This window comes from Chenopodium album, chromosome 10 (genome assembly GCF_948465745.1).
Source record: "Chenopodium album chromosome 10, dcCheAlbu1.1, whole genome shotgun sequence".
Lineage (NCBI taxonomy): Eukaryota > Viridiplantae > Streptophyta > Magnoliopsida > Caryophyllales > Amaranthaceae > Chenopodium > Chenopodium album.
Genome location: NC_137843.1, coordinates 25,722,570 through 25,794,658, shown reverse-complemented (window position 1 = coordinate 25,794,658; position 72,089 = coordinate 25,722,570). Strand labels below are relative to the sequence as shown.

Below are 72,089 nucleotides of genomic sequence, written 5' to 3'. Positions count from 1 at the left end.
CTCTCCTCCGCCTACCTCTTGAGCTGGCTCTTCCTCGACCTCCCTGTTGGCCTAGGCGTCGAACGTTCTAGGATCCGGCTTGCCCTCGTCCTTCGCGTTGATAACCTCATCAGCATACTGATAAGCCAAGGCCCAGATACCATACTCCTTCCCAAGGTGTAAGGCCTCCCAGGCTATCTTCATATGGTCTGTGCAGTCAGACTCGTTCTCTTCAACGACCCGGTCTTGCTCGGCTTCCAGTGTTACCTTGAAGTTCGCTTGGGCCTGGGCCATCTCATTCTCCAGGCGGTTGACGTTTGCTCGGAGATCAGTGTTCTCCTTGTTAACCCCCTCAAGAGTTTTGAGGTCTGCGTGAGCATTTTTAAGCGCAGCCTCGAAGTCGGAAGCTTTCTTCTTGGCTGTCTCCAGCTCAGTCGTCAGACGTCTGATGTTTTCCGCCTACATCAGTTCAAACACTTTAGTCTCAAGATCATTTATTGTAGCTTAGTATTGAGCAACGTCTACGGAGTCTCTCACAGCTTTATTGGCTCGTTTTACCTTGTTCTGCTTGCGGGTCCATGGTCTCTTTAACCCGTCAACCCTCAACAAATCCTGTGTACACAAACGGGGTGTTAGGGACGCAAGCAGAAATATACTTGAAGAAATTAAGTGGAACCTTCCTACCTCAGACAGGAGGGCTGAAATCCGTTCAATGTTGAACGTCTCTATGCCAGGGTTGGCGTCCTTCTCCTTCTTAGGGATGGCCCAAGCATAGACCTTGCATATTGCTGCACATCCGGCCACCGGGGGGAATCTGCATCATAACCAAGATGGGGTGAGTGATCTATATAGGCGGCACCTATCTACTGACGGCTACCTGATGAACCTTTAGACGTTTGCTGCGAGTGTTATTTCACCCGCATGGGCCAAGAAAGCTCAAACGAGGATTTGAAAGGACTAGCCATACCTTCAACAATCTGCAGGCTCTCGTCATTTGCAGCCGCTGTAGAGCTGCGAGCTGCCATGGGTTGCTCACCTCCCTTAGGAACCGCCTCAGTACCCAGCTTCTTGCTTAGGTCTAGCCCTAGACCAATTCCCTTCAAGCTGAGACCTTTCCCCCCGGTGTTCAGGCGGCCCTTCCCAAACGGAAGCTTGGGAGCTGTCTGAGTAGAGGACACCTTCTGAGACTTGGGGGAGCTGTTGACTTCCTTATCCGGCTTCCGCTTGAGTATTTTTGTGAAGGATCAAGGAGCACCTTTGCCCCCATCCTGAAACACAAGATGAGACAATAAGTATACAATCGGTGAATCCCGTTTCTAATTATAAATATAAAATAAAATACAAGGCATTATAGCTAGACGGGGTATACCTGTCCCTTAGCTGCCATCTCAGCCCTCTAATTTTCTGTCTTATCCTTGCGGATTTGTGCTGCGGACCGTCTGGGGTCTTGTCCTTAAAAACCATGTTTCTACCTGGTTTTGCATATAAATTGTCTGTCTATACAAAAAAATGAAAGTGAAAATGACACCAATGCAGTACAGATGGCACAAAAATTGCCGAGTGTATTTAAAACATACGTCTATCAAACATAGTATTAAGACCACAGGCGGACAAGAATGCCTCGTCTCTCAACCATTCATGTTTGGGAATCCAGTTCTTTGGCACGGAAAAGAGCTCTATGGCTGAGATGGGTTCATCGACCAGATCAAAGAAACCTGGCTCAATGATTTTCTCAGAGTCCTCACTCGGAATCCGGGGGAGGGCACACTTTTGACCTAGCAGGTCAAGTTTCCTGTTGTACCAACGGTACTCGTGGTTCTCTCGCCGCTTCGGGGAAAACAACCGCTCTTTCCAATTATCCCACTTAGACACTTTGTCTAAGGTCCTTTGGTATTTGGGGTATGTGGTCAGGGTGTACCACGCTCGCCAGCTGCCTGGGCTTCAACTGAGGTAATGCATATGTGCAAAAGCCTCCCAGCCGGGGTGAAGCCCTTGCCATTCGCAGGCGGCGATGTAGCCTAGAATGTTGACCCATGAGTTTGGGGTCAACTGCCACATGCCTAGGCCATATCCTCTGAGGATGGCCTTTATTGCGTCATGGAGAGGGAAGCGGAAACTAGCTAAGAATGCCGCCTCATAGTAGCCGAAATAGTAGGCGGCGTTTCTTTGTTCATCTTCCCAAGAAATGGGGCCTAATTCAGGTGGCACTCGGATGTTGAATCCTCCACATAGAGGGCACTTAAGTTTAAATTTGTCCAAACCCTTCTCCATCGTACCTCTATCTTTGGCTGAAACGTGGATCTCAGCCGGGTTGTTTATATCCTTCCATTTTTTGCATCTTCCTCCTCGCTGTCCTCGAGCGGGGGAAGGTCGTCACCACTGCTATCCTCAAAGTTAGACCGGGAAGCGGTGTTACCCCTGTCTCTTTCCTAGGAAAAGCCTCATTATCAGAGCTAGAGGCAGAGGCGGCCTCTTCCCCGTCTGACTATTCGGGTTCCGTCTCTTGGGAGCCAACATTGGAAACGGCCTCTCCCCCGTCTCCCCCATCAAAAGCAGCTAGAATTCCACTACTTGCAGTACTAAGGATCCCAGAAGGGAAGTTATCCCCTGTATCAATTGGCATATCCTCCCCCTCAACCGGCATGATTTCACCAAAAGGTACCTCCAATGTACTGTCTCTTCTTCGTTGTGTGGTGGCCGTTTGTTTAGTTTGAGCCATTGTGTCCTGCACAGACACAGAGACAGTCGATTTTGGGGATGTACAAGGCTGCTCCATACACCCAGAGCCGACACCCCCAGTCCTAGACTCAGCCGTACTAGGGACCTGTTGGCTACTGACCTAGGTTGTGCCGTGTGTGTTGGTGATGAGTCCATTTATTGAATATAAATGCACAAACGGAAAAAACAAGAATGAGCTGAAAGGGGTAGAGACGGTACCTTAAGATTTGACTCTGAAAGGGGTCAAGCGTTGACCGGCTGCAACAAGTGGGTTGGAAGCATTTTGCTTGAATATATCACAAGCGGACGTTAACCGGCTGGGTAGACGGGCAAGAAGGGAACTGTTTGTGAATAACACAGACGAGTCTTAGACACTCTCTCACTAGACAAGCTTCACTTTCTCTCTCTAGACCTTTTAGAAACGTCCAAAATAAGGAGAGGTAAAAGTTATATTTATAGAGGGGTAAAATTTAGGGGCAACCCTGTAATTTCCCCAGAATGTGAACGGTTAAACCTAAATTACTATTGAAATTAACCTATCAGTAATAGAGTGACAAATGTCATAGATGCCACATGGCACGCCACGTCACATCTGTGAGGGGCAAATGTTTCGGGTAAAAATACCCATACCAAGTGGCCTAATTAGAAGGTTACATGTGTCATCTACAAAGAGGTCCAAAATGGACCAATCATCATTTGACACGTGTCCCTCCTAGAATGTTGGGAAAAAGACTGCCTTTACGGCCCAAATCCCGAGAAATCCGCAATGCGACGCGGCCCATCAGTCCTAGGTTTCCTGTAACCTAGGCAGGGGCAAAATTCTCGATGACCCTATAAATAGGGAGAATCCCCCCTTATAGGAGCACGTTCATTTATTACAGCATACCTACATCTCTTACATCAGAGAATTCACCTGATCTCGGAATTCGAGAAGATCTCACTTTTACCTTTCTGTACTTTTACTCTCTTCGACCGATACTAACTTGGTCGTCAGAGGCGGAGCTCATACCAACCGGAGTCTCCGTCTTTTGCAGATACAGACCGCGCAGGACCAGTCTTGGTGACGTAACACTCTCGAGGGAACAGAAAACACCCAAAGCAAATATTATTAAAATAAATTTCCTTTTATTTTTAGGAAAAATTAGAAATAATAATCCCAATTTTGCTACATTAATTCCAACTTTTGATTATTCTGGAATAATCCGAACTTTGGGGGGTCTTTTTTTTCTTCAATCCCAAACTGGTCAACAAAATTCAATAACCTATTATATCAGGTCACTTAACACGTGTCAAGCTCTGAAAAAAAAACTTAAAAACTAAAAAAAAAAAAAACAAACAAACAAACAAACAAAAAACCCAAAAATCACCAACCACCAATCAGCCTCTCCTTCACCCACCGGCCAACCCTAACAACCACCTCACTGCCTGGTGTGCCGCCCCTTAGTCACCGGCCATCCGCATGAAGCAACCACCACCGCGTCGTCGTCGTCCTCCCTCCCCCGAAACACCCCCATTCCCCAAGAAACCACCAGCCTGAAAACCCGAATCCACCACTCTGAAACCCCAAATCCACCAAAGAAACCCCTCCCCACTGCCAAAAACCCCCAATCGTTCCTCTCACCACCCCAAAATCTTAAGCGACTAGGGTTTTCGACAGTGGGGAGGAGTTTTTGGGAGTTTTCGGGAGTAGGAGAGGTAAGCAGCGAGGAGATCGGCGAGTGGAGAGTGGGAAAGCAGAGCAGGGGGAGGGGGAGGGGGAAGGGGAAAGCAGAAAGCGGCTGACAGGTTAAAGTCGTATCACCTTCTCAAAAGTAATTCCTAGATCCTCTAACTAAAGCAGATAGGGAAGAAGGGTCGAACCACAGGGAAACGAGTCAATTTATTCCTAATTAAATTATATAATCTAAATTATTAGGTAACCAATTTGTTATTATAAAAGTTAATTAAACTATGAAGATTAAGAATAGGGAGAATCAATAAATAAAATCCTAGGGTATATCTACAATTAAATAATATTCCAGGGTAAAACACAATAATCAATCATCAATGCATTAATTAATCAAATCATAAAGGGCTTTCGCTACGTATTACAATCACAGAATTAATCTACTGGTATTAAATCGCATCTGTCGAATCTTAACTTAACCATTTATAAATTAACCTACCTATTGAAACTAAGCCTAAAAATCAAATCTCATTTGTCGAATCTCGAATCAATATTGTAAAACTCATACAAAACCAGGCCTAATCTAATTGCATAGCATTAAATCAATCAATAGGAAATTAATCAAGAATTGACAATTAACAATAATAAATTACCCCTTCATATTATTTATGGATCCCCACAACCCTAGAATAAAAATCTACGCACACATAATTAAATCTAAACTAAGCAAAGCAATTAAGCAAAACATGATGAACATAGCAAATAAACTACTGAAATTAAAAGGAAAGAAATTGTTACCAAAGTTAACAGAAATAATGAATTGAATTAAATCAAGAGTTGTAGAGAGAGAAAACAACTAAAACGTATTTGGACTTTGATTGGGCTTCGATCCTTAGCCTAATCCGGATTTCCTCTTCGGGGCTTGAATACTCGGTCCATTGCCTTGGCTTCTCAAATGTCGAGCCCTTAATCACCGGTATGGTGACTCCAACCGGCCTTGGGCTAAGAAAGTTGGTTGTGCTCTTCCGATGCTCGTAGTTGCTCCAAATAATCCCGGGAAAATGCTCCAAATATGCAATTTCCTATAATACATAACCAAAACTACGAAAATACTAGAAAGCCCAAATTAGTAATAAAAGTGGCTCTAAAGAACCAAAAATACTCCTAATTATGACCAAGGGACAAGGGTAAATCACTATATGAAATAGACATATCAAACTCCCCCAAGCCAAACCTTTGCTTGTCCCAAAGCAAAGATCTCATCAATGAACAAATAAAACATACTTCATTCCAAATTGATCAAAAACAAACGTAACCAATTCAAGGCAAATCCAACAAGTATGCATCCAAACCAACCAATCAAATCCATCCAATCACTCATCCTCCCTAACAATTGTCAATAAAGCAAACCACAAGAACATATAGAATTCAAGACTAGTGCTCACGCACTCAACTCTCATTTATGTGGTGGATATAAAATGTATCTGATCGCTCACCATCCCAACCCCTTTATGTGAACAATGCCCTCCCAACTCACAAACACTCGTGTGTTTGAAAGACATGCACTCAACCTAAATAGTCAACTCGGAATATATCAAACCATTCTTTGCATTGATAAGAAACTAATTTCACATTCACAACTCTATGCACAAAGGTCGGAAGGTCTTTAAAGCGTGTAATGTAAGGCTTAGGGTAGAGGGTAGGATAAGTTTGGGAAAATGTGAGAGTAAAGCCATGCTTAAAGGAGCCATAATCCTAATAAAACCAAGTCAAAAATAATAATGACCAACCAATCCCAACATAACTCAACTCCACCAAAAATTCACCAAACAAATAATCCAATCATATCAAACATTCCCAATACTTACAATTTCACTCATAAAAATATAATATTATAGAACTTGAGTGAATAAACAAACTTGAACTTTTCAATTTGAATTTTTTTCTTATTGAAACTCATTTTTTTTCTTTCTTTTCAACCTTCACTTAGAACATTTGAACATCAAACAATTTTTTTCCTTTTGCTCTTTTTTTTCTTTGAAGTTCACTTTTTTCCCTTTTTTTTCCTTGAACTTCTCTTTTTTTTCACTATTATGCTTTTTTTCCTCAAGAATTTCAACCTTCAAAACCATCAAAAATAAAACACAATCAAGAACAAAATAACTTCTCATAACCACCCAAATTGTGCAAATAATAAGCACACTACAAACTCCCTCACCTCACTCAATAATAGCTCCCCCAACCCAAGCTTGGGACTACTAACCAATAGGGCAAAATCGGCTTGTAATGTGGCTAATAAACAACAAATAGTCAAGGCAACAACATGGGTAGCAAGAAGGGAACAAATGTATCTAAATTTATCTGAAGGCTACCTAAAAGAACAAATGCCTTCGTCCTCCTCAATGTGCATAATAATGAGTCATACAAACACTACTCAAAGTTGCAAACCAATACTCAAATTCATTGACATACCAGGAACTAACACACATTCCTTACCAAATCAACTAGTCAAGCATTATATTCAATAGTAGTTGGGATAAATTGACGCATGTTAAGGCATCCAAGCAATCAAACATCAAATCATAGCTAGCCTATCCACAATACTCATCATCATATACCAAGAATCAAAACAATTTTCATATGTATAGGGCACAAGGAAGCATGATTTATCATTCATTTGATATAATCCTCATTGGCTCGGGAATTAGCCTAGCATGGCTAATCGTCATCCTCATCCACCGGGCCAAATCCTCCGCCGCTACCACCTGCACCACCAGAAGAGAGCTACCACCAAAATAGTTAGGGTTAAAAGTCCCCCTCCCCCACCCCCCAGGCTCCCCAAAAGGAATGTCCTGGCCAATTCGTGAAAGGCCTAATAGTCAGTGTAAATGCCATGGGAGGTGGGATTTATGTATCCCCAAGGTGGTGCCTGAAACCAATCGAGGTAAAGAGCATCGTCGGGAATGGCACCCCAATGAGCATAGTCGTTAAACATAGGATATAAGGCTCTACCCTGGTTCCTCTCAATGTACCCTAACGGTTGGTCTATAGAGCCAACCATCCTCCTTAGCTCCCCATAGGACCCCTCAATACGACCTATGGCATGTCCTATACTCTGCATGTCCCAAACGATCTTTGGATCATGCCTGGGGGTGGAGGAGGTGCGTGACGTGGTATGTGAGGCGGTGATGGTGGTGTCATATGCTCGGGCTATGGCACATGGGGTGGTGGTGGTGCTAGCCCCTGGGCATGGGAAACTAAAAGGTCATAGGTGTATGTCTCTTGCCTAGGGGGAAATGCGGTCAACTGGGGGCTAGGTAGAGGAAAGATACGCAATGGGTCCATTCTTATCCTAACACAACAATAGGGGATTTGCTGACAATCTAGCTCTATCCAATCCAAACTGTGCAAATACCTAGTGGTCATAAAGTACCCCTCCCCTACAGTTAGTGAAACCCTCAACGCTCGAAAATCTTTGGAAGATTTTAGCGACAGGATGGTGAATAGGTCGAGCACTAGCATGTTGGGAATTTGGGGCTGATAAACCAGTTAGAACACGATAAATATCCTCTATTTTATATTCCTCATGACAAGCAGTGGGGAGTTCAGATTCCAAATAAAATAATTTGCAAAATTCAATATAAGTTAAACTAATATTTTTATTGTCCAACCTAAAATACAAATTTGGACCATTTTTAGTGTTAAAAACATTCAAAGAAAACAAGAATTCACATGTTAATTTATAGTATGTAGGATAGTGCATATCAACAAATTTTCTCATACCTATATCATTCATGAATCGCCTAACATGTTCATACAAACCTAGAGACTCAAGAGAAGGTCGCTGTAGCCACCAAGAAGGAATTACCTTGCGCTCATAGAACTTGATGAGCCGTTCCTGTTGGGTTTGTGTTGTAATTCGAATCGTCGGCCACTCCTCGAGTTGTAATTCCGGATCATAGGCTTGGCTTGAGCTTGAACCACGCCCCCCTTGAGTTCATGACCTCTTTGATGCCATTTTTGAGAATGGGTGTTGGAAAATTTTGTTCAAAATTGAACAAAAGTGGTATAGTGATGAAAAGGGTGAAGAGAGAAGAAAGATTATGTAAAAAAATTTTGATTTGGGTGAGAAATGGAGAGAAGATCTTAGAGAGAAGGTTGAGAAAATTTGAGTTTTAGAGAGAGAAAGTATGGAGGTTGGAAAAAAATGGAGGAAAGAAAGAAGAAAGAAGAAGAAGAAAGGAAGCCCGATGGTGTCGCGCCCAGTCGGACGGGGACCTCGCCCGGTCGAGCAATCTAAGTCTATCTTATTTGCCGCTCTCGCGCCCGGCCGGGCGACCAAAATGTCTGTACACGTCAAGTCTCGCACCCGGTCGAGCGCACCTTTGCCTGGTTGGGTGAAATTCTTTGATTTTCCACCTCCATTCTCACGCCCGGTCGGGCGAATATCCCCTTTTTCAGGCCTCCTCTCGCGCCTGGTCGGGCGAAGCTTCGCCTGGTCGGGCGCGCTATAACTCGAGGGGTTCGTATTTCTTCTTCTTTTTGCTTCAAATTAAAACACATTAAATTCCCTCCTCTCTCCTCTCACATAAGATGGAAAGAAAAAAAAACTATTCTAAAAAGCAAGATAATAAGGGTTGTCTCTCGCAAAGCGCTGGTTTATTTAGGTCCCGCACGATCTTCTTACCATATGTTTATCAAGATGGAACAGAATTGATTAGGTGAAATAATTCAACTGCACCAATCGTAGCCCCTTCATGGTATAGCTTGAGTCTTTGGCCATTTACCTTGAATTCACCACCATGATCATCGTATAATTCCACATAACCGAATTTATTTGCCCTTTTTACTGTAAAAGGATCCGACCACCTTGACCTCAACTTTCCTGGGAAAAGTTTAAGTCTAGAGTTGAACAACAAAACTTTGTCACCCTCTTTGAACTCTCTGGAAGGATAATCTTATCGTGTCATCTCTTAGTCTTCTCCTTGTAGACGCGTGCACTATCATAGGCCATCAACCTAAACTCATCTAACTGATTAAGTTGTAGGAGCCTCTTTTCTCCCGCTAGCTTAGCATCCAAATTGAGCTCTTTGATAGCCCAATATGCCTTGTACTCTAATTCCACCGGAAGGTAACATGCTTTACCATACACAAGTTTAAAGGGAGTAGTACAAATTAGGGTCTTAAATGCGGTTCTAAACGCCCAAAGGGTGTCATCTAACTTGTCACTCCAATGATTCCTAGATTTTGCTACCACCTTCTCTAAAATGGCCTTGATCTCACGGTTAGAAACTTCAACTTGGCCACTAGTTTGGGGATGGTAGGCTAAACCTGTCCTATGGTATACACCGTACTTCTTGAGAAGGGTGTCTAACTTCCTCTCATGAAAGTGAGATCCTCCATCACTAATTATCGCTCTAGGTACTCCAAATCTGGGAAAGATGGTTTTCTTGAAAAGCCTATGGACCACCTTGGCATCATTGGTAGGTGTGGTAAAGGCTTTAACCCACTTTGATACATAATCAACGGTGACAAGTATATATCGATTCCCCTGTGAAGAAGGAAAAGGTCCCATGTAATCAACACCCCAAACATCGAAAATTTAAACTTCCAATAAACCTGTTTGAGGCATCTCATGCCGCCGCGAGATGTTGCCGGTCTGGCAAGAGTCACAAGCCTGCACAAAAAGAGTTAGCATCATTGAACATGGTAGGCCAGTTGATATGTCTATTTTATATAGTAATTTGCCCCCGTCCCTTGGTTATATTTAGGAGTATTTTTTGCTCTTTAGAGCCACTTTTATTGCTAATGTGTGCTTTCTAGTGTTTTTGTAATTTTGGTAGAATTTTGTAGGAAATTGCACTTTTGGACCATTTTCTAGGGATTATTTGGAGCAACTACGAGCATTGAAGGAGTACGACCATCTCTTGTAGCCCAGGGCCGGTCAGAGTCATCAAACCGGTGATTAAGGGCTCGACATGTGAGAAGCCAAGGCTTTGGACCAAGTATTCAAGTCCCGAAGTGGAAATCCGGATTGGGTTTAGGATTAAAAGCCCAATCAAAGTGCCAACCATAGCCCAAGGCTTCGCCCGTCCGAATGGGGCCCCCGCCCGAAGGCGCGCCCGGGCGGGTGTCTTGGAGCGTATTTTCAGCGTTTTCTTTACTTAGTTTTTAATTAGGATTTTTATGTTTTGTATAAATATGTTTTAGTTGTTTTGATACAATTATCTCTCTTCCATTAGTTTAATCTTCTCTTAAGCATAAACTTCTCACTTGTTTTCTCTCTCTACAACTCTTGATTTAATTCAATTCATTATTTCCATTAACTTTGGTAACAATTTCTTCCCTTTTAATTTCGATAATTTATTTGCTATGTTCATCATGTTTTGCTTAATTGCTTTGATTAGTTTAGATTTAATTATGTGTGAGTAGATTTTTTATTCTAGGGTTGTGGGGATCCATAAAATAATAGGAAGGGGTAATTTATTATTGTTAATTGTCAATGCTTGATTAATTTCCTATTGATTGATTTAATGTTATGCAATTAGATTAGGCCTGGTTTAGTTGTATGAGTTTAGCAATATTGATTTGAGATTCGATAGATGAGAATTGATGTTTAGGCTTAGTTTCAATAGGCAGGTTAATTTATAAATGGTTAGGTCAAGATTCAACAGATGCGATTTAATACCGGTAAATTAATTCTATGATTGTAATATGTAGCTAAAGCCCTTTATGATCTGATCTGTTGATGCATTGATGATTGACTATTGTATCTTACCCCGGAATATTATTTATTGGTGAACCTATACCATAAGCTTTTATTAATTGATTTCTCCCTACTTTCATCTCCTTAGTTTAATTTATCATTATCTATAAATTAGTTACTTAATAATTTAGATTATTTAATTTAATTAGGAATAAATTAATTTGTTTCCCTGTGGTTCGACCCTTCTTCCCTAACTGCATAGTTAGTGGACTTAGGAATTATTTTTGACTAGGTGATACGACTTTATCCTGTCACCAGTAGAATCTTGACTCATTGATCTTAGCCACCGTTTTGGTGGGACCATGATGTCCTCCATAAGGTGGTAAGAACACCGTGAACTTCCCATTCGGGAACACACCTGCGAAATAGTCCATCTGCACACTCACAAAACAAAAAAGGATCATCCCAAAAATAATGTTTAACATCAGAAAGGAATTTCTTTTTCTGTTGATAGGACAAGTCAGGAGGTAGAGTACCGCCCACCAAATAATTTGCAAAATCGGCATACCAAGGATGTTGCTCTACGACTGCATACAAGTGGTCATCAGGGAAAGAATCATCTATAGGAAGAGAATCTTTACCCTCATCATACCTGATTCGTGACAAGTGATCTGCCACAACGTTCTTTGCACCTTTCTTATCCTTAATCTCCACATCAAAGTCTTAGAGCAAGAGAACCCAACGGAGGAGCCTAGGTTTTGATTCTGCCTTGGCTATTAAATATTTCAAAGCTGCATGGTCAGTAAAAACAATAACTTTAGAACCAACTAGATATGATCTAAATTTTCCTAAAGCATAAATCACAGTAAGAAACTACTTCTCCGTAGTGGCATAGTTAACTTGGGATTCATCCAAAGTTTTGCTTGCATAGTAGATAGTATGCAAAACCTTGTTCTTTCTCTGTCCTAGCACGACTCCTAATGCAAAATCACTGGCATCACACATGATCTCGAAAGGGAGGTCCCAATCGGGAGCACATATGATAGGTGCCGATATCAAAGCCTGCTTAATCCTGTTAAAAGCCTTAAGACACTCATCGGTAAAATTAAATGGGGCATCCTTGAGTAAAAGATGAGTTAGTGGTTTAGCAATTTTAGAAAAATCTTTGATAAAGCGACGATAAAACCCCGCATGACCTAAGAAACTTCTAACCCCCTTAACATTAACTGGAGGAGGTAATTGCTCAATCACATAAACTTTAGCTTTATCTACCTGTATACCCTTATCAGATACAATATGACCAAGAACTACTCCCTCAGTCACCATAAAGTGACACTTTTCCCAATTTAAGACCAAATTGCATTCTTCAAATCTTTTTAAAATTTTAGTGAGATTAATAAGACATGCATCAAATGAAGAACCATACACACTAAAATCATCAATAAAGACTTCCATGATAGATTCTATGAAATCAGAAAAGATACTCATCATGCAACGCTGAAAGGTGGTAGGGGCATTACACAAACCAAAGGGCATTCTACGATAAGCAAAAGTACCATAAGGGCATGTAAATGTAGTCTTTTCCTGATCTTTAGGGTGAATTGGAATTTGGAAAAATCCCGAATACCCATCCAAATAGCAAAAGAACTTATGATTAGCTAACCTCTCAAGCATTTGATCAACAAAGGGGATAGGGAAGTGATCTTTTTTAGTGAAGATATTTAATCTACGATAATCTATACACATACTCCACCCTGTAACAGTTCTAGTGGGAATTAATTCATTTTTATCATTTTTTATAATAGTCATCCCACCCTTTTTAGGAACCACCTAAATAGGACTTACCCACTTTGAGTCAGTAATAGAATAAAGAATACCTACATCAAGTAATTTCATAACCTCTTTCTTGACTACTTATTGAATATTGGGGTTCAACCTCCTTTGGGGTTGAATGCATGGCTTATAGTTGTCCTCTATGTGTATCCTGTGCATACAAAAATCAAGGCTAATACCCGTGATATCATCAATACTGTACCCTATTTCCCTTTTATGAGTTCGAACAACCTCTAGAAGCTGGGAAGTTTGTGGGTCATCAAGTGCAGTACTAATGATCACGGGGTATAGTTCCTGCTCATCAAGAAAAACATATTTTAAATGAGAAGGAAGAGGTTTTAGTTTAGGTTTCTTGACCTCTACAGGTTTTGATTCCTGAATTAATTTTACTACCTTCTTGCTCTCTATAGGATCAAGTTCTTCAATTGCGAGAGCTTTTTATATGGCGTCCACCTCTGTACTCCAAACACTCGCATCACCTGTAGTTAGTTCACCACATAGAACTTCCTCCAAGGGATCTCTTGCAAGTACCTGTGGTAAGCTTTCTTCACAAATATCATCCGTTATATCAATCACATCAATTAAACAACAATTTTCCTCTAACATAGGTCCTTTCAAAACCTTCCCTAAATTAATAGTGATATTATCATCTCCAATAGAAAGGGTTAGTGTAGGAAATATTTCAACCATCCACACTTGAGCCTCACTGTGATCATACACTTAAGTATGGTGGCATCCAAAGGGAAGGAAGCTAGAGCAAAAGAGTCGCCAACAAGTTTTAGGAACTTGTAAACCATTCACAAGGTGAAGGTTACACCCCTTCACGATCCATGAGATCGCTAAATCCATAGTGGTCTGGAACCATGACTGGATATTCGGGGATGAAGGTACAAATCCAACCTAAAAGAGATTGAATCTGCCTAATAATAGGCCTCTACTTTATTCTTCTCATATTCATGTGCGCTTTCTGACTAACATACAATCAATAGATTAACCCTAAACCTGTTTAATCTATGTTGGTTGAATATTAATGCACAAACAAAACTATTATTGGCGATCACTTGAATTATAATCACATTAACCTAAATAAGATTATTAATTATCTTATTAAGCGTGATTACAAGTACAAATTCACTTTAAACCTGCAAGAGATGGCGTGGTCAAGCAATAATAATATATATCAAGCAACAATAAATAATCATCATAAACTCAATAAGGCATAATAATATTAGTAAGATCCTAGGCATGATACTAACAAGATTAATAACAAATCCTAGCAGGTCACTAAACATTAAAGATCAAATCTTTATCACTAACATGATACTAACATGATATTAGAAAGAATAGGAAGCAACCTAAACATGATACTAGGAACATATATGATATTAGAAATCTTAGATATTACCCAAAACATGATGCTAGGGATCATAAAGACATTCTAACATGATACTAGGAATTAAAATAATTAAAGCATGATTTCTATATCAAAAGAAAGTAATTAAATTGCTTACTTCGATGCATCGTATCTCTTTCTAATCACAAAATACACGCGTTAGTAACTTCAAGGAAAATAATAAATCAAACAATTAAATTAAATAATTGAAATAGAGATTTGGGACCAAACCCTCAGAAATTATCAACCTTTCACGTCTAGAGTGAAGGCAACTTCGAACTTGGCTAGGTGTGTCTAGAACTTGTGAATGTGGAATTTTGTAAAAAGGGGAAGGTTTAGAAAAAGAATAGAGAGAAAGAAAAAGCTTCTAGCTTAAAGAGAGAGAAAGAATAGAATTAGATGGTTGTTGATGATTGTGAATGCATAAAAACGGGGAAATATGACCCCTATTTATAAGAAAATAAACCGGAATTGATAGAAACAAATCAGAACTTGAATTGGAATAAAACTACTCCCTGTCGCGAGCGACAGAAATCACGCATGGCGACAAGCTCTGTCGTTTGGGACGACAGGCTTGTCGTTTTGCGACAATTAAAAGATAAAATGCGCTTTGTACGGAATCCTTTTCTTAATATAATTTAGCAATTAAAACTCCTTTTTAATCAATTTCAAATCAAATTTTATCAAAACAAAACACTTGTTTATTTCAAATCAAATTCATCAATTATTAAAGATATTAATTATCAATCCTAATGCCATTAAAACTCAAAATAACCTTCTAGGCTATCCTTAGAAGACTATAATTAATCCTAATGACTTTAGGAATAATCATTAATGGGCTCTCCACTAGATCATTGGGCCATAAAACCATTTCAGACCCAAATTAGCATTTGAACCATAACTTCCTCATTATTCATCGGAATTGGGCTTATAATATATCGTTGGAAAGCTCTTTACGAGCCCGACCCAACTACACTATTATTGGACCCTTATCACGGACCAAACTAAATTGGAATGGTTATTTTCATAAAATAGTGAAGTTTTTAAAAAAACAGAAAGAAAGATTTTTATTAAAAACTAACATATCAACAGGCTATTCACCCTTCACCTTTGTTCAATAATCAAATGACGTGAAAGATATTCATCACTGGGTTTAGTTTTTGGGGAGACACAATTAGGTGTCTATAGAAGCCCCCACTTTGACTGAGTTTGGAGAAACGGAAGTTTCGAAAACAAAAGTCAAAGTAGCGATAGGGACGAAGAATGATTCAGAACGTTCTGCAATACTAAATCATTCTTGTAACGCCGATACCTACAAATTAGCGTTAGCTATACAAATAAAAGAGTTGAGAAACGCGTATCTTGCACCGTCAAGCACACGCCTCTGGAGTAACTGGTTTTTGTTGTTGCTGCTTTTTTTTGTGACGACCTCCACAGTGCCTCATGAACGCCATCGTCGAAGATCGCTGCTTGTAGTTATCCTCGATTTTTTGTGACAATCCTCCACAGTACCTCGGGAACATCGTCGAAGATCGCTGCTTGTAGCCATCTTCAAGGTTGTTGTAACAATCTTCCACATCCTAGGAAACATCGTTGAAGGCGACTGCTTGTAGCCATCTTCAAGGTTGTGGCAGTACCTCGCCACGGCAGTGCCTCGCCGCTATAAACAATCTCTTCTCTACCTTGGGACATCGTCGAAGATCGCTGCTTGTAGCTATCTTCAGTTTTATTGCGATAATCTTCCTAAAAAATTTATCGAAGATCACCGGTTGTTGATCCTCGGTGCTAATACTTCGCTTTGCTATTTTTTGTTACTTCGTTGTGATTCCTTGATGTGCGAGTACCTCAGCGTATTTTGTAATGAGTCGGTACTTTGGCGCTTGTGCTTGCTTGTGAACCATTACCCCGGTGATTATACTCGCTTTGTGAACCATTACCTTGGTGCTTGTGATGAGCCAATACTTAGGTGCTTTAAGCTAAGTGAGACGATCGTTGTCAGGCCGATCACTTATTGCGATTGTAATCGAGCCGACTACTAAATCATGTCAATTTGCTTATATGGGATAATTGGCGTACCAAGGAACCCGAAATTGTTGCATGAGGTCCGCATAGACTAGTATGGGGGGCCACCTGTTATGTCGTTGAGCCAGCGCGAGCAGAAACCTGCTGTCACCACGCTTATACCGTGTCGCGATGCGACAAGAACCACGTTGCGCGTGACTTCTGTCGTTTGGCGACAGAGTAGGGTTTTCCAGATTTAAACCCCTTCTCCTTCATTTCGCCGCTGCTGCTCATTTTGCTCGACTTTTCGCAAAAACTTCATCTCGCTCATTCTTGCTCGTTTCTCAAACGAATTCAATCAAGTTTCTTGCAAATCGAAGCTTTCGATCTCTAGTTTCTTGATCCATGTAAGTTTCCTTCGAACTCACCTCGGTTTTGCTCATTTTTGTGTATGTTTGCTCGCGGGTTTTTCGAAAATTCAAACCCAAATTCGTCCAATTTGCTTTATTTACTGAATTTTATGTCATGAATCTATTTGCTTATGCTTGTATATTGCCTTGAGAGTGTTTTGAGACTTATTTGACTCAATTTGGTGAAGAAACGAACACTTTTCCATTGTTGACTCCTTTGAGTTTGTGAGAACAATGTTGCTCATTCTTGATGCTCTTTCTAGCTATCCATGCTCAATTTGTCACAATTTTTGCCATAGTATTGTAAGAAATTGTTTAAATAATTGAAAATGCTATTTCTGCTCGGATCAAAATCATACTTTGTTTTAGTACTACGTACTCTTTTTTTTATTATTATATATTTTAACGAACATAGTATCATGCGGCTAGGCGAACCTTAGATACCATAGAACCTTTGATTTATTATTATTTTGCATAATTTAGCATGGCTAGACATTGCAGCTCTGGTTCTCGCTCCCGTGACGCTCATCGGGAGGATGAGCCTGTTGACACAGGTGAGGGAGCTTCTACCAGCTTAGGAGAGTTCCCTGAGTGGGACGAGCTCACCCTCTACTTTGCTCCTCACCTTCACATCTCAGAGCGCGTGCGGCTCGGGATGACAGGCGACCGTATTCGTTGTCACGGTTCAAGCAACGCATCTATCGGTCAGATATACGACTTATATTTTCGCGACAGCATCGAGTTTTGGGAGTCTTGCGGTCTGACTCCCCTTCTACTGACTACGCGGGTCGTGCACTCTTTCTCGTCAGGCCGCTGTTTGGTTCGAGCTCTAGTGGAGTTCTGTTGGGACACCACTAACACTTTTCATTTTCCGTGGGGCGAGATGACTATCACTCCTCTCGACTTTTCCCTTATTACTGGTTTAGAGTTCCGGGCTACCGCGGTGCCTTTTGGAAGAGACATCACTGTTTACTCTCCGAAAGTAGAGGAGTTGATCAGCCCCATAGCCATTCGGGCTCAAGCCGAGGCTCGACCGACACAGATCAGCGCTTGGTGTATTCATCGGCCCATGGTGATGGAGGCTTTTCAGGACGGTGCGACTACCCTTGAGCAACGGGTACGCATCTTTGCTTTGATCATTTTGTCGGGGACCTTCTCCCCTGACAAGGGTAGCCGTGTGCTACTATACTACTTGCCTGCTCTTCATGACCTTCGCATGGTAGGATCATATGATTGGGCCGGCTTGGCCTATGCTGACTTCTTGCTTGGATTGCGACTCGCTTGTCGTCATCGCAGTTTTGACGGGGAAGTCACGCTTTCCAGTTTCTAGGGGATCGTAGAGGTATATTTCTTTTATCTAGAGCTTGCTTTGGTTCTGTGTTTAGCTTCTGCTGACACTTTATCCTGTCTCGCAGGTCTGGTTCTACGAGTATTTCCTTTCTTTTTCACCAGCGAGGCCTTCGCCTCGTGGGCTCCCTATTGCCGCCAGTTGGGGAGGCCGTGTGAACGACCAGACTGCTACTGCTCGTGTTTGAGAGCTACTTCTATCGGTATGCTTCTTAACACTATGCGTTTGTTGTTTTACCCTTAGCGGAATTTGAGCTTATGGATGTTCGTCTTGTAGGAGCCCGAGGTTCGATTTCGGCCGTGGGATGACTTTGTCCTTCCTACATTGGTCGTGCAGTACACTGCCCAGCGTCGGTATTTTCAGGGGACATACGACGCTGGGTTTATTTGGGTGAGAGAGTTACGATTCAACACTCCTCGAAGTCCCCTGTTGTTCCTTCTCGCCCTCCTAGTCACATGTTCGATCAGAAGAGGCTAAGAGCCCGGGCGGCTAGGACATCAACGGGTTCGAATTGGAGGAGTCATATCCATTTGGACCGTTGCTATGAGGAGAGGCTTTTGCCACGCTTGGTTCCACCACCTTGCTTGCCAGAGTCGAGAGAGGTATACTTTTTGCATTTTCCATTTGTTCATTTGATAGCCCCCGAGTTAATCCTAATTATTCGAGTTTGATCTGACAGGCTTCGACCCGAGAGATCGTGCCTCCGCCGGTATCCATCATCTACCAGGGCACTTTTGGTCCTGTTGAGGAGATGGTTCCCTTGGCCCCTGAGCCATGGCGCTTCGTAGAGCAGTCGATACCTCGATACCATACTTCTGTGAGTCACTTAATCTATTATCTTTGTCGTGTGATTTCTTTTATTATCTCTGATTCTGTGACTTGACAGTTTTCTCGCGAGGTGATGCTGAGGATGGCGAGGGGCATGGACGCCTTCCGGTACCAACTCGTGAGGTTGAGCCACAGAGCTATGTCTCGTCGTGGCGACGACGGCATGGAGGTATTTTTGTTGACTCCTTTTATGCTTAAATTTTCCCTTCTGTACTTGACTAGATTTACTTTTTCTATTTCAGCCCATTCCTTCGACGCGCACTCGCACGAGACCTGAGGCTAGGAGAGAGAGATCGAGATCTGGCTTGAGGTGTCGTCGGACCTCGATTGGGTGTCAAGGCGGTCGAGCAGAGTCGGACCATACTGTCAGATTAGAGGGTTCTGGCTCCTCGTCTGAGGGTGCATCAGGGGGGCCGACTGGCCAGGGAGGCATGACAATAGCTCCTTTAGTGGGTGGTGGGACATACGAGGTTTGCTCATCGTCGCAGCAGCCATAGCAGCTTCAGGATTTTGGAGTGCAGGAGGGTGAGCCTAGACGGGCTGCCCCTACTCTCTCGATTCCCACTCCTTCTGTTCAGGGTGCGGACGAGGGTTTGACTCCTCGGACTGTACAGTTTTTTGACATGTTTGGTGTTCCTTCAGATTTCCGGGGTCCGCCATCATAAATGTACCTGTACTTGTATTTATTTTGACCTTGTAGGACTTGCTTTATTTGACTCGGACGCTTGTATATATATGATCTCTATGTTTATTTTTAGCTTTGCATTTTTATTTTTCGTTTTATTATGCATGCAAGTGTGAAAAATAATGACTAATTTTGCGCAAAAATTTCCGTCATTTTTATTATCTATGGAGGGTGTCCGACTTTTTCCCCCAAAAAGAAAGAAAAAAAACAAAAATTGAGCTTAAACTTGATTAAACTCAAGATTTCTCAAAAATATTACAAAAAATTTTACAATGAGGATGGGTTTGGCTAATTTTTTGAAAAGTAAGGTTAAAACCGTAAAATCGTAGTACAAAACTGAGTCAAAGTCAAGAAAAACATGGTTTGCGTAGCGAGCAATGCTGGCGCGACCAGATCTTGGCTGGTGCGATGCGACGATACTGTAGCGATGCGACAGGCATCACGCGATGCGTGATTTCTGTCGCATGGCGCTGGGATTATTTTTCCGAATCCGAACGGGATTCAAATTGCGCCAAATTTGTGCATAAATAGCCCCTGAATCTGACGATTTTTGTGTAGTCGAACAGATTAAAAAAAAAGTCTTAGCTTTTATTTCTCAATTATGTCTAAGAGTTTCAGCGATTTGACTCGTGAGTGGTGCCGATCTTTGACTGCTAAAGAGAGAAAAGAACTTGACTTTTTCCATATGGGGGGTATCTATAGTATAAAGAGGGTAGATCTTGACATAGAATTTATTCATACCACCTTGGAATATTGGGATTCAGATACTCACTGCTTTAGATTTGCTTATGATGAAATCTGTCCTTTACCGGAAGAATTTGGTGCCATAATAGGCTTCCCTTCCCTAAATCTTGCGGTAATTCCAAAAGTAAGCGAGTATTATTATAAAGACTTTGAGCGTTTCCTTAACCTTAAGGACAAGGATTTGAAAGGTATTGTGTATGGTAACATCGTGAATTTGAAATAATTTGCACGCTTTTATTTTGATAGACCACGCTCCGAATCTTTTCATGTTTATAGGAGAAGAGCCTTCCTTTTTTGCATGTTAAATCAATATCTGCTTACTAGTGGTAATATTAATGAGGGCCAAGCTATTTTAGCACCTATCATGGAGCAAATTGAATCAGGCAGAAATCCAATGCCTTTGATAGTTGGAGAAACCATGCTTGGTTTAGATGAACTAAAAAAGGATCCAAAAACATTTCTTCGAGGTTCTCCGATATTATTACAGGTAGAAAATCAATACTTTTAATTACAGAAATCAAAAATATTTAACTTTGTATAGTAATAATAATTATTTTCATTTGAATTGTTACAGATGTGGCAAATGGAGAGTCTTGAATTAATTATCCCTCCTGACAATGTTGACAGCTATACTCTAAATTGCTTTGTAAGACGGAAGAAACGCTTTTTCATATAGATGGGCCGCCGGGAATGGGGTAGAATCTTTGAATCTTGCGACATTTCCATCAAGTGGGTCGTTCCTTGGTGGAAAATTGAGAAGATGGTTGGTGTCAATAGCCAACCTTCTTGCCGTCTCCCTAGCTTGACAAAGTTAACCTTTTATTATCCTTCCAGGGTGAGGAGACAATATGGTCTAGCTCAAACTGTTCCGTCTGGCGATCTTCGTCATCCCTACGAATTCCCTGTTTCTTAGGATGCAGAAAGGTTTGATGATTATTGGTGTGCTAGGCCTTTATGGGAAGTTGTTACCCAAAAGATTCCTCCTTCTTTGTCCAAGGATGTGCAGTAATGGTTGCTTGGTCGATATCAAAAGAACAAGAATAAATCTCGAAAACTGAATAAGACTAATGTGGAAGACCGCTTAGGGGAAAAGAAAATGCCTCCTAAGGAGCGTCTGGGTGAAAAAGTTGAATTCAAGACTCCTGTCATGCCTAAGAAGAAGAGTTCTAAAGGCAAAGAAAAAAGAAAGGCTGACTCTACAGAAAAGAAAGTGTGGGTCGAAAAGGAACACATTGTAATGGCTATTGGAGAAACTATTGACACCAAGGTTGAATGTAGATCTTCAATAGGATGCTTACTAGAAAAAGTAATGGATGATGAAGAGGATGCAGACAAGAATTGGAAGAGATCTTGGAAGGAGAAGATAGATTAGAGCATTGCTTTTCTTTCAATTTATTAGACAAATAAGTCAATTATGTTTTTAAGCTTTAAAATTCCATTAATAATGTAATTCTTACTTTATTTTATTAATGCAATTTCAGTTTTTTTAAATTAACTTTTTATATTTAAAATTCTTTTTAAAGCAATGAAAGCAACTTGAATTATTCTGAAAATCATTCGAGTACGGAAGTCGAAAATTTCCAGAAAACACTGAAATTTGCCCGGATTAATGCGGAGCATCTGGCGTTTCGATTCGGACGTTGTCGCTATCCAGGAGAATTGTCGCGATGCGCTGACCATTGTCGCTATGCGACAGCTGCATTGCGTCGCGCTGAACTTAATCTTTGTGCGCCGACCGTTCCGTTGCTGACGAACCGATTTTTGTTAGAATTAAAGTGGTCGCACCCTGTAAAGGGTTGCCTACGTATCCTTTCCTAAGGAATCAGGCCAAACGTATCTCTCTTGAGTTTCCTACTCAAGTAATTACGGGTAGTACTTCTTAAGTTGGTTAAGATTTGTCATGTTAGAAAATTCATTACCATCCATGTCAGTTAACTTTACAGCACCTCCTGATATGATGGTTTTGACAATATATGGTCCGGACCAATTTGGCCTAAATTTGCCTCTTGGGTCTAGAACATTCTTCCTTAATGCTTCTAACACCAAGTCTCCTACCTTGATGTTTCTTGTCTTGACCTTCTTATTAAAGTGTCTAGCCATACGAGTTTGGTAGCATTGAGTATGATGTAGAGCTTCTAGTCGTTTTTCATTAAGTAGAATTAGCTCTTCATATCTTTCTCTAGTCCATTCGACTTCATCGAGTTTACTCTCCAACGCAATGCGTAGGGAAGGTATTTCTAGTTCTATAGGTTGTACGACATCCATTCCATAAAATAAGGAGAATGGCGTATTTCCTGTTGATGAGCGAATTGATGTGCGATAAGCCCAAAGAGCAAAGTGGAGTTTGTCAAGCCAATCTTTGTAATTTTCCGTCATTTTCTCGATGATAGTCTTTAAATTTTTATTGGTTGCCTCTACCGCACCATTTGCTTGAGGCCTATATGGGGAAGAATGATGGTGTTGAATACCACACTTTTGTAGCAATTCTTCACATTCTGCTTGAAAGTGAGTTCCATTGTCACTTATCATTTCATGTGGGACTCCATATCGACATATAATGTTTCTTTCGATAAAGAATGCTACATGCTTTGCAGTGAGTTTTGCATATGATGCTGCTTCGACCCACTTTGTGAAGTAATCGATTGCTACTAGGATGTATTCATGACCTCTTGTCCCAGGAGGAGTAATCTTTCCAATGATATCTATTCCCCAGGTTGAGAATGGCCATGGTGATGTGTAGGTGTAAAGGAGTGATGGAGGAACATGTTGCAAGTTAGCGTATATTTGGAATTTAGGGCATCTTTTCACATAGTGATAACAGTCCCTATTCATGGTAGTCCAATAATATCCTTCGCGCATTATCTTTTGGACTAGCATCTTGTCATTCACGTGAGTTCCACATACTCCTTCGTGGACTATTCTCATTACCCTTTAGGCTTCTTTTTTGCCTATGCATAGGAGAACTCGACCTTTAGGTACCCTTTTGTGTAGCTCATTGTCTATGAGTACACATTGGGAAGCCAAAAGCCTTAGGGCTCGTTTTGCTCTTTTGTCAGCATAGAGGGGATATTCTCCTTTGGTGATGTAGTTGAGGATGTCTGTATACCAAGGTTCTTCTTCTGCTTCTTCTTCTTGAACTACCTCATCGTCCTCTATTGCTTGAATGTAAGCCGGTTTATGCCTTTTTTTCTATTGTTAAAGGCATTTGCTCGATTTGTGTGGGAATTCTAACCATTGAGGCTAGCCTTGCCAAAGCATCAGCAAATTAGTTTTCCTCTCTTGGTAGATATGTGTATTCTACCTTTTCTAACTGATTAGTGAGAGTTTCCAGATATATTTGGTAAGGGGCCAAGCTTTCACTCCTTACTTTCCACCTTTTAGAAATCTGGTTGATGATCAGAGAAGAATCTCTGAATATTCGGAGTTTCTTTACTCCCAATGCTAAAGCTGTTTTGAGGCCTACCGCGCATGCTTCGTATTCTGCATCATTATTGGTAACGTCAAAATCTAACATTATAGATATTGGGATATGTTCTTCTTTTGGCGATACTAATAATACTCCCACGCTACAACTCTTTTGGTTTGATGCTCCATCGAAGTATAACGTCCATGTATCGTCCTCTGTAAGCATTAGATCTTCATTTGGAAACTCGTATTCATGTATGTGGGTCGAATCTTCTATTGGGAAATCTGCTAAGAAGTCTGAGACCACTGATCCTTTTATAGCCTTTTGGGGCATAAACCTTACATTGAATTGGGCTAAGTTGACTATCCATCATGATATTCGCCTATTAAGTGTAGATTTCTCAAAGAGATACTTTAGTGGATCCATCCGAGACACTACATAGACTGTATGAACGAGCATGTAGTTTCTTAACTTAGTTGTGGCCCACACTAATGCGAGGCACAATTTTTCAAGTAGTGTATAGCGTATTTCATATTCGAGCATCTTTTTGCTTAAGTAATAGATAGCGTTTTCTTTTCCTTCTACTTCTTGTGCGAGCATAGCCCCCATTGTCTCTTTTGTGACTATTAAATATAACCTAAGAGGGATTCCTGGGAGCGCAGGTGCTAGTACGGGAGGATTAGCGAGATAAGCTTTGATTTTCTCAAAGGCTTTTTGGAACTCATCGTCCCAAATAACTGGCACGTTCTTCTTTAATTTCTTGAATATAGGTTCACATATTGTGGTTAACTTGGATATGAACCTACTTATATATTACAACCGGCCAATGAATCCTCGAATTTGTTTCTCAGTCTTGGGCGGCGTTATTGATATGATTGCTTTAATCTTGGTTGGGTCTATCTCTATTCCTCTAAAGCTAATAACAAATCCTAAGAGTTTTCCTGAAGTTACTCCAAAGGCACACTTAGATGGATTTAACCTCATGTTATACTTTCTCAACCTTTCGAAGAATTTTCTTAAAGCTACTAGATGTCCTGGACGATCTTTTGATTTGACGATCATATCATCCACATAGACCTCAAGTTCTTTGTGCATCATATCATGCAATAAGGCAGTCGCTGCTCTTTGGTAAGTGGCACCCGTGTTTTTCAACCCGAATGGCATTACCGTGTAACAGTAAGTGCCCAATGGCGTTATGAATGTAGTCTTTTCCATATCTTCCTCGGCCATGAGAATTTGGTTATACCCCACGTATCCATCCATAAACGAGAGAAGCGCATGATTTGCTGTATTATCTACCAAAATGTCGATGTGTGGTAAAGGGAAGTCGTCCTTTGGACTTGCCTTATTTAGATCTCTATAGTCGACACACATTCTTACCCTTCCATCTTTCTTTGGAACTGGCACCACATTTGTAACCCATTCTAGGTATTTGGATACCCTAATAAAACCTGCAGTAATTTGTTTTTAAACTTCTTCTTTTATTTTAAGAGCTACGTCGGGTTTCATTCAATGTAAATTTTGTTTTACAGGTTTCATTCCTGGGATCAGTGGTATTGTGTGTTGAACTATTTCTCTATTTATTCCTGGCATATCTTCATATGACCAAGCAAATACATCGATAAATTCTCTTAGTAGATTAATTAAACCGGTTCTTTCTTCTTTAGTAAGAGTTAGTCCGATTTTAACTTCTCTTTTTATGTTTGAATCTTTTGAAATATCCACTGTTTCAGTATCTTCTATTATTGGTGTTTTATTCTCAAGTGTTTCCACTGCTTTAATTATCTCTTTGTCACTTTCATTGTTAGTTAAGCAATGCTCGTCATCTTGAGTTAAGGAATGACACGAGGATTAAGCGAAAGAAGACATATTATTAAATTCAGAAACCATTACATCAAACAAAGAAATGTCCGTGGGGACTTGACTACTAACTATCCTAGGAGAAGACGCCAAAGTAAAAGAGTTAGGGAGAGGTGCTATATCTAAAGATTTCAAAGACTCGATGGGGAAGGACTCAGATTCAAACTCTGACTCAGACGACTCTTCGAACATGGGTCCTTGTCCTGTTGTTATAGAGATCTTCCGTCCGCTTGGTGTAGTCACCTTCACAGTCTTTTGCCATCCCTTGACTAGTCCCTCTACTGGAGTGATAAGCTTGGAGGGGTCAAATCTCTCACTTTGTAGTGCTGTCTGAATGAGCGCAGAGTTATCTTCAACATATTTCGGCTTATTTTTCTCGTGCCCAAAAAGAAATCCCATGACATTGAAGTCAAAGCATGGAGGTGCTTTCTCCTTATAGATAGGAGTTGGGATGTCATCTAAGAAGTGGCAATCTAGGAAGATCTCGAACCCAGGTCGTCTTATTCCATCTTTGACAAAGGGCTCGGGAAATTCATAGCATGGATAATCTTCACCTTCTCTTACAAATTGTCCATTTAATGTGAGGGGATATTGATCCATTGGGATTGCTTTCTTGTGGGTACGAGCTTTCCTCCGTGCATTAGCCTTTTCCCGGGCTTGCTTATAGTCTTCCGGAGTTGGTTCAAAACCAAGTTCGAAAGTATCTGATTTAGGAAGGCCAGGTGATTTCTTTTGCATGGCTACTCCTTTTTTCTTTCCTATAGTCATTCCGGGAAAGTGTCCTTGTTTTCGGATTATGCCATTAACTATCATGTTTGAATGGAGATCATGATAAGGAGGGATCCCTTCATTTTCCTCGATTAAGGAGACCTCTTCTGCGTTAAAGCCACATAAGTCTTCATCGTTTTCATCGTGCTCCACGTTTATGAGAGGTTTATCAATTGCTTTGATTCTCAATTGGGAGGCATCGATTGTGATAGGGATTCCTCCAACTATGGCCTTTACTTGTTGATGAAGTGATGAAGGGACTACCTTAAGGTCATGGAGCCAAGGGCGTCCCAACAATAAGTTGAAAGAGGCTTTGATGTCAACCACCTGGAAAAATGTAGCGTGCTTTATAACTCCCGCGGTGACGTTCATGGTAATGGTCCCAAGAGCTTGGCGACGAGTGTTGTCATAAGCTCTTATTCCTTGTGTTGATGGAGACAAATCTTCGTCTCTTATACCCAACATCCTCGCAGTTTGTAGTGGACAGACATTAATTGCTGACCCATTATCTACAAGAGTCATTGGGACATTCATTCTCTTGCAGACTACTGTGAGGTTCAAGGCTTTATTGTGTTTATCACCTTCTGGAGGTAATTCTTTGTCAAAAAGGTGATTAGATTGATGGGACTTGGAAGATCACTCGTGAGAAAATTAGCTAACCCCTTAGGAGTGGTTTCTGAATCTATCCCTACCTTAGCCAAAGCATCCATTACTGCGACTCTATGTTCGCGAGATGTGGCTAATAGCTTCCATACGTTCATTTCGACCTTAGTATTTTTTAGTTGTTAGATAACATCATTGTCTTCTATAATCGGTATAGGAACTTGTTGAGTGGTAGGGATAAGTTGTGCAGTGATGGGAGGTTGTACTCTCTCTGATCTGGTGAGGACATCTATGGGTGAATCTTCTTCATCCCAAATGTCACCTACTGGGTATATTGTGGAAAGTGGAGTTTCCTCTACATCTTTGAGGTAAATATCCTCATCATCACTCTCCCATACTCCGTTGATGCTAACATCTTTTCTAGTGGGATTTGGACCAACTTCTTATTGTCGATTAATTTCTGGATGAGATCTTTGAATTTGAAACAGTGCTCTATGGTATGTCCTCCTGATTGATGGTATGGACAATAGAATCTGTTTGTTCTCTTCAATGATTCAAATGGTCTTGGCTCGAGAGGTTTGATCTTCCCACTCTCGAAGAGCATTTGGAACTTGTTAGTATAGGAGGTCCCAATTGGAGTGTAAGACTTGTCACTCCTTTTAGGTGTTTCAACTACTTAGAAAGAAAATGGTGTCCTAATTTGTAGGTGTCGCCTTTTGAACGTCGTGTTTATTTTGAGTCGTCCTTATGTAATCAAGGGCTTCTCTACAAACGGCCATTACTTCCTTCATCAGTTGATTAAGGGCCCTTACTTCCTCCTTTGTGGCAAGTTGTTGAGTTGAGGGAAGATCACTCATGGCGTCGAAAAAGGTTTCTTCCTCTTCTTCAAGGGAATGAGTTTCTTTAATTGGTTCGATAAGGGATAATGGGTCAATATCATTTTCCTCATCGGAAATATCCAAGGAATCTGAAAGTTGAGCGTTGTTGATACTTGGCTTCTTGCTTGCAAGAGGCAATGGAATCTTGTTGCTATCAATCAGATCTTGAATAGCTTCCTTTAACTTCCAATAGTTTTCAATAAGGTGACCCCTACCTTGATGGTACTTGCAATGTGCATTAGGGTTCCAACTAGCCGTCCTCCTTTTGACCGGTGGATCTCCAAATGGTCCAATGGGAGTTATAAGGCCTTTTGCATGAAGACGATCAAATGCAGTGTCATAACTCATGCCAATAGGAGTATAGTTCTTTCTAAATGGCTACCTTTGTCCTTGATTATTCATAGCAAGGACATCATTCAAATTAAAGGTGTTAACATTGTTTGAGTGGGTGGTTTTGGAAGAAGAAGGATTGTCGTTCTTCTTTCCTTTCCAGCCACTGTTGGAGTTATTGGCAGCTTTTTGTTATGCAAAGTCGTCTTCAATGTTGATTCCTACGTCGTAAACAGCCTTGAAAGTACTCAAATTGCTTTGGTACTTGAGATTCTTAGAATATTTTTCTTGGAGGTCTTAATGAACATCCTTACAAATTCTTTCTCATTAGGCACCTCAACCATTTTGGCAGAAGTTTCCCTCCACTTGTTGAAGAAGGAAGTGAAACCTTCGTTCTCTTTTTGCTTTAACATTTCAAGCTCTCTATGATCAGTCTCAACTTGAATGTTACACTTGTACCTATCAATGAAAGCGTTCACTATCCCATCCCAAGTAGAAATCTTTTCTTTGTCAAGAGAAAAGAACCATTGTTGGCAAACGGTTTCAAGAGATAGAGAGAACAAAGAATGAAAGACTTTTCTATCTATCCCCTTGATATTCATTATAGTTTTAAAAGCTCTTAAGTGGAAGTAAGGATTGTCAGTAGGTTTGAACCTAGGGATGTCATTGGCATTGAACTTCTGCGGAAGAAGCTCCTTGTCCACCGAGAACCATTGTGAGCTAATGCCCTGGAACTTGTAGTCGTTGGAGAGTTGGTTCAAACTTTCCTCCATTTGTTGCATTTGTAGTTGTCTCGCAGGGTCATTGACTTGAAGAGCCATAGTCTTCATCATTTTAGTCAGATTAGCCAAGTCTTGCCTAAGTTGATTGACTTCTTCTTGAGTTGCCATTATCCTCTTAGCCTTTCTCTTTTGATGAATCAGTTTACCAAAAAGGAAGATTTGAACAAAAGAGTTGTCTTTGATTAGCCGACCTTCTCTTCTTGACCAAGTACTGTAAATTAAACCATTTGTTTTTTAATGACTTGACTCAAATTGACTTTGATTTTATTGGTTTCTTAGAAAGCAAAAAAAAAAAAAGCTAAAAATGGGGTGCATATTCTGGGAATCAAGGTTTAAGGTTCAACAAGTATGGTTTAATTGGAGGATTAATATCCGACTTACCCCTCTAAAAAATGACGGAAAACACGCGCACACAAGACTCTCTAGACATGGTCAATGTGAAATATAAAGTGTGTGCTCTTAATAGTGAGTGAAAGTGGCATGCTTTGATACTTGTGTAAGACCATGGGACTATGTGCTTAGACTCAATTAAGAACTAAATAAATATTCTGACTTTTAATAAATCGATTAATTAAACTCAGCGTGAGGATTCGAGCAAGAAACTGGACTGTCGCCGGAGCAACAGAATTGTCGCCACACGCTAAGATCCAGCGCCATGCAACAGAGTTATCGCATGGCGCTGAACACTAGAGTGTTGTGCCACAGTCCAAACTCCTGCACCATCAGTGGAGCAGTCGTCTGAGTCTGTTTCCAGTGCTTTACTCTAAAAGGACGGCCTATAGTCGTACTAAGTCCGGCTTAATCAATTTATTTAGACTCGTACAAATTACTCATATTAATTAATTAATTAAGCAAAATCCTTTAGTCATTAATTAGTTTATTTAAACTCATTCACAAGTCAAACAAAATGGTTAGTGTGAGCACACACAGGCTATGCACAAGTAAGAATGCACAAGTAGTCAAGTAATCACAATATGATGCAATGAATTTGCAACCTAACCATGGCTCTAGTTCTCTAAAGTTCAGGATATGGGTTAGTCAAAGAGGGTCCATGGTTATGAGTCCGGATGCACCGCGCGGAAGACTTACCTTTGGAAGGGTGGGCGCGAGAAGATGGGACCCCGCGAGTTAAACTCGCTTCCACGGTTTGGTGAATTCAACAAACTCGGATGTACCCTTCGTTGCCATGAGCGTTCGATTGGGTAGATGGAGCATGAATTCCCAGAGGGTTATGACCATATGTAGAACACATATGGGTTCAGAAAATTAAGAAAAACTCAATCAGGAAGTAGAACCGAGCGAACAGTACTAGAATTGGTCGAAACAAAGAAGGTAGATTTCTGGCTCGGTATTGGAAGAACATGGCGTGAGACAACAGAGCCCGGCGCCAAAAGATAGCTCTGTCGCCAAACGACATTGCTGTCGCGTAGCGACAGAGCCATCGCATGGCGCTGGCTCTGTTTTCTCGGCGCCGGTTCCTACATGCCTCAGCAGCTTTCTATTCTTTGAATTTTTCCGATTTTTCGTAGTGTTTTTCGATCCTAGTTTTGAAAGATATTTCCCAAATTTCCTAGGTGTAAAAATCCTATGTTTTTGACAAATTACGGATGGTCTTTTCAATGCGGACCTTTTTTAGGCATATGTCAATAATGTCAATCAAAATTACGCACATGAATACTTAGAACGTTTCGAGTCTCATCCACTCATTCTAAATTATTGCCAAAATAAATTTTAGGAATAAAAATAAAAATCCTCCCCAGTGGAGTCGCCAAAAAACTGTAGGGAATATTTCAAGCATCCCACACTTGAGCCCCACTGTGATCATACACTTAAGTATGGTGGTGTCCAAAGGGAAGGAAGCTAGAGCAAAAGAGTCGCCAACAAGGTTTAGGAACTTGTAAACCGTTGACAGGGTGAAGGTTACACCCCTTCACGATCCATGAGATCGCTAACTCCATAGTGGTCTGGAACCATGACTGGATATTCGGGGATGAAGGTACAAATCCAATCTAAAAGAGATTGAACCTGCCCTAATAATAGGCCTCTACTTTATTCTTCTCATATTCATGTGCGCTTTCTAACTAACATACAATCAATAGATTAACCCTAAACCTGTGACCCTACCTTGCCTAATAGTATTGCAATACTGACAGAAATCTGCAATGTGAAGATTAGGGTCTTCACCCTTAGCTCCACTAAATTGCTTTCTTTCGATCATCGTGATAAATTGGGGCTTGATCTCGAATTGCACTCCATCAAGAGCTGGAGTAGGAGTAAGATGTGGAAAATCCGTCAGGGACGGCTGTAAATAATCGCTAAGCTTTCGAGGTGGAGGAGGTGGTGGTGCCGTCATCTCTGATTCAGGTTTTGAAGAAACTTCCGAATCGCTAGAATCAGATGGGGGTTCCAAAGGTGGATTACCTTCAGAAGTGTCTTGTACCTGTCTGTAAAGATTCTTCTGTCTATGAAAAGATCGTTCGATTTCAGGATCGAATGGAATGTGACCTGATCAGAACCCTAGGGCATAATCACAAAACTAAACAAACAAATATGAGAAATTTGTCTCAAAGAACTTACGTTCTCTGAGACTAGAGGGAATAATCTAGACTACAAAAACAATCAAAAATAAAAATAAAACCGTTTCCTCGGCAACGGCGCCAAATTTTGAAAGGTTAAAGTCGTATCACCTTATCAAAAGTAATTCTTAGATCCTCTAACTAAAGCAGATTGGGAAGAAGGGTCGAACCACAGGGAAACGAGTCAATTTATTCCTAATTAAATTAAATAATCTAAATTATTAGGTAACCAATTTGTTATTATAAAAAAGGGAATTAAACTACGAAGATTAAGAATAGGGAGAATCAATAAATAAAAGCCTAGGGTATATATATAGGTTCACCAATAAATAATATTCCAGGGTAAAACACAATAATCAATCATCAATGCATTAATTAATCAGATCATAAAGGGCTTTCACTACGTATTACAATCATAGAATTAATCTACCGGTATTAAATCGCATCTTTCGAATCTTGATTTAACCATTTATAAATTAACCTGCCTATTGAAACTAAGCCTAAACATCAATTCTCATATGTCGAATCTCGAATCAATATTGCAAAACTCATACAATTAAACCAGGCCTAATCTAATTGCATAGCATTAAATCAATCAATAGGAAATTAATCAAGCATTGACAATCAACAATAATAAATTATCCCTTCGTATTATTTATGGATCCCCACAACCCTAGAAAAAATCTACTCACGCATAATTAAATCTAAATTAATGAAAGCAATTAAGTAAAACATGTTGAACAAAAGCAAATAAATTACTGAAATAAAAAGGGAAGAAATTGTTACCAAAGTTAACGGAAATAAATGAATTGAATTAAACTAAGAGTTTTAGAGAGAGAAACAAGAGAGAAGTTTAAGCTTACGAGAAGATTAAACTAATGAAAGAGAGATAATTGCATCAAAGCAACTAAAACGTATTTATACAAACATAAAAATCCTAATTAAAATCTAAGTAAGAAAATTGCCGAAATCTCCCTCAAAGACACGCGCCCGGTCGGGTGACAGGCTAAAGTCGTAATCACCTAATCAAAAATAATACCTAAATCCACTAACTATGTAGATAGGGAAGAAGGGTCGAATCCACAGGGAAACGAGTCTTTCTATTCCTAATTAATTATTAAAATCTAAATTATCAAGTAACCAATTTGTTATTATAAAAGGGAACTAAACTACTAAGAGTGAAAGTGGGAAGGAATAAAAGTAGGAGGAAATCAAATAATAAAAAACCTAGGGCATAGGTTCACCAATAAATAATATTCCAGGGTAAAACATAATAATCAATCACCAATGCATCAATTAATCAGATCATAAAGGGCTTTCGCTACGTATTACAATCACAGAATTAATCTACCAGTATTAAATCTCATCTCTCGAATCTCGACTTAACCATTTATAAATGAACCTGCCTATTGAAACTAGACCTAAACATCAATTCTCATCTCTCGAATCTCGAATCAATATTGTCAAACTCATGCATAAAAGATCAGGCCTAATCTAGTCACAGAGCATTAAATCAATCAATAGGAAATTAATCAAGCTTTGACAATCAACAACAATAAATTATCCCTTCATATTATTTATGGATCCCCATAAACCCTAGAAAGAAAACTGCTCAGACATAATTAAAACTAAACTAATCAAAGCAATTAAAGGAGACATGATGAAAGAAATAAAGTAAATAACTGAGATTAAAGAAGAAGAAATCGTTACCAAAGTAATCGGAATTAAAGAGTTGAATTAAGAACAAAGTTGTAGAGAGAGAAAATAATCTAAGTAGAGAGAGAAAGTCTAAAGGAGAAGGTAAAAAAAAGAGTCTAAAAAAAAGATACTAAACTTGCTTAACGGAAAAGTATTTATATTAAGCAAGAATCCTAAACTAAACAACTTAATCGACGATTAAAAATCTACTAATGCCAACACGCGCCCGATCGGGCGAGGCACCGCCCGATCGGGCCCGCCTTTTTACTCCCAATGAATGTTTCTCTTCTCGCGCCCGATCGAGCGCGGCACCGCCCGATCAGGCGCGCCATCGGGCGGAGACCCTTTGGGCTACTTGGACTCCTTGTTTAGGCTTGTACCTCGGCCCAAACCAAATATCCTCCTTGGGGCTTTAATCATTCGGTCCAATGCCTCATCTTCTCATAAGTCGAGCCCTTAATCACCGGTTCGATGACTCTAACCGATCTTGGGCTATGAAAGATGGTCGTGCTCCTCCAATGCTTGTAGTCGCTCCATAAAATCCCGGGAAAATGCTCCAAGAGTGCAATTCCCTATAAAACTCAACCAAAACTACAAAAACACTAGAAAACACATATTAGTAATAAAAGTGGCTCTAAAGAGCCAAAAACACTACCAATTATGACCAAGGGACGGGGGTAAAATACTATATAAATTGGACACATCATCGGGCGAAGCACCGCCTGGTCGGGCCCGCCTTTTTCATCAGTGAGGCTTCTCTTGCGCCTGGTCGGGCGAAGAGCTGGCCTCTCATTCTTCCGCCCTACCCGGTCGGGCGTGCCTCAGGGCGAGGAAGCCTGACCAGGCAAGGCCACTTGGGCACTTCTTTGGACTTTGATTGGGCTTCGATCCTTAGCCCAATCCGGATTTCCTCTTCCGAGCTTGACTACTCGATCCATTGCCTCGGCTTCTACTCCAACCGGTCTTGGGCTACGAAAGATGATCGTGTTCTTCCGATGCTCGTAGTTGCTCCAAATAATCACGGGAAAATGCTCCAAATATGCAATTTCCTATAAAACATAACCAAAACTACAAAAACACTAGAAAACACAAATTAGTAATAAAAGTGGCTCTAAAGTGCCAAAAATACTCCTAATTATGACCAAGGGACGGAGGTAAATCACTATATAAAATAGACATATCAACGGCGAGTGGGAAATCGTCGCAAGGGGAGGGGGAAGAGGAAACCGGCGCAGGGGGATGGGAATTAGCGCTGCCGTTTAGGGTTAGAGTGGGGGTTGTTGGGGTTGGCCGGTGGTTTTTGTGGTTGGCTGGTAGCTGGGATTTTGGGGTTTTTTTTTTTTTATTTTTTTTATATTTTTTTTAATAAATTGTTTTAGCCAATTCAGTTGTGACACGTGTCACTTTAAAAAAAAATTAACCCATTCAATCGGTCACCGGTTTTTGGGATTGAAGAAAAAGAGAAATCTCCAAAATTCGGATTATTCCACAATAATTCAAAGTTAGGATTATTCTAGCAAAATTGACGAAAGTTGGATTATTATTTCTAATTTTTCCTTATTTTTAACAAAAGAAAGTTTTTCGAATTAAGTAATTAAAGCAAATGCAAAATACTCGTACACTCTATAGTAGTGCTCGAATGTGTCATCCTGAAAATTGATGCATAAATCTCTTTTTTCCAAAAAGATTCTCTTTCAACAATCTTTTTAACTTCAATTATTCACTTCTTAAACCCCTCTTCTTCCTTCTTTAAACCCTCTCTTGACCTCCTCCAATATCCAACAGTTCTAACTCACTCAGCTTTTTGACAATGTCGTTTTGCTGATTTCTGGGTTTTTTCTTTGAACATGCTGCTTCATTTCAGCAATATGTTCGTTATTTTTGCTATTATAATCTTGTTTAATGGAAACAATTTCTGGGTTCAATGTATTTCTGGGCCCCACATTGCTGATGTTAACATTCTTTTGCCACCAAAAATGATTCATCCTGTTGAGTATCGTCTCCTTGGAAGTGATGGCTGCTTCAAATGGTCAGTTGATAATAATTTAACTCTTTTACTTCAATTTTTGATGTGGGTTTTTATTTTTGGTAGGTTTTTATTTGGATTATTAGCTGAAATATGATATTTTGGTTAGTTGTTTTGTGCTGTGACATTGCTCTAAAACTGTTTGCAATTGGTTGAATTTGATGAACTATGCTCACATATTGTTCACCCTTTGATGCTACTGCTCCTGTTTGAGTTGGAAGAAATTTTAAGCGTAATCGGGTGTTAGTTCAAAGTTACTAGCGGTCTTGGGTGTGATGTTAAATTTACCAGGCTTTTGTATTTGGATATATTTCTAACAAATATGTCGCGAATTGCGATACAACGATAACTAAATGAGCAAGAAGCTAGAATAAGCTAAGTTAATAAGCCACACTGGTTGTAATTGCTAAATTTACCAAGATAAATTGATCTAGGGTAGTGTTTCAACTGCAATGATATATCAAGTTGAGGGGTTTTTGTCTTTTCGGATAAATGATGTTTGGAAGGGGGGGGGGGGGGGGGGGGGGATGAAGTTCCAAAGTAATTAGGCCATGCTTAAATGCCAGTCAATTATCTGTTTTCATCGAATCAACTACATAGTTAAACAATAACTAACTCTTTGAACATCCAAAACATGAATATTCCTTAATAGCTGGTCCGAAAGTCTCACATTGCAGAAAGAAAGAGAAGTGTGTCAACTATATAGGACGACGTTATAAGGAAATTGTGTCAACTAATAGGGATGGAGGGAGTATCTTCCAATACATCATTAGAAAGTCAAAAACATGCCATCACAAGGGCCTTTCACAATTTCAAGTCAACATATACATTTGGCAAAAAATCAAACAACCAACATATGAGAGTTACATTAATAGAGATGCCCCTTTATATCTATGCAAGTGAAACCAATGAAGTAGTATTGAACTACTTTGAAGTTATGTAAAAAGGTTCAATCAAACAATTATTACAAATGACTACTAATGGGAAAAATATTCCGATATAAAGGTAAAATAAGGGCTTTAGAGTGAAATGAATCCTAGTCATCATTAATTCGTTTATATGATGTGAGTCAATTCATTATGGCATTACCTTCATGATGTGATGGCATGTTGTAGAATAAGATTGAGCCAATGAATTATGAACAGGTAGGTGTTGCCCTCCTTACCATCCCTGTCTAGAAAATGGAGGCCGTATAATTACAAATTTGAATTAATAGAAAAGTTAAGGTTTACCACTGGATTTGAAGGGTTAGAGGAAGGAATCTAAGAGATTTGTGTGAGAATGACAAATGAATATATATTTAATTGAGATGTGAGCAAGATTTCGGGTGATATGGAGATTGGGGGTTAACCCTATTTAATCTATTGTAGCGGTGCCCTTAACAAATTATAAAATATGGTGGACAGTTGTGTCTAATGAGAAGTATGTTGAATTGCCAACTGAAGTGAGCCTGACTGAGCTCTTTCCAATGATACTGTGAGGAGAAGAATGGTCATAATGAAATGAATTTGTCATGTAGAGACATGAGGTGGTTAAGCCAAAAAATTACGTGTAAGAAGTTGAACTGAAGAGATTGATTAAAATCCAACAATAATTATTTTGGTGATCTTTGCTCTCATGGCATCTTATCTAGTTTATTCCGGAGAAATTATGGAGTTGCGGTCATTGAAGTCCATGGATAGGCGTTAAAAGCCCTAGAGAATTTTCCATAGGAGAATGAAAGCTTATCTTGAGGTCCATAAATAGCATGTGAAATGTTAACAACAATAAAGTAGTTGGTGAAATGTTGAAGGTTAATCAACAAGTTGTAGCTGAGGTGAGGTTGTTGAGGCTGTTAAGTATAGGTATTACATTCTTTTATTGGGATGTTCAAACTAAGCTTCTTTCTGTCAGCCTCTCTTATAATCGGAATAAGAAAACCATGAATCCTTCCTTCTGATTGTAATGACTGCCCTCAGCCATAATCATCTCTTGTTCGCAAGTAAATGAGTAAAAGGAGTATAATTTTAGCTAGTAATCATGTTATTTTATGTTTTGTCTTGGTAGGTCATGGGATCATCATGATGTGTTATCTGTTGTACCTGAATACAATGAGAGTAACCATTGTTCAACAAGTGCTCGGTTACGATCAATTGCTCCTTACACTGGAAGAAAGGAGACTGCTGTTTATGCCACTGATGTTCGCACAGGAACCATAGTTCGTTGTAAGGTATACATTGATATGTTCTCCAAGATCCAAATTTTCCATAGCTCTGTTAAACTTGACTTGGATGGTCTTGCAACTCTTCGGGTCCGTGCTTTTGACAAAGAAGGTATTTAAAACACTAATCTTGACATTTTCTCCTGAATTTGATGTTTTTGTTCTTTTAGTGGTTATGCTCCTAGGTGTGATTTATTTCCCTTTTCCGGTTTATTTTTGGTGGCACTTATGTGCTTCTGACATACTGAATTACTGACATGTGATGATCCCATTATGCATGAGTTCCTAATTATAGTCTTCAATGCAATAGTGTATCAACATCACAGTTATATATTTTATCTTATCTGTTCACGACTTCTTGTGGGATCACTAAAAGTTCTCATGGTTTACACAAGTAAGAAGCTTCTGAGTAATTCATAATATTTTTTGCTATGATTATTGTTTGGCCTCTGTGTATGAATTAGCTTCATTTCATGGCATAAAGCTCACTCTTGATCTGTTACGCAGATAACGTCTTCTCTTCATTAGTGGGTTTGAGGTTCATTTGGCAACTGATGCCTGAAAGTGACGAGTCATCTCATCACCTTGTTCATGTCCCTTTGGGTGATTCTCCTTTAAGTGACTGCAGTGGATTTTGTGGTGATTTAAATATTCAGACAAAGCTTGAAGATAGTGTATGTTCTATTTCATAAGAAGTTCAGTGTTAAATTCATTGTGTATATGCAGCTTGTCTAATCAATATCTTATGTGCAGGGAGTGTTTTCAGACCTTTTTGTAGTGAAGGGAGTTGGCATTGGGCATGAAATTGTCTCTGTTCATTTGCTTGAGCCACAATTTGATAACATGACAGATAAAATCGTTTTGACTGTAGCAGAAGCCATGTCATTGGATCCTCCTTCCCCAGTTCTTGTTCTTGTTGGTGGCACATTGCAGTACAGTCTTAAATTCATGAGGAGGAACATTCCTCAAGGTTTTTTCTCCTAGCTTGTTCTTGTATATTTTCATGCAAATGTTATAAAAGCCTATATAATAAAGCTGTTGCATCCTTTTTTTTTTTTTTTGTTTAAATCTATGGTGTCTGGTGACAAATTGGTAAATTAAAAGCATCATAATCATTAAGGCCTCTTTATTTTCTGGATTCTTGAAATAAGAGTATATGTCTGCACCACACATGCCTAGCATTACTGTTTTACTCTTCTTTTAGCCTTTCCACCCAAATTACCAAATTGAAAAAAGGGGACAAATAACTACTGTAGGAGGAATTTATGCTTAAAATAATTTTAAATAAAATTAATCGAATGAAGTGAGTGCTTGATTGTGAGATTTTGTGACTCCCTATTTCCAAAAGTTGTTTTTTTAATCTCGCAAAAGTAACTTAACAATGTAGTCAATAGTCATTTATATTACATAATCAAGCTCCATTCAACCAAAAAGTTCATTATAACTTTATATTTAGATTCTCCATTAAAGCCTACTGATGCTTACAAACTCTTATTGCCATAGACCCAATTTGTACCTGCTGAAAAATTATTTAAAACGTTGTATACTTTGTAACAACTGGATGTGCAGGCAAGCATTTATTTCAAATTGCTCATAGCATTTACGTTTGTCCTTGCAGTTGTGCCTTTGCCCTCTCCATATCACCGCTGGTTTGCACTGAATACTTCAACAGCTCAGGTGGATGCTATGATGGGTCTTGTTCATGCATTAAAACTAGGTGAAACCAGTATCATAGTGGAGGATACCAGGGTTGCTGGGCATGTCCAGATGTCATCTCTGAATATTGTTCTGCCAGATTATATGTCATTATACTTGCTGCCTCTATCTGAATCTGGTGACCCTTTTGAGGGAGTAAAACCTACACCCCCCAGTGCATGTTGGTATGTCGTCTCTGGTCGACAATATCTCATTGATTTAAAGGTTTTCTCTCGAGGGCCTGATGCTCGAGTAATCTATTTAACAAAGGTACTTTAACATCTGTATATCTCTGTGGTGTTTGGTTGAACCTTGGTTTTAAAAGAATAGGCTGCTGGTAGGACAAAAAAATGCTGTAGTCCTATTAAGAAAAAAAGGATGATATAATTGATTGAGAACCACTTATTACAAAACCTCTTATTTCAATATTTTTTGTTTATAATCAACTAATTTCAGGAAAAAAAAGGAATTCCAACAAACCATTTTCATTGTTCTTTTTTCTGATAACACAAAATTACCATTTATATTTTTATTGGTAACCTGAAAAAGCCCAAAGCCTGGTCCTTTCTTCCCTATCATTTTCTATTAAAGAGATGGAAGGGTAGTGGACTAGTGGTGTGCTGCAAATCCTACCCTAGAAACAAACCACATTAGTAGCTTGTGTAATACCAGTTATCTTTTCATTCTTGGAAAATTTGACCCGAGTCTTCTCAATATTAGCACACAAATTCTCCATCCCTTGAAATTTATTATTTGCTACAGTTTTCTGTTCCACTTTTTAAGTCTAGTGTGCCTGAGTTCATGTCAAAGAGCATATACCCTGAGTCCCTGAATGAACATATTAGTAAGTTGTTGGTTTGATTTAGATACTTCATTTATTATGTGTAATATTTTTTTACAAAACAAAACTTATGAATTTCAGGTATCTAGGAACGTATACCCTTCATTTTCCTGTTTTTAATCCCAAGTGTTTTTTTTGGTGTATGTGAACGTTTTTGGTGTATGTGAACTGTGTGAGTTCTCACTTGATTACTTGAATGCAGAATGAGGATGTGAAATTGAACTATGATCAGCCGGAACTCTGGAGAAATTATCCCGTACCAGAAAGTGTTGCCGTCAAGTCTGGTTGGCAGCATTCTAGAATTTTAGAGGCCACTATAGAAGGACTTGGAAAGTTATCAGCTTCTTTAACTTACTCTACTGACCATCTTGAGGCAAAAGAGGTAATGTTTCACTAATATTACATTGAAGATCTTGACTATCACTGAAATCATTTGTCACTCTTATGTGATAATACTTCCACTTTGGAAGTTGGCACTAAACTATTTACTATTTAATATGCATCCTCTTTCTTTTAAAAAGTGAATTTTTTATTTTTATTTTTATTTTTTTTAAAAAAAACCAAACCTATAGAAAAAGGGATTTTGATTTAGGCTGTTTGTTTGCTATGGAAGATGATAAATTAATTTTGATTTCTTTATTAACATTATAGAAGAACAGATATGTAAAACCTCAAAAGTCAGAACAATCCTTTATTCTGCAATCTGCATCAGTAAATAGCCCTTCCTAGTTATGGTTGGAGGGAAGTCTCTTCACACGCAAAAGGACTAAACAAGCTCACATCTAACAAGGTTTTCATATCACCAATATATCCTCTGAACTGATTGTTTCAAACTATCCTTTTCCATTTAAATCTTAGCAAATCTCCCCTTTAGCAGATGATTGATTTTTGATGGATAATTTTGTTGGATTTGTTGAGATGGTTTAATTAGGAGGATTGTTTGGAGAAAGAAACAATTATGGGATTTGATACCATGAGAGTTTGAGGCGTTGGGAGCTTGTCTAAGGATGGAAGCTGACTACATGCCCATGTAGGCTGAGGTACACGATTGTGTAGGCCACGAGTCACGACCGTGTACCCTGATGCTAAAACAAGTCACAAGAGGACTACACTACATGACCCTGTGGCCCTATATCTCCGGAAACATGGGGTTAATCTACTAGGGTTAGGACTCAGGGGACTATTTTACCCTAATAAATAGCCTATTAAGCCATTTAAGAACATAACACTCACTGTGTATTCTGTGTAATTATCAGATTAGAGAGGTTAGACAAGTCTATGAGAGAGAATTTGTGTTTAGGCTTAGATTGGGAGATCTTTAGACCCTTGTATCATCATCTCATACATTGATTAAATTCCTAGAACAAAGTTCGTGGTTTTTGATTCCCTTTGGGAAAGAGAAGGATTTCCATGTAAAATTCTTCTTGTGCTCTTTATTGCTCTTCTTTGCTTCCAGTCTATAATTTCCGCATAATTATATTGTTGATCACTTGATTGCACAATTACGGAGCCCCAGATCATACAAATTTCACACCAGTTTAAGTTTAACCATCATTAGCTGTAACCTATGTTACTTGGACTCGGGTACCCATGTTCGACACGAGTACGTGTCCAAGTGTCCGACTCGGCTATTTTGTGAAAAAATTCCATGATTTTGAACTAAAAGTGAAGTGTCCGGGTGTCATACCCATGTCCGAGTGTCGAGGGTCGACACGGGAACGTGAGGTGAAATGAAGAGTCCGAGTAACATAAGCAGTAACTACCTCTCCGCAGCTCAACTTTCTTACACGACCCAGGACATATTGCTTGAACTTTGCAACGTCCACAAGTCTCTGCCTCATATGTAATGAGCACGAATCCATTAAACTAGAACCTGTCCTGATCTTGTGCAGAAGCCCATTGAAGCTTTATCATATACTTCCTCCGTTTTTATTTACTTGCAACACACCTTTTTGGCACGCATTTTAAGGGAGATATTAGACTAGGTAAACAGATAAATTAAATCGCAAATTTTTACCACCGATAAGAAGAAAGGGATAAGTTGCTATGGCTAAAATTTCATAGCTTAATTAATTCGTTTATCTAGTCTAATCACCTCCTCGAAAAGCGTGATAAAAGGTGTGTTGCAACTATTAAAAAACAGTGGAAGTAATTCTTATTACAAGCACCTGAAGCAATGGATTTCCATCCTCCAGCAATTTGGGATGGCACATTTTCTACCAAGCAATTTTAGCTTTCTAGACTAATTAAGAAAGCCTATTTATGGGAGAGTCCTTCTGTAGCTTTGAACTTTCTCATAAACTCTTTTAAACATAATAAAGAGCTGCTCCATAATAATCTGCATAGAGCCTATTTAATTCTCTATATACCGCTGCTTTCTCAGTGATGCAAATAGCAGCAGGTTATATGTACTATTCCGCTTGCCATGGTGACTGGTGAGCAAGCTATCAAATTTATGAGAGAGACGCAGCTTCTCTATTGTTGTGCATATTGCTCTATTGATCCTCCAAGGTTTGAGTATTTGAATTATTGGTGGAATGGACTCCCATTCATTTGATTTTAGGCTTTTGTGAATTAGTCTATATAGTATACACCAAGTCACAGATGGATCCCTGATAGTAACAGTATCTAAAACTAACACAAAATCTTGTTGTATGAGGGTGTTAATGTAAGTGGATTCTGCTATAGGTTTTGAAGGTTGTTCAAGAAGTTATGGTCTGTGACCCAGTGAGGGTTAAAGGAGAAGGAAGGAACACTTCATTGTCACCCCTTCTGCTTCCGTGGTCACCAGATATCTACCAGGAAGCACAGCTAAATGCCGCGGGAGGTATGTATCCTTATCTTGCATGGCTCAATTGGTTACCACCTTTGTTATACTACTTTATGACTCTCTAACTATGTTTTTTTATTGGTGGTCTTGTAGGTTGTGCAGATTCACCTGCTGATTATAGGTGGCTATCCTCTGATAATAGTATTTTATCTGTATCAGCAACCGGTGTTGTTCAGGCCAAAAGGCTTGGTAAAGCCACTGTTAAAGCTGTTTCCATTTTTGATAATCTCAATTTTGATGAGGTAACAACTGTTTGCTTGTTATTAAATTTATTTATTTATTTTTTCTCTGGTTTCTCTTGTTTTTATAATTGGAAAAATTTGTCCATCTAAAATGATAGTAAACCTTAGCTGCTTAGCAGATACTTTCCAAGTAGTACTATAATAGTTTATTTGAACAATTGTATCAAAGGACAAAAAATAGTTGGTCGGTTGAATACAGTACAATTGTTGAGCAATGGGCTATGTTACATCACTTGACTTCTTTGGATGTCATATATGAAGATATGATGTTGATATTTTTGGTAACTTATTGGGAAGTTAATGTTGTTATAGACTAGTCGACTTAAGAAATGGCAGAGCCATTACTTGTTCACTTTTTATTACCAGTGGTTTATTATATATACATATCTAATTCACTAACATAGTCATGGACATCTTTGCCTATGATTAAATACTAACTCAGTTTTAACTTACTAACTCAGTTAGCTATAACTGTGTATGTTTCTACAACTATTTACAGGTAAGAGAGGGGCTGAATTTGGGGGGGGGAGGGGGGGAGGTAGGGGGAAGGGACTGTTGCTTTCCCCAGCCTCTCTTTGATTCCACCACTGTTTATAGGTAATATAGGGACTGAATTTGGGAAATAATTGACAAAACAAATCAACAAACCTCTCATCTTGAGCATCATTAATTTGTTAATCTGATCTTGAATTATTTATCTGTAGCTTAAGGTTATCTGAATTTCGCTGTTCATGGATGTTTTAATTAGCTAAGAGCTTGATATATTGATGCTAGCCTTCCTTTGAATAAACGGGTGACATTCCTTTTTGTCCATTTAAATAATATTCTAAAAGGAAAGAGAAAATCAATCAGGATAATGTGGTAGCACCATAGCCTCTAGGATTGCAAATTAAAGGCCAATTGAAAAGTAACTTCAAACCAGATCAAGGTGGTTTGACTTGATTCTGTAAAGGCAAAATGTTGTCAAGAAGTCCTTGTTGAATTCTTGGAAGAATCATTATTTGCATAATAAATGAAATTTAATGCTTTGGTATATGGTATTGGATTTCATAATGTGTTTCAGTAATTTAATGCTTTCTGATGTACCAAAAATTGTATACTTTTTTTTTTAAAGCCCCTTAAAGGACTCCATTTATTTACTTTGAATTCATTCTTTAATTCTGTGATCCTGTACTTATTTAATTTTATGTGATATAGGCGCACATTGAAGTTGCTCTACCTTCTTCAATAGTTATGTTGCCAGACTATCCAGTAGAGACTGTTGTTGGGTCACATCTTCAAGCCGCTGTGTCTATGAAAGCATCAAATGGTAAAACTCATAGAAGTTTGTTTCATTTAGCTCTTAGTTAACTGAAATGTTAGGGTCTGATTTCATGAATTCTTGTTGATGGCAGGTGTGTTTTTTTACCGTTGCGATGCTTTTAGTTCACGCATAAAGTGGTCTACTGGAAGTGAAATTTTTATAATTGTTAATTCTACTATTGAGGCATCTATGAAGAATGAACTCATGAAGACTAAACAATCTAAACTAGGTCCTACTTGTGCTTGGACCCATCTTAGAGCTACTGGTCCTGGTCGTACTGTTCTACGTGCAGCCTTTTCTATGCATACAAACACTGATTTTAACAAGCAGATAATGTTAAAAGCATCTGCTCCTATTGCATCGTTTTTACCACTTATTCTACATCAAGCAGGCGATGGCAATAAGTTTGGTGGTTATTGGTTTGATTTGGAGGAAAAAGAAATGCGTGATGGATGGGAGAATTTGAACTATTTATATCTAGCCCTTGGATCTCATTTAAATGTTGCACTTGCTGGAGGACCCGAAAGATGGAAGAAAGAAGTTGATTATATTCAAACTGTAGAAGTTCTTGATGAAACTTGTTCCCTTCCTAAAGATGGAGTCCTTGTCCATGAAGTCCAAAGTTCAGAAGGAAATGGATACACAGTTTTATGCAAAGTGCTTGGCAACTTTGTAAGTCTAGCTGTTCTTACTTTATTCTTTACAAATAATATTTTCTGCAGAAGTATATCTTCTCTTGGTGATTTGGGATCTTACTTTCTTTCCTGTTTTAATGTTCAGACACTTGTTTTCAAACGTGGAAATTTGGTTGGAGATGACCATCCGCAACCTGTGGTTGCGGAGGCAAAATTGCGACTTGATTGTAGCTTTCCTAGTTCAATTGTAGTTCTAGCCGACGAACCTGGTTTGTTTCCTAATTCTTTATCCAATTTCTGTTCTAACTCCTGAAAATTGATAAAGATTGAAAATCCATAGTATTATGCAGAAAATAACTAGTCCTCTAAGTTCTGAAACACATAAACAAAACTGTTTCATTTAATTAATGATGTGCTTCCAATCACATTCAAGTTGAATATGTGAAAGATAGACTCCTTAGGAAACATTATGAGATGCTTCTTTTGTCTAGAATAGTTTGAACAATTTCCATTCTCATCTGTCCTTGAATAATTCTAAGGCTTCCTTTTTTTTGGTATGACCCTATCAAACATCAATTATTTAACTTCCGTCACATCTAATCTTCTATTAAAGAGAATAAATAACTCAGCTAAAACTGATCTTTTTTGAAACTCCATGTGCAAGGGATTCCAATCCTGTCCAAAATTAACTATGATGAAGAATTCCCCAATACAATCTTTGTAAAAACCCAGAATCCACTCTCGAGAGTTATTGAAGAAGAAGAATTTTTGTGTAAGGGTTTCCAACTATTCGTGTTTTTGCATATTATTTCAGTGAACAAGTTGGACATTATACAATATGCTATTCAAGCTGATCGTGACCCTGCTCGCATTCGCTCCATGCCTAAAACTGTGGCAAATGGGCGGACCATTAGACTATCAGCAGTTGGGATCAGTAATTCTAGAAATGCTTTTGCCAACTCATCTTCTGTCCCCTTAAGATGGGAATTGAACAACTGTCAGGAGCTGGCAACTTGGGATGAAGCTTATAATTCTCAACTGTCCGTATCCAGTTGGGAAAGATACCTACGTCTGGAAAATGCATCAGGACAGGTACTGCTGAAAAAGCTAAGCTTGGTGATGATTGTTGTGCGGTCTCTATGCTTGATGTGGTTGATGCGTTTGTAACTTTTTAATGATCTCTCTATCTTTGGGACCTTTATTTAGAATAATCCTTTGCTTCAATTATCTTCTTTTGAACTTCTTTTGTTTTTGAATTTATCTTCTGTGAATAAAAATAAAATAAAAGCAATCAGGTCTTCATCACACTTCTTTTTTTATTTTTTTTATTTTTTATTTTTTTTTAATTTTTTTATAACATGTTCTAACTAGATCACGAGTTCATCATACTGAACTCTAACTTAGCATGATGGTATTGTTATATGTTTTAATATTTTAATTTTGCTTTGGACTTGGTCATTTTTGTTTTCTTATGTGACTTCTATTTCCATGGTTTGGAAAATACACCCATCAATGGAAAACATAGGTTTTAATTACTTGCTTTAGTAATGTGTATCCCAAGTTCTAAACGCTACTCTTATCACATATTCCATAGATTTAGGAAATATTTTAGCTGGCTATGAATTTGATGTGTATCCCAATTGGTGGGGTGAATGTAGTGGTAAAGGTGTGGTCCCCTGTACCCAAAAATAGTATGGTGCAAACTTAAAGAGGCCTAAAAAGAAGATTGAGGCAAACGATAAGGGATAGTGGGGGTACTACACTATACATACTCGTTTGTTTAGCCATATCTGATTTCAATTTCACTTTATTTTTATTTATTTTTTATTTTTTATTTTCACTTTGTTTTGTTTTGTTTTTTGTTTTTGTTTTGTTTTTTTTTTTTTTTTTTTTTTTTTTTTTTTTTTTTATTTGTTTCCCCCATCTCCTCCCCCCCCCCCCCCCGAAACTCCTTATACGATAGATAGTGAAAGAATCTTCTGATGCATAGTTTATTGTTTTTGAATGTTTTGCACCGTTAATCATCAAGGAGTATATGCGTCCTCTGATGCTGGGTTTCTGTAATGTTATCTTGTTTTATTTACCTTGATTATACTTGACTGGTGTTATAGTGTTAAATCATAGCTTGTTATCCTTATCTAGTATGTTTTATTTGGTTTCTAGTGCACTGTTCATGCTGTGGTTAAGAGTCATTTCAATAATGGCTCTCCTTTATCACAACTTGATGCTTCAGATCTTCGAGACGCTGTTCTTCTTCAGGTATGTTCTGCAACATATATTATTTTTGTAAAATGAGGACAAAACAATTTCCTCAAGAAGTTATCTTCGCAACAGTGCAGAACAAGAGTTTTCCATTCAAACATTATTAAATATTAGGAAATCCTATTATAAAGAGCTTTACATTTCTCACAAAATGCAGGTTGTCTCTACGCTACAAGTATTTCCTGAATTCAGCTTGCTTTTCTTCAATCCTGATGCAAAGGTAGCTGTTCTATTCAGTTATTATTATTCAAATGTATACTGGAATGTTTCGCCTGTGCTCTAAGGGCTAAGTGAATTGATTCGCCAAACTATTTTACGAGCTGTACAAAGGGAACTGAGGCAAATTAATTTGAAAAATGCATAGGGAAAGTCGTCTACTATGTAAAATGAAACTATGGCTTAGGCAAAGGAGGGGTTTTTTTTTCTCTCTCTCTATTAGTCCGTATTTTATTTGAAAAAAGGAGTTAATACTCCATCCACCTAATTACAGGTTTGAGTATGGGGCAACCTCCCTTTCATATATAAGTATTTAACTCTTACCCCCTGTGTTCCCTAAAGTTCTTTCCATTTCCTGTTGCAACACTTACCAAAGAAACAAGGAGAGTGTGAAAGTGTACATTTCTGTTTTCAAATTTCGTCTCTGTTTCCACTTTTGTTATTGTATCCTATATTTGCATTGATAATGCATTAATTTGTAGCAGAAACTTTCTTGAAGTAGGTTGATTAAATTGCATGCTAGTTAAATTTCATATTCCTGATGTTCATTCAAGCTGCAGATCTAAATGTTGTTTATTTCAGATGAATCTTTCAGTTGTTGGAGGAAGTTGTTTTCTGGAGGTTAACGTGAAAGATTCTGGAGTTCTGGAAGTTATGCAGCCTGCAACAGGTTTACAGTGTTCACCATTGACTTTAGTTCCTAGAGGTGTGGGAACTACAGTGGTAGATGTAACTGATGTAGGGCTTTCTCCTCCACTTAAGGCTGCTTCAATGGTAACTCTCCTAACCAACAAAGTTGTTTTTTATTAATTTTTATTATCCGTGAAGTTTTCCACATACAAATTGATTTGTTGATGATCAAACTATATGTTACTGTAGACTGTAAAGAAGTAAACTTTAAACTCTATAATGAGCTGCAGTTTCTGTATCCTTTTAAAGCATCTTTCTTGTAGAATGAAGCAAATTCTGGCTGTAAAATATGGCACTCTGAAATCAGAACTATTACATAGGTTTTGTTTAAAATTCTCTTAATTACATATCAGGTAAAAGTTGCAGAGGTGGACTGGCTCAAGATTATGCCAGAGAAAGGAATAAGCCTGATGGTAAGTTTATATTGAATTTGGATTATTGTAGTTTTAAATGGATTAACAAGCTGCCTTGGGGACGTGCAGGAGGGAAGCTTAATCTCTATTGACCTTCTTGCTGGAACAGATGACGGGAACTTATTTGAGTCTTCTCAGGTTTGATTTCTCTCTTCATTCCTCAATTGTGAATCCAGTATCACGTATGAGGGGCTGTCTTCCAAACATTCATTTTCACATCCGGAAGAAGATATAAATTTCATATCTGCTTATGAACTATCATTAATAACCAATTTATTAAGGGAAATAAGCGGCTTCAGCTTCGTTTTCCAGGTTATAATTGGCACTATAATAGTTACTCCTTTTCTTTTAAAATTTTGTAAAGAATAAGATTGGTTTAAAATATCTTGATATATATGAAACATTGTTGTTACTTTTATTGTGCCAAATAATTTTCTTTCCCAGAGTTTGTAATGTGAGAAAGCAACATTTTATTAAGTTGAATGGCACATATTAAATACAATGAAATATGACAATTTCCCTTTGTCTGTAATTTATCCTTCTAAGTTCATTTTTGCTTTTGGCAGTATGCTTTCATGAAAATTCAAGTATTCATAAAGGACCATATAGTCAACCTTGTAAATGGTGATAATATAGCTATTGGTGACGGATATATTAATACCTCCAACTTTACAATATATGGAAGATCGGCTGGAGTAACCTCTCTTTATGTAAGTATTCATACATTGAAAATTCTATTATTGATAACTTTTTATATTTTTTATTCTTTTTTTCTTGGTAGATATAACTTCTTTTTTTTCTTCTTTTTTTTAAACTACGGATTTTTTATTCTTATTTTTTTATTAATTAATCCTTTTTGCTAAAATTATATTTCAGGTTACTTCTAGACAGCAGTCAGGTAGAGAAATATACAGTGGAAACATCACAATTGAAGTTTATGCTCCACCTTTGGTAAACCCTAGTGATATATTTTTGGTTCCTGGTGCATCTTATGTGGTAAGTATCTGATGTTCATAATATTATCAAGTATAACTGCTCAATAATCTATTTGCACTAGGCAATTGGTATTTTAGCTGTGATAAAAGCCCGCATGACAGTTATTCTCCCTTAACTTGTATTTCTGACATCAGTGAAACTTGTAATATTAAAGTATATGAAAATCTTGTCCTCATATTATACATACAAGCTAAGAGACACACGAAAATTGTGCGTGTGCATATCAGTAATCTATCGAGATCAATTTTCTGTTATTTTTTAGATGAATTTTTTCTTAATGGTGGTGTTTTTTTTTTTTTTTACTCTGGTGTTTTTTTATTTTTTATTTTATTTTTTTATTTGAAGGATGGTATTTTTTTTTAAGATGGTAGTTTTTTTAGACAAAAATGAGAGGGGTAGTTATGAATTTTTTTTTTTTTTGAAGGGGTAGTTATGAATTATGATAGGAGAGTTTTTTTATTTTTAATTGCACTTATTTTTGGTAAAGATGTAATTTTTAAAATGTAGAAGGGTATTTTAGGAAAAGCAAACTTTATGAACCAAAAGGTCCTTTCTCTTATATAGTACTATAGATGTAAACAACAATTTAAACTTAATAATTAAAATGTTAGATCTAAGCAAGAGAGAGTACCTTCTACTTATGTCTTTTTGAGTTTATTCTGTAAGTAAAAATTCGCAGTATATTTGGGACACAAAATTTTGTAGGTCTCTTAATTGTGTGTCATGTCTGCACTTCCAATGTCTCGAACATATCATTTGCCTGTTTTTGAACTTTATCTTTTTAATTAGTCACGTACAATGAATGTCATTATACGGGAAGTTCTTGAATAGGTAGGTCCTTATATTGTTTAACTTATAAGAGTTGTGTACTGTATCATTCTCATTTTGTTAAAATTATAATGCAATGTACAAGGAATTCCTTATGTACAAGAAATATATAATTTAGATATAGTACAGGTAGTTTTTATAATTTAAATTCAACAATGATGTTTCAACATGATGCTTGTATTATCCCCTTGTATTCTACCAGCTCATTTCGTTAAGTAAAAATTGGATACTTGGTGCAAGAGAGAAATATTGCCTCCACTTTGCCCAATTCAGTTCAAGAGAATATCCTTTGAAAGTTAATTGCAACTTTCAAAGTACTACGTGTATTTTGTTATAAAAAAAAAAATCAAAAAAAAAGTACTACGTGTATGAGAAGATTGTGCTGCAGGGAAAAAAGCTTTTCTTCTCTACTCCCAATTGAAATGGTGTTTTCTGTACCATTGTCAAAATGAGTTGTGTTGTCCTGCCTTATGTAAATTACTTGGCAGGGATATAATTGATTCAGAATATTAAATTGAAGTATATTTTCAGGAACATTTGTTTTTGTTCCATCTTCATGACATGCTTCTAACATCTTCTTTAGCTTACTGTGAAGGGAGGACCAAGGATTGGTGTCTTCATTGAGTATACAAGTATGAATGATAGTACTGTGGCAGTTCATGCTTCTGTGGGACAACTATATACAATAGCACTGGGAAATGCTGTAAGAGAATGATAGTACTCTTGTTTTCTTCTTGAATCATAGTCCATGAATTGCTGTCAAACTGATGTATTTATACTGCTTTTACTACTTTTTTTTCCCCTTGCCAGACCATAGTTGCTACCTTTTATGGAAGTGGAAGAACAGTCCATTGTCAAGCACATGGTATAGTCAGAGTAGGTATTCCATCTGCAGCAATTTTGAATGTACAGAGTCAGCAATTGGCTGTTGGACGTGAGATGCCTATTTTTCCTGTCTTAGTCGAGGCAAGAGAAGTCAGATACATGTCTATATGTTTATCGTCCTTTCTTTCTAAATTTTATTGATATTCTTGACTCATTTAGGGAGACTTGTTTTCATTTTACGAGCTTTGCAAGAATTACGAGTGGACTACTGACAACGAAAAGGTTAGATTATTTGTGATTCTTGAAAATAACCACCTATACATAGTTCTGTAATGATAAGTTCATGCTAATTCCTGTGCTAAATGGATCTGATACTCATAACTAGGTACTGGATTTCCACCATGCCGAGCATAAGAGTGATTTCAACTACAAATGGCCAAATTTGGAGCTGAGCAGCTATTGGTATGAGGAGGAAATCAATTTTATAAAGATTCTAACTGGAAGGTATGGTTTTTATTTTTTTATATTTTTGTGATCCTACTCTCAATTGGGCGGGGAAAAATCAGTTAGTAAAGCAGATAGATGAAAGTAAACAATTACATGGAAACGAGAAAAAGAAATAAAGAGCTCTGCTCATTCTATTCTCATCTATAGAAAGTCCAGGAAATCCTTGTGGGTTTGGGTGCAAAATTTGCTCATTGGCAGGTTTGTTGTAAACTGTCAACTTACTCACTAATGACAAATTTCTTTTTAGAGACTTCCTTGCTAGCATTGTGGAACCTAAAGAGATATATATAGCATAAAATTGTAGAGAGATTTGGCTAAATGAGCTTTTCTTGTGCGTCAACTTATTGGGATCCATAGTTTAACAGCTTGAATAAAGGCACTGTATTAAAAGAGTTTTGTTTGCTGCTAGGGTCCCGCATGATTAATGTTTGTGATTTGTGTATCATCGTTTATTAGATTGGGAACCACCTTGAACTGGTACCCAACAATTTGTGATACAGCACGTGCATATCCAAACATAGTTTTCCGGATTGAGGAATTGTGATGATTAAACAAATTATGTAAAACCTGTGTCTGAAAAAGGCTAAAGTTGCAATAAAGCAAATTATGTAAAACTTGTGCCTAGGGCTAAAGCTCAGGTGTGACGTGCGCATCTCATCGATAGTGAAGCAAAAATTTATAGAATCAAAAGGTTGTAAAGATAAAATTAATACAGCCACTATGCCTTTCTGCACCCCATTGAATTCACCTTGTTAGGCCTTTCTCAGAGCTTTGATTTGATGCTTTGACTAAGACTTTTAAATAGACCTTGATTTGACTAACCTAGGTTACTTTCGCAGGATTCTTGGTTTGGTTACTGTGGTGATTAAAGCAATGTTACTTGGACTCTTCATATTATACCTTAATATTTGGACTTGTGGGACACTAGGACACTTTATTTTGGGCCGTAACCATGAGTTCTTTGATTAAAATAGCAGAGAAATCATCTGCTCCAGATTTTTGTGCATCACTTAGCAAATCTGCATTCATGTGGAATGGCCCTGTTTTCATATGGGACCTCGATGTTTGTGCTTCAATGCTTCACTGTGATACTCTGCATTCATGTGAAATCTAGATTTTTGTCTTTTTAGGTGGTTAAATTAAAAAAAAAAAAAAAAAAAAAAAGGTGGGCTTTTTAGGGGTGGTAAAATACAAAAATCCTTGTAAAAATCATGCAATTTCTATAATTTTGTCAATTTATTAAGGTATTTTTTATGTTTTACCACCTGAAATAACCCAGTTTTAGATTTCACCACCTAAACTAATTTTTTATTTACATTACCACCTGAAATAAATAAAAAAACTTTTGATTTTACTTCTGTTCCCTGAGTCCGGTGAGGATTCCGGCTGTGGGCTCAAATTCTCACTTTTTCCATGATTTCACCATCATTGGTTACTCTTAACTTACTTCAACCTCCATAATCAACTGCTTCAACCTCCAAACATTAAATTCCTCGCCCAAAATTTGTAAGAAAATTAGTCTATAATATTGGTTGGTTAGTTCATAGGAAAAATTCAAGGGAAAAGGTGTTCAAAAGGTCAAACTAACTATTGTGTGGGCCCTACAGTCGAATTCCTCACCAGGTGCAGGCACTTTGTGGTCAAATCAATAGCTTTTCTTTTAATGAGGTGGTAAATAAAATAGAATTATTTTTGGTGGTTGAATCAAAAACCAGGTTTTTTAAGGTGGTAAAATACAATTAAAAAAGTATGTACTTTTCTTAATGTACTGTTTTTTTCTTCAACTCAGGTCTGGTGGGAGAAGCAAAATTGCACTTACATTCACTTGTGACTTCTCGTCTCCCGGTTTTAACTTACATCCAAAGGCTTACAGCGCTTCCCTACTCATAAGGGTTGTGCCTGATCCTCCTCTTGCTCAAGGGATTCCAATTACTTGGGTTCTTCCTCCGTATTATACCACATCAGATCTCTTACCTCCTTATTCAAAATCACAAAAAACTAAAGATAGTCAAACAGTTGCTTACTCTTTATTGGGATGTTCTGGAAAAAACGTTGAAGGTGTTATTTCTATTTCTGGCCATAGTATTACAACAACTGAGAGCAACAATCTTGCTTGTATCCAGGCCAAAGACCTCAGTACCGGGAGAATTGAGGTTGCCTCTTGTGTGAGGGTGGCTGAGGTACTATTATAAACACTCAGTGGCATATGGTTTGGTCAATTGAGCTACAGTCTGCTTATTTGATTGTTTTTTTTTTAATTTTCATGACTAATCATTGTTACCTTGTTCATACTGTCTTTCTAATCCAGGTTGCTCAAATCAGATTCCCGAGGAAATTAACATTCCACCTTGCTGTTGGCGCTGAACTTGAACTCCCTGTTTATTTATTTGACAATTTGGGTATTCTACATCGCACTTTAATTCATACTTGCTAATCATTGATAAGATATTATCTTTTAAAAAATGCAACGTTAAAATTCCTTTTGAGCAGGAAATCCCTTTCTTGAAACTTATGATGTTTAAAATTCCTTTGAGCAGGAAATCCCTTTCTTGAAGCTCATGATGTTGTGGTGTTTGACATTGAGACTAACTTCAAGGACATTGTTGCTATTGATAATGTTAATCAGAAAAATGGAAGTGCTATAATCAAGGTATTTATGTTAACTATCTTACCTACTCAGAGAATGAAGGTTCAGTTACTTGCCGTAATATTATAACATATTTCATTCGAAGTACTCTTGGCTTGACCAATCTTTGTAACATTGAACTCATTTTGTCATCAGTTGGATTTTTGTCGTTTTTTTTTTTTTTTTGGGTTTCTTATGACGGTTGATGTTAGCTGACCCCAAATCATTTTGGGACTAACGCTATGTTTGGATAACAATAGTGAAGGGAAATGGAGGGAAGGAAAAGGGAGGTGAGGGGAGGGAGAAGGTAAACTTCCATTTTCCTTTCAATTCCCTCCCCTTCCCTCCTTACATTAGAACAAAGTATGATGCATCCCTCCCTTTCTCTCTCTTCCTTTCCCTTCATTTCTCTCTATCCAGACATAGTGTAAGGCGTATTCTTTTTTCTTTTTTTTGGATCATAAAGTAACTTGACTTGGGTTAATGATCTTATTATGTATGATTTTTCTATATTGGTTGTGTCAAAGGCAGTGCAACATGGCAGAGCTCTTGTTCGTGTGAGATTTGGTGGAAATCTGCAGAAGTCAGACTATGTGATGGTAATTGTTTATCTCAGGTCTCTCATCTTTGCATTTTCTTGATTCTTAAGAAGTTAAGAGTGAAGTTTAACAGTGAGAATATCATCAAAAGTTTAATTTCCATGCTCATCATGTTTATATGTTCTTATTATATAAATTTGGATGGAGGGAGGAGGAGGATGCAGGGGAAGGTCATGCCATCCTTTGGGGGAAGATAGACATACAAAGGATCTTAGTTTGACGTGTTTCAGAAAAGAAATTCTCCATGATACATGAACAGAGATGTTTTCCTTATCTTTTTGACTAGGGTGGGATTGATCCCTCTATGAAACTTAGTACTAAAAATTTAAAATGTTCTTTAATACTATAATATGTATCACACCTTATACTTAATAAACTTATGCAGAAGTTTGTTTAACAGGGTTCATTGTTCTAGCATATGAATATACACTGAGCTGGAATTATTTTTGATATGAAACCCTCCTACATGAAAATTATTTAATGTTAAGTGACAGACAATTTGTAGATCCATTTATCATTAATATGGGCGTGCCCAGAAGGGATTTGTTGTTATGGAGTGGGGTCAGTTTGGAAGATGACCTATAATTTAAGATTACCTTATTAAAGATGATGTTTTCTCTTCCTTCTCTTTGCATTTTGATTCTTATAATATTATGTTGTATGGATTTTTCTTGTGAATTAGTCTTTGGTATGTTTAGGTTTCTGTGGGAGCTCATATCAATCCACAAGATCCAATTCTTCACCCTGGAAGCGATTTGAACTTCAGTGTAGAAGGTAAAAGCGGCTAAGTCTTCTTATTTCAGTTCTAATAAATTGGTATTTTTTAAACTCTTCTCTTATCCCCCCACCCCCCCCCCCCCCCCAAAAAAAAAAAAAAAAACAAAAAAAAATAAAAAAATCCCTCGTCCAAGCACACTTTAGGTAGACATCATTGTGTTGACTACGACCAGACTACTTTGCTTTTATGTATTCAAAACTGGATTTCTTAGCTGATTTTCTCAGATAGTGGCAATTTACCATAATTGAACGGAATTCTTCCTGACTGAAGATCATAGTTTCTTTGTGCTGCATTTTATTTCCTGATTTGAGATCCTCTTCAACCAACCTTGCTGAATTTCTTTGCTAGGACTAAATGGTCAAGGATTAGGACAATGGTCAAGTGGTGATGAAAGTGTTGTTTCTGTGGACTCACTTTCGGGTAAAGCTGTGGCAATTGGGAAGGGTACAGTGTCTGGTAATTATTGATTCATAATGCTGCAAGTTGTCCTAAGATTTTAAGCATGAAGACTTTGCATTTATATATAGTATCTGTAGATTCATTTGACCTATATTTAAAGATCTATAATGTGAACAGTGACATTTCGAAGTTCAAGCTTGGAATTGCAAACTACTGTAAGAGTGCTGAATGGAGATCTCATATATGTTGATACTCCAACAGACTTCTTAACTAATATTCATATTCCCCTGGGAGGATATAAATTCTCAGTGAAATTCAGGTTTGTGAAATTGTCTCTAGTTTTCTGCAAAGACTCCAATGCAAATTGTCTCTAGGTTTTGTGATTTATAGATACGATAAAACATAGTGATGTAGGATCTTGTTTCAATTGTCTCAATGTAAATTTAATTAAAATTCACTTTTTATAATTTTACAATGTTAATTATTAACAATATTGGTAAAATTGTGCATTGGCAAGCATGAAAAAAAAAAAAGGTGTCAACTAAAAAAACAGAGGTAGTAATTTATTTTTTGTTAAATTTTAATATTTAATTTTTACCTTTCACTATCTCTAGCTATTTCTCTTTTTTCTCCTGCTTTTAACCAGTTGATCTCTGATTCTCTTTTCCCCCATGTTTATTTGATTAGGTTGATCAGTTAGCATTTGATCTTGACAAATGTACACTATCTCTCTCATAACCGCAGATAAAAGTTGAAATACTTTTCATAGAAATAGGGCGGCTTACGCGTGCCATAGCAAGCCATGTCCAAGAAGCTCTTTCGGTTTGGCCTTATGTTACAACTTAAGTTGGGGCATTAATGAGGGAAAATATGTAAACAAATATTTTTAGGGTTATAAATGTCCTACACTGTTCTTATGAGTTAAAATAATGAGCCAAATGACATTAATGAGGGAAAATAAGTAAAAAACATTTTAAAGGGTATAATTGTCCAAACACTATTCATAAGAGTTATCTCAAACTTTTTAAAAGCTAGAGAAAAATATTGGTTTACTTGACTAGATTTGATAATTTGTTATCCAATTCCAACAAATAGTGTGAGATTCATTACTGGATTAAATTGTAGGTTATAGTTGAATAAAATGTATCAATGTGCTGTTCTTTTCTTCTTGCTTGTAGTAAGGTAGCTAGTGATCGAGTTGCTTTTCAAGTAAGGGTCTGTCAGAAAAGTCTCTCTAAGTCTCTCTGTTATTGTAGAAATAAGGCTGTGTACTTTAGTACATATGATGATGGTAATGGTATGATATGATTGATAATTTGTTCTTTGTGACTACTTGTAATGTTTAATTTCAATGTGAATCATGGCCTGGGTAGTCGTCAATATATGCAACAATATCATCTTCTCAGGGAATAAAATATTTGCAAGGCGTATGAATGTTGAAATACTTCTCAGTGTTTATTTGAAAAGTTAGATTGAGGAAAACAAACAGTTTAGGGTAACACACATAATATGGGAAACACTCAGTTTAGGGATGTATCTGCCTCCCACTTCACATCAAGAGTATCATTTTCTGCCTATGCCTATTCTTGATTGTAAAATTTCATAAAGCATATGGTTCAATCATCAATCCTGATATTTTAAGGGTTAATACAGTTAAATGCAACTTAGTTGTAACACTGAAAACTTACTGGATTCCCAAACATCGGAAATATGATCTGGTGTTCTTTGGGCAACTCCAATTTGGAAGTTCTACTAAAGTGCTTACTGTTTCCGTTTTAGAATAAGGAATTAACATAGGATATTCTTTTATGGATATGTCATACTTGTGTAGCTGTATTCAATAGAGGTATTTATAAAAAAGTCTGTATTCAAATTTGTCTTTTAGGTAGAAGTGGACATGAGACCTAGATTGGGATTTTGTTATGGTACTTGTTGCTGTGTTATAATATTTCATTCACATGACTTTAGAATGTCTAATGACTATTGTGTAGTTTTAATTTTTCTAACGTGTAATATTGCAGTAACAATGGATTGGGAGGTCCTAGAAAAAATGTGGACCTTCCCTTTGAATGTGAAGTGGAACCTACTTTTATAGGGTATGCTCCTGATCCTGCTTCGCCCTTCTCCCCCCACCCCCCCCCCCCCCTCCCACCCTGATGGACTTTGTCACTTTCAAAGCTTCTGTTTTCATTTCTTTCCTTAATCCTTCTCTTTAAATTAAAAGATAAATAAATAAAATTCTTGTAGGCATGCTAAGCCATGGAAGGATCTTGATACTGGTGATACATATTGTCTTTTCTTCCCTTACTCTCCTGAACATTTAGTGCATACGGCACCCAAATTGAAGGATAAGAGACAAGATATATCCATCTCAATCTTCGCTAAACTGAGAGATGTAGCTGATGTGTCAAGCTCTGCATCTGCACTATTTCTTGGTGGATTTTCAATATTGGATATGGATAAGGTAATTAGTTTTGTCAGTTGAACTTTTATATTGTATTGTGCATATGGAGGAGAAAGATAAGGACCAAAATCAGTGCCTTCTTGTCTTGATTAATAGCAATGTTGCACTGAATGGGTAAGGGTTCCGTCTAAGATGGGTTAAGGAAATTAAAAGGTATACATTGCTTTACCCATGCAATTAAGGCACTTCTATCCCTTCTCCTACCATTGCAATTAGTGTCTTTCCATTTGACCCTTGAGCTAGAAGCTAAGTTTCCTAATAGAGAAGATCAGAGACTGTTTTGAAACTTTTGATCTGGCTCATTGTATTCCCAGGAAGAAAAATGTCAGCAGTGCCCTTTTTTGTGCGTCTTTACTAAGTTTTCTTCAAAAGTGATATAAAAAATACTAACCTTTTTGAGATCAGGAATCTTTGCAGTTAAATTTGACACGAAACTTCAATAGAAGCATTATAACAGTAGTGGGCAATACAGGTAATTTTCCTTTTCCTTTTGTTTTAATTTTTTTATTTTTTTATTTTTTTTATTTTTTATTTTTTATTTTTTTTATTTATATTAATATAAGTTTGTATTTGTTTATAGATTTTGACTTGTAGGGAAGAAAAAAAAAAAGAAAAAAAAAAAATCAGAAAAAATGGTAAGAAAATTTCTATCTAATATAACAGAAAATCCAAGAAATATCTCTTTCTATTTTCTAAAAAATGGTAATTTTTCCGGTCATCTTCGAATATCATAGATAAGTTTTATATTTAGGTGGAGGGAATTTTTAATATATGTGAGGATAGAAATTTTTTAATGTTCGAATATACAAATTCTATTGTAAAGCTAAAGAAAAACAGAAAGGAACTTGAAAAGTGAAGGCCAGGAAACGATACTGAAATTATTGAGATATGCGTATGCTGAGGAAAAGAATAAAATACAATCAAGTGTTGCTCTTCCCTGAACATATGCCTTAAAATATTCCACATGCTAGATGTGAATTAATATTACATGTGTGTTTGTGTGTGCTTGTGTGGGGTAGGACCAAATTAGAAAATAATTTAAGCTAACGCGACAGTACCGCAATTATTGTTCACTATGATCAGGACTATAATGATTTTTTAGTGTATGGCATATATGGTAAATTACACCTGTAGGTTTGAAACGTGGAAAATAAAGAGTGATTAAAATTTCTCTCTTCTTTAACCTCTTAATCTTCCTCATAGTGCATATAACCATTTGGTCTCCAATGCTAGTATCAATGTTTGTGTGGGCATAGTGGTGACATAGGGGACACCATGGGTACCTTGCATATCCTTTTCTGGTTTTCCCATTGGAGTATTTTTTTTATTTTTTTTTATTTTTGGAAACTCTAAGCATTTTTAGCGAACAGCTAATTGTTTGCAATGTAAAAATGGGCCTTGTTGAGCCTAAAACTTGGTGGATAGGGTATTGAGGATCAGGATGGATGTAAGGATTAAGGAACCTCAAGAAGTTTCCTTAGAAATCTCCCATGTTAAAGGCATAAAGAGGTTACCCCACACAAATTGTGTATTGGGAACACATGTATTAGAATGCGAATATTGGTACTCAAACACTTATGGGTTAATTTAACATAAGTTGATAGTATGGTTGCTCAAATTTTTAGGAGTTTTGAGTTGTACGAGAGTACTTCGACAGAGCTTTAAAAAAAAAAGAGTGCTTCTAAAGAGACAAGTCTCTTAAAGTTGAAAGAACATTCAGGGACAATGAACACTCCAAGAAGATGTAATGATAATGTTGAAATATGCCTTGAATATGTTATAGTCGTGAATGAGCAGGTGTGTAGCTGTTAGGGGAACAATGCACAGAAGGGTTTGAGGAGTAGCTTATGGAAGAGTGAGCTAATTTCTGAAGGCCGTCGGAGAATCGCAGTGGTGTAGCTATAGCTCTAGACGAGTGAGCTTTAACTCTTGCGTGAAATATAGACATAGGTTGGGCTAGTGAGCTATAACTCGGCTTCAAGGTTCTTGTGGCAGCGACGAGCTTGTTGAGTGATGAAGTGACTATGTGTCGTGGGCTTCAATTTTATGTTTGGGCCTTAGCTCATTATGTGTGTTTGTTTTTTGGGCATAATATATATATTTCCAACTTCCATAGGCTTTTTCCTAGTCGTCATAGTATTTCTCATCTGTGAGATCAAAGAGAGGTCAGAATTTGAGAGACTATCATTCTGTTTACTCTTTTAATCATTCTAAGTCTGTTATGGCTTGTCAACTTGTGACCCTTGCCATCGATAATTTGCAAACACAAGTCTTAAATAAGGTGAACACAATACTCTAATCTAGTAATGTATTATGTACTTTTTATATACAAATGTAAAGTGATAATAAGAATTTTGTTTGTTTCAACCCCACAGCTCTGCTTAACTTTCTTCAAACTTTTTCACATAGATTATTTTATGATATGTGTATATTTGCATAATAGTCGTGTGTGTGTGCATGTTTTTTTTTTTTCCTTGCAAGTTTTTATGGGTACTGATGACCCAGTCTGTAAATTTAACAGATGTAAGCATCCACTGGTTCAACCGAGATTTGTTGATGGTTAGGACATTGTTTAAAGAAGGTTATGGCATTGGTGGGCGTGCACAATATGAGGTAATAGAAACCTCTACCAATTTTCAGCAATATTTTGTACGTAGTGGAGAATTGGAGATGGGGAAAAAATTGGTTAGCAAAATTGAAAAAACATGACAATGTTAACAATGAAACTTACAGATAGTTTTGACATCTTAAAAGATTGCTGAACATAGTGTAGAAGATATGCTGTTAAATTCTGTTAATAATGTTATTGTTCTGCCTTTTTGCTTACATTCAGGTCGAAATTCTAAAATCGAAGCCTTTTAAGGACAAGCTTACATTTTCTCTTCCAGTCAATGGTAAGCATGTCTATGGTTTTCATATGCCTCCATATCTTGGACATAATCTGGAGAGTTTATCTTTTCTTCTACTTTTTGCATTTTGTCCAAGTTATTAATATTTGATTCTGATTTAACAGGACAGAAAGTAGAACTGTATGTCAACTATGAAGTAGGCGAGGAAAAGACATCAACTTCTTATATAACACTATGGGCAGGGGTAACCGGGCTCATATTATTGATAATATCTGTTATCTTTATATTTTTCCTCGACAAACCTAAAAGTACTCGCTCATCTATTGCTCCCCCTGCCCAAAATGTTACCACACCTCAGACTCCTGAACGTAGAAGCCATGATCCTGAAACTGAACGGTCCCCTCAGACTCCACAGCCCTTCATCGATTATGTGAGGAGAACAATAGATCAAACTCCTTACTACACACGTGAAAGGAGGAGAAGATTTGACCCACAAAACACGTACTAGTTATTCTCACTATGTAATTTTGATTGCTTGTTGTTAACATGTACAGCTGATACCTTCTCAAACCATCTGCAATATCCTTACTCTTCTGTATAAATTTTTTGAAGGTGCTATAAATTTTCATTGTTTACTTATGGACCAATTTACCTTTATCTACAGTATTATACTAGAATTTCACCCACTAACCCACAATCATCCTTAGGACATGAACACTTAGCTAACATCTCATTTCTCTACATAACTCATCAGCCACTAATAAAGTGTTCAATCCATGACTGGTTTTACAACTTAGAGCATCTGCGACTACATTTGCTTTCCCCTCATGATACTGTATGTCCAAGTCATAATCCATCGTGTACTCTAACCATCTCCTTTGGCGAGAGTTCAAATCCTCTTGAGTGAAAATGTATTTCAAGCTTTTATGGTCTGTGTAAATTCTACATTTCACCCTATATAAGTAATGTCGCCAAATCTTTAGTGCAAATATGATTGCAGCTAATTCTAAATCATGGGTTGGGTAATTTGCTTCATGAGTCTGTAACTGCCTTGATGCATATGCAATCACCTTCCCATTTTGCATAAGCACACATCCCAAGCCATTCTTTGATGCATCGCTATACACATCATAGATTCCACTATTGTCTGGCAGTGTAAGCATTGGTGCTGTAACCAGCTTCTGTTTCAAGAGTTGGAATGCTTCTTCACACTTATCATCCCACTCGAACTTCTTATCCTTCTTCATCAGAGTAGTCATAGGTTTAGCAATCCCTGAGAAATCCTTCACAAAACGCCTATAATACCCTGCTAAACCAAAGAAACTCCAAACATCAGATACTGTTTTGGGCGTAGGCCAACCCTTCACAGCTTCGATCTTTTCCGGATCTACTTCCACTCCATCCTTAGACACAAAATGACCTAGGAATGCTACTTTCTCCAACCAGAATTCACACTTAGAGAACTTTGCATAAAGGTTGTTTTCTCTTAGTATTTTTAGAATTGCCCTTAGGTGTTCTACATGCTCCTCTTTTCTCTTTGAATACACCAATATGTCATCTATGAACACTACCACAAAATTATCCATAAATTGATGAAACACCCTATTCATCAAATCCATAAAGATTGCCGGTGCAGTTGTCAATCCAAATGGCATCACTGTAAACTCACAGTGTCCATATCTTGTCCTAAATGCAGTTTTAGGAATGTCCTCATCTGCAATTCTCAACGGGTGATACCCAGACCTCAAATCAATTTTAGAAAACACTGTTGCACCTTTTAACTGGTCAAACAAGTCATCAATCCTTGAAAGTGGATACTTGTTCTTTATTGTCACCTTATTCAATTCCCTGTAGTCAATACACAATCTCATACTCCCATCTTTCTTCTTAACAAATAAGACTGGTGCTCCCCAAGGAGACACACTTGGTCCAAAGTATCCCTTTTCCAACAAATCCTGCAGTTGCTCCTTTAATTCACTCATTTTTGCAGGTGCCATTCTATATGGTGCTTTGGATATTGGTGTTGTCCCTGGGACTAAATCTATTGTGAAATCGATTGCTCTCTTAGGTGGCATTCCAGGGATCTCCTCTGGAAATACATCCAGGAACTCATTCACCACTTCTATATCCTCTGGTTTAGTTGCCTCCTCATGATCCATATTTCTCACACTGCAGAAGTACACTGGATGCCCCTTTTTAATGTACTTTGCCAACTTTAACACGGATATTAACCTTAGGCATTTGGTTTCACCATGCATCCAATAAGTCACTGACTCATTCTCACTTGCGTTCATTTTCACCTTCTGCGATCGACAACTGATTTCTACACTGTAGTTGTTCAACCAATCCATTTCCAGAATAAGGTCAAAATCACTTAACCCAAACTCGATGATGTCAAATAGAAACACTTTCCCTTCGATTTCTAAAGGCACTTCTCTAAAGGTTTTGGTAAATTTCACTACCCCACCCGTTATGGTTATTTGGTAAGTATACTACTTCTACTGTTTTCAAACAGTCTTTAAGTTTCGAAACAATTCTCTTTGAAATGAAAGAAAAAGTTGCACCAGAATCAAACAAAACTTTAATTGGAATAGAGTTAATAGAAAAAGTACCAGTGATGACATCTTTCGTGGAACCAGTCTCATGCCTACTTAACACATTCAGTTTCCCTGTAGCTCCACCTTTCTGTTGATTATTCCCATTCTTCTTGTTGTTGTTGTTCCTTGCTCCATTCTGCTGCACTCCCTTATTCCAGCGAAGTTATTATTGTTCCCCTGAAAATTCCTTTGGTTCCCTCCTGAATTATTATTCTTCTTGTTCCCATTAGAACCTTTGGAGAAACACTCGTACTCCCTATGCCCCAGCTTGTTAAAAGCACGACAAGTAACCAGATTGCCCTCACTATCCTTCCTAGGGTGGTTATTCTTGCACCTCTTGCAAAAATAACGCCTCTCATTCTTGTTATTCCCTTGGTTATTGTTTCTGGCCCCTCCATTGAAGTTACGTCCTCCTTGACGATTGTTACCTTGGGAATTATTGTTGTTGTGGAAGTTGTTGTTATGGTGGTATTTTTGCTTTTTAAAATGGTTCTGGTTACCCTGTTGGTTCCCAGAATTTTGCCCCACCTCTTTTCTCTTTTCTTTCCCTTTCACCTCAGCTAGTTCCTTCTTTTTCTTCAACTATAATGCATACAGGTGTACAACACTCCCATACACCTCATCCAATGTCTCAAACATTTGTCCACACAACTTCAACTGCAAATCAGTAGTCAAACCACTCTCAAACTTTCTAGCCTTTGCCTTCTCTGTAGCAACAGACTCTTCAGCAAAACGAGACAGTTCAATAAACTTTGTATAGTATTAAGTAACTGACATCTCCTCCATCTTAAGGTTTGAGAACTCCTCAGCCTTCTGCTTCTGTAAGAAGCTAGGGTGAAACTTATCTCTCACTTTCTCTAGGAACTTAGTCCAATTGAATCCAGGTAACGCCCTAATGGTAGCTTCATTTTGTTGCCACCAAAGATCAGCACCTCAGATAATAAGTAGCACAACTGGGCATGCAACTGCCCCAAACAGTTTCTCAAACTCCCTTAACCAATTTTCCAGTATGATAGGGCCAGGCTCTCCCTGATAGGTTGGTGGTTTGCTTTGGGCCACCTTCTTGAAAACCTCTTCCTGAGCATCCCCATTATTAGTTGAACTCCTTGCCAACTATTGGGCCACAACTGCCAATTGCCTCACAACCTCATTATTGGTATTACTTCCCCCTGCCATCTTTCTTCTCCTGAATTAAGAACGAGGGTCTATATTAGATATGGTCTTGGCTAGCTCTCAAGGCATACGCTCATCTATTAATTTACACCCTTGAAACATTGCAGAAAATTTGAAGCTAATAAATTGGGATAGCAAAAGCTAGAATTCCCAAATTTGTAGCTTTATCAATCAATTATTGATTGCTAACCAACCATACATTTAATAAAGCATTACATAAATAAATAAAAATAATTCTGATAAATTCCCATTGCTTAGAAATAATTTATTGGAATGCTTTTGTTTGAAGTTTGGCTCATTAAAATAGTGATATGAAATAGAATAATTTTTGGGAAGTGAAATGAATTTTTTTTGTCAATAATATAAATTGACAAGGAAATACATAGAATTTTTATTAATCATAAGGAAATAAAATAGAATTAATGAAATAAAAATGAGTTCTAAAACTTATGCATTACATAAGCTCACTGACTCACTAGGGTCATGCCACTTATTACTTTGAAAACTGAAGGAAATGATAAACTGAAAATAAAACTAAAAATCCTAAAGGAAAAGAAACCATAGAGTCTAATCCTTTCGAACGTTGTCTCTCTTGTCTGCGGACTGTTTGTAGCTGCTAGGATCGAACTCAAGATCATCTGTCTCCTCCATGGGTTCAGGTAACTCTAGTTCAGGCTCTACTTGCACAAACTCTCCCTCTTCCTCCTCATTAGAAGAAATATCTATTATAATTGGAGTTGGAGGTGGATTTGGGTTAGAAATCTCCACGAGGCAACTATCTCCCTCCCCTTGCTCTCCATTTTCTGTCTGATTTCCCTGAAAAATCTGTAGTATGGGTACCACTGTCCAAAGTAATCCTTATTCTTGTGGTAGTTTGGGATGTCCCCTAAAAGATAAAAATCAGAAAATTTTGCTTTGATGGCGATATAAGGAGGCTCATCCGGAAGGAAATGAACAATCATAGCTGAAATACGGTCGGGATTATCATAACCCTGTCCCTTAGGACATTGCTCATGTAGGAATAGAAATAGCGAACCTTTTCTAATAATCGTAGGGATGTTCATTGTTTTTCTTAATAAGAGTACCCAATTGGGTTAATTTTCTAGGGAGAATCGGCATCCTGTAAAGGAAATGACTTAGAAAAGAATTCTCTTTCTCAAAGAAAACAAAATAATACAGTTCTTGCATGAATTAGGTTCAATGTTCAATCAAACAATTTTTCTTATTTCTAATCACATAATTACATGCTCACAAGCAATTCATTCACATGATTAAACATTCACAACCTAAATATTAATGCATACAAGAACATGATTATTTATAACTTATATGCCCAATTTTTTTACTACCCAATCTCACCAACATGCTTTAAAAACTTTTAACACATAATACTTTACCTCAATCCTTGCTTTCCTGCAAAATGAACAAACTAAAAAAAATATTTTCGACCTCCTCTTAATTAAAATTTTCGAAAATAATAGGAAAAGGACCTAGAAAATTTCGGCCCTCCCCCCTAAAAAAAAAATTTTCGGACACCCTCAAAAATTAAAAAAAATAAATTCAGACCTATTTTGTTTTAAAAAAAAATTTCGGACCCTTTTCAAAATAAAAAAAAAAAAAAATCGGATTTTAATTTAATCAAATAAAATATTTGATCTTCTCAAAATAAAATTAAATAAAATAACTCTCTTTAAAAATTCACAAATAAATAAGTACTTGGCCAAGTTTCAAATTTAAACACTTTAAAACACGTTTTTGGCTTTAGTGGTAATAAAATCTCAACCAAAGCTCTAATACCACTTTGTAACACCCTAGAAATTCTTTTCCTCTAAAATACATGTTTTGCCCTGTTTAAAACTTTAAATAGGAAAATCAAAGACATTACTGACACCGTGAAAACGGCTAAGGCAACTACCAAAGACACACAGCGGAAGACTCTCCTTTAAAATATTTAAAACGACTCAACTTAAAAAGTCAACCAACAAAAGTAAAGTCAAACCAAAGTAAAATAAAGTCAAACCTACAACTTGGAACCATTGTAGGCCCTTAACAAAACCAACCAATTTCAAAACCGTTGCGTTAGTCTCACAAACAATAATATCATAAAATAATTAAAGCAATAAACATATCATAAACTTATGGAAACTAACATGATTCGCTCTTCACTCATGCCCATCATGAATATGCTTCATTACCTGTAAAGCTTCTCTCTACTTGTTTCCACTACTCTCCATTAAAAGTAGGTCATCATGGGGCTAAGGTAAAGACAAGGCCAACAAAAACACAAACACACAATCAGCAAAGCTGAGTACATAAGCGTAGTTAAACACACTAACATGCTTTTACCTATCAACACACAACTTACCTTGTTGCACCTGTTGTCAAGCACACAACATGCAACAAAACTTCTCAACTAAGTAACTAAATAATTTATTTAGTTTTGATTACGCATCGAACGGGTTTCCCCCCTAACCTGCCCTAATAAAGGGAAACTAACACGGGAGCTAACCGTGCCAGTATAAAATAACCACTCGTAAGTGGCGGAATTCCTGCACATAATAATAAAAGGAAAATACAGTGTCCTGTAATCCCAGTAGAAGTTATGGTTAAATATAAAACCCCATAACTTCCCCCATATGTTCATACTCAAGGTATATACGTTCAAAGAGTTTTGGTGCGTAATCTATTTCACTTTAAGTTATTTACATATTATTAAACTTGGTGATGACTCTCAAACCATAATCATTCAATCATAATAATTATTCAAACAATTAAACACACCAATTTAATTCTTGAATAATTAGTGACCATATAATATTTAATGTTGAACCCTTTTTAAATTTACCTCGGTGTCAAAGACACCTTAAACGCGTAATGTGCCAAAAATCCTATCCCTCGGTGTTAAAAACACCTTAAGTGCACTAAGGCACTAACATACAATTTATTCCTCGTGTACATAGACACTTACATAGCTCCTTTCCCATGCTTATAGCATCAATAAAAATTATATGAACCATAATAAAATTCCTTTTTAATATTCCAAACCAAATTAAGCATTTAATTTAATTACACATGCTTTCTATCATGCATTCTATCACTGGTGGTGGTGGTGGCCGGCGGTGGTGATCCGAAAACAAGGGGAGGGGAAAAAGAAAGAAAGAAAAAGAGAGAAATATAAAGGAGAAGAGAGAGAAAGTTTACCTTGGGTTTTCTCCACTTTGGGCAAAGTTTAATTTGCCCAAGTGTTGAATATTTAAACCCCTTTCTCTAGAAACCCTTCTTACCTAAATTTTCCCTTTTTATAGTTTCCTAATCCCTTTTCTAAACAAACTTTATTAAAATAAAACTTTTCTAAATTAAATTCCAACTTAATAAAATAATTAATTTAAATAAAACTTTCCTAAATTAAATTCCAACTTAATAGAATAATTAATTTAAATAAAACTTTCCTTTTATAAAATATTTCCAAACTTGTTTAAAATAAATAATTAAAATATCATAAATAATTCATTTCAAATTATTTAAATACCCCACAAATTACTTATTTTAAATAAAATACGTATAAAAATATGGGGTATTATATTCACAAAGACTCAGGACATTGGGGCGCGTGCTGCAGCTCATATCTTTACTAGGATCAGCTTTTCTATAGCTAGAGGAGTGGGGGCCCAGATTGTATCTCGGCTTCCCACTAATTTTCTATATGTTGTATAACTTTGTATGTTTTTGAGATATAATAATAATAATAATAATAATAATAATAATAATAATAATAATAATAACAATAATAATAACAATAACAATAACAATAACAATAACAATAATAACAATAATAATAATTAACAATAATAACAATAACAATAATAATAATAATAATAATAAGGAAAGTTGACTTAAAATAATATCAACTATTAGCGGTGTGTGCAAAATAATACAACTTCATTTATTTGCTATTAGCGATATCACCTTTTATACTATATGTGAAAAATAGTGCATGACCATTGAAAAATATATTTCAAGAAATATCCCATCAATATTTATTACTAGATTTTGGGTCCGTTTTACTTATTGACAGTGCATTATTAGTTACTCTGTATTATTTATACGTAAAACTTTATGAATTATACTTTTTTTTAACTAGATTAATTCAACTTTACAAATTGCTTGAATAACAACATTTTATTGTCTTTTCACATTAGCTTATACAATTATTTAAACTTTACTCGTACTTGGTACAGTAACATTTAAAAAACAATTTAGGTTTTAATGTTTTTTTTTTTATTGTATTTAATACTTGTACTTGGTATGATTTTTAATCTTTTTTAAAAAAGCTTTTGATAAAAATAAGTAACTTCCTTACAGTAATTCTGTAATGTGTTACATAGATTGTCTATGTAATTCTTTATTGTGTTAAAGTAATACTGGTAATGTTTAAATAACATTATTATTTCGTAAGTAATTCGTATTAACGGGTCCTGAAAAATGGGAGAAAAGAAGTTCAAAGGTTATATAGTATATAGTTACTTTAAAAGATAAAAAAGCTTAAACAGAATTTCCCCATAAGTCACGTGAATTGAAAAATGAAGGGCCACTTGGTTTCTCCCTCCTTTATCAGTTTTTTTGTAAAAAAGTTGTCTTTTTATATCTTCAATCATCTTCACAAACATTGTAATTTCTTCATTTTTTTTTCTCAACACAACAATGGCGTCTAGGAAGTTAAAAATATCAGAATTGGGAGAGCTAAAAAGCTAGTAATTCCTATCTTAAACGGAGATTTTGTAAGTTTACATTTTTGGGGAGTTTTGAAGAAGAGTTAGATGAGAATCCATTTATGGAGTGTTTATTAAATGTCATTTGTAATGAAAAGATACTCTAATAAGGTTATAAAATTGAGTGAAAGGGTTTTTAAGAATGAAAAAACTTAAGTGGTAAAAAATAAAAAAGGTTCTCATGTTGAGTTTTTTCCCTTCATTAGATTTAGGTGTGAGAATAAAATTATTGGAGTTTGAGATTATATTGGAGTGAAGTTGGAAGATTGGTTGGAGGTTGAAAAGGATCATTTATGGCTTAGTGGTGAAAAATGGAATTTTCGTTTTCGAAGAAAAATTTGAGAGAATCGTTTCTAAATTTCTTAAAGTGATATTTGAGAAGCATAATATAGGGTTATCATTTGGGTTTTGTTGTGATTATCTTCATTTCAAAAGTGATAATTTCATTCTTTCTTATCGCAAATGTTGCCGTAAGTTTTAATATTTATTTATTTATATACTTATTATTATTATTTTATTTTTTTATTATTTGATTTGTGTAGGTAATGAATATTCTAGGATTTGGGAAGATTTAATAAAATACAAAATAAAAAGGGAGATTGGCAATGGAAAAGCCTTTTGCTGATGTAAATTTCAAAATTTTCATAGCAAGTTTTCCTAAAAAAAACTCACTGATTTTGAAATTACAAGGCAATTGTTTTTTTTTTCTTTTCTTTTGTTTCTGTTTTCATTTTAATTGTTGTGTTTTCAGTTAATTTTATTATATTCCGGTGGGTTAGTTTTATTGTTGTGTTTTTTTTTTTTTCATTTTAGGGCTTGCTCATATTTCATTTGTCATACTCCTCTTTTTTGGAGTGTGCCTCAATGATTTCAATTTAGTAACGCCTACAACAGTCTGCAAAATCATGATCTTGGTCTAGATAATGTTTGAAATAATTGAATTTCGGCATTTATAATCTTACTCGTTGGAATGTCAAGATCAATGATTTGATGGAGGATGACGGATTTGAACCGTTATCGAAGATGTCTACGACAATGTAGTAATTCCGATGACTCTATCAATTATGTTGATGCAATTCATAAGAATACTCTATCACCACTACTTTGAAGATTTAATTAGTATTTACTAATATATTGCATAGTGTTTTGTATTGGTGGTGAAGTTAAATGATTATTGTTATTAATTACTAGATAAAAGCCCGTACGATGCATGGGTTTTATACATAAAATAGTAACATCAAACACAAAAAACAAATTTTAATTAGATTATAATCGTAATATTTTGATTAATTTGTTAATGTTTGATAAGAATAATTTTTTAATTAATTTGTTAATGCTTGATAAGAATAATTTTATAATTAAATTTATGTAATTTATTCACTACAATAAATATTTTGATAAGAACATTAAAAAAAAAATGCACATAAACCTATGTAGCAAAAAATATTAGATACACGTAAATACATGTAAGAATTATTGTTAACAATTAATAAAAATATGTATTCCATTTATCTTTAATTTTGATAGAATCACCAATTTTGTTCACAACCATATCTACTCTATTTAATAAAAGTAAATAAATATAACACAAAAATGTTAGTAAAAATAAAATTGTTATAAAATTAATCTTTAAAATTTTATAAAATAAACTAATATATTTACCAGAAAGTGAAGAATTGTTGCGAAAGTGATCTAAAAATTATAATTGTACAAAATCAAAAGTTCTCGTTTAATCAACTTTGGACAAAAGTGTTAAACAAAGGTATCAATCAAGGCATGAACGTATCACTCTATAATTAAAAATAAAAAATTTAGTGAATTGAATGACTTGGTTAAGCTACCTAAATCACAAAAAATTGGTTTTTTTTTTCCATAAAATTAATTAATAAAAAATAAAACGGTTAATTAATAAATATAAATGATTTACAAAGATATAATACCTCCTCGTCCAATAAGACCACATCTAAACTTATTAAGCTATTTTTTTTACGGTAGTTAAGTATGTCAAATAGGTGTATTTTGATTATCCAATCATTTTTGCTCGAATTTATTCTTTGATTAAATTAAATCTTCATAAAAAATTCAGTAAACAAGACATAAGCATAATGTAAGAA

The 72,089-nt window shown here is 37.1% G+C and overlaps 1 protein-coding gene across 3 annotated transcripts; it reads left to right on the top strand.

Moving 5' to 3' along the window:
- Positions 1-34,821: 34,821 nt before the first annotated feature.
- LOC145562372 (nuclear pore complex protein GP210-like) lies at positions 34,822-62,075 on the top strand. Of its 3 annotated transcripts, none has more exons than XR_014094353.1 (36): positions 34,822-35,241; positions 37,285-37,550; positions 37,946-38,112; positions 38,192-38,408; positions 39,057-39,403; positions 40,177-40,356; positions 42,663-42,801; positions 42,898-43,046; positions 44,244-44,355; positions 44,441-45,021; positions 45,130-45,253; positions 45,799-46,076; positions 47,148-47,243; positions 47,404-47,466; positions 48,045-48,236; positions 48,506-48,565; positions 48,635-48,703; positions 49,132-49,275; positions 49,442-49,561; positions 50,973-51,092; positions 51,200-51,355; positions 51,434-51,496; positions 51,600-51,718; positions 53,511-53,901; positions 54,030-54,120; positions 54,259-54,371; positions 54,875-54,946; positions 55,645-55,720; positions 56,073-56,180; positions 56,301-56,442; positions 58,145-58,219; positions 58,371-58,587; positions 58,993-59,059; positions 59,168-59,222; positions 61,109-61,200; positions 61,421-61,450. XR_014094353.1 is itself a non-coding variant. In XM_081622625.1 (36 exons), exons 1-36 carry the CDS (start codon positions 35,060-35,062, stop codon positions 61,942-61,944), a joined length of 5,781 nt encoding a protein of 1,926 aa, XP_081478751.1. In that variant the 5' UTR covers positions 34,822-35,059; the 3' UTR covers positions 61,945-62,075. The 3 variants fall into 3 exon arrangements, 2 of the variants coding, with proteins under 2 accessions (XP_081478751.1, XP_081478750.1); XM_081622625.1 differs by lacking the exon at positions 59,168-59,222 and adding an exon at positions 61,601-62,075 and having other exon boundaries at positions 59,005-59,059; positions 61,421-61,481; XM_081622624.1 differs by lacking the exon at positions 59,168-59,222 and adding an exon at positions 61,601-62,075 and having other exon boundaries at positions 61,421-61,481.
- The last annotated feature ends 10,014 nt before the right edge of the window (positions 62,076-72,089 follow it).

What these genes read in the sequence shown, in the direction of transcription:
- LOC145562372 (XM_081622624.1), top strand. Translation starts at nt 35,060, where the DNA reads ATGCTGCTTCATTTCAGCAATATGTTCGTTATTTTTGCTATTATAATC. An exon ending in GCAAAGTGCTTGGCAACTTT is followed by an intron (nt 45,022 to 45,129) that starts GTAAGTCTAGCT and finishes TTTAATGTTCAG; the next exon opens with ACACTTGTTTTCAAACGTGG. An exon ending in TTTGAACTTCAGTGTAGAAG is followed by an intron (nt 55,721 to 56,072) that starts GTAAAAGCGGCT and finishes TTTCTTTGCTAG; the next exon opens with GACTAAATGGTCAAGGATTA.